This window comes from Ailuropoda melanoleuca, chromosome 9 (assembly GCF_002007445.2).
Source record: "Ailuropoda melanoleuca isolate Jingjing chromosome 9, ASM200744v2, whole genome shotgun sequence".
NCBI lineage: Eukaryota > Metazoa > Chordata > Mammalia > Carnivora > Ursidae > Ailuropoda > Ailuropoda melanoleuca.
The window spans coordinates 76,315,103-76,387,191 of record NC_048226.1 but is presented as its reverse complement, the minus strand read 5'-3'; the positions used below and the strand labels follow the sequence as shown (position 1 = coordinate 76,387,191).

General features: G+C 36.3%; 1 pseudogene; it reads right to left on the bottom strand.

The window, feature by feature from the left end:
* Positions 1 to 21,266: 21,266 nt before the first annotated feature.
* Positions 21,267 to 64,181, bottom strand: LOC100478944 (annotated as a pseudogene).
* Between the last annotated feature and the right edge of the window lie 7,908 nt (positions 64,182 to 72,089).

Here is a 72,089-nt window from a genome sequence, read left to right as displayed (position 1 = left end):
CTGGATTTATGATAAATAATTTAAATGTTTTTTCTCATTTGACCCTCATACCACTCAATGAGATCAGAATTTTTATCACCCACATTTTATAAATGAAGGAACTGAGACACATAGCTACTAAGAAACTTGCCATATTTTAAACCCTAATTAAAACACTGAATCATTTTAACTTGTTTTGATTTCAGAATAATCTTACATTTGCCTTTAGTTCTCAATATAATTTTCCACAGCTTTGATCTCTCCATAGACATTTATAGGCTCCTGCTTTGGGAACATCTACAGCGGTTTCCTCTAAGAAAAGGACATGGAATTTGCTCAATTTCAGATTTTACTCTCAAAAAAAAAGTCAATTACACTTGGGGGAAATTACATTTGAATTTTAAAATATAGCATGTGGTCACAGTTGGGTATATTTGTAGTATGTTCTTGTCATCTACATTTTTAAGTTCATTATATCTTTTCTGTTTAAATTTTGTTCTTCCTTATTAGGTCAGAAACTCATAAACTAAAGCTAAAATAATTTGTGTGCTTACTAAGTGCCAGGTACTGGGCTAAACACTTTGCATTGATAATCTTTCTTGGGCCTCACATACTTTACTTAGGTGAATAGACATAGTAGCTGTCCTTATGTAGATAAAGAAACTGACACCTGGCGTGTTTAAATAACTTAACCTAGGGTGAAGTAGCAAAGCCAAGAGTCAAATTTAGATCTCCAGGGCAGTAAAGCACAAAGCCTTAAGCTGTACCATCAGGCTATTTCAGGGAAATAAATTCTATCTTCCTTCACAAAATTATACTGTGCCAAATATATGCTTGAGCACAGTGAGTGCTTAATTCATTTTGACAAATCTACGTCTTCTTAAAACTGGAGGCATTAAGTAAACACTAAGAAACCCAGCATTTAGTGAGGAATTGTTACATATTCCAGGCTCTCTGATAAGACTGTAGACATGTGACAGCATTCATCGTCTTTTATCATTTTCAGATATCATTAGGTATTTAGCATTGCTCTGAGTGCCAGGCAGGCAGCAGAGAATAAAATAGACAAAGTCCATGATCTCTCAGGGAGAAAGGGAGATAGGTACATCCACATACACAAGCAGCCCTCGCTGCTCACTGTTGTGACACACGTAACTTCCAGATACCAATGTCTAGTGAAACAGCACCAGTGTCACAGTAAAATGGTTCAAGTTTCAGTTACAGTAAGAGTCAGGGTGAGAGTTACCGTGAGTAAACCCATAAAATACAGACTTCACTGCTACGTCCTCAGCCCACAAATGACTACAGAAATAATAGAGGCGCAGACACGTGGCCAATCACATCACTTCTCTCGGTGTTTGTCAGTGACTGATCACAGCACTTTTTATATTCATTGCATACAGGAAAAGCAAAATGTTGTTATCTGATAGCATCTGATAGGAGGAGTGTTGCCTCCTGTAACCCAGCGAGAAATCCATGTGACAGCGTACATACAACAGTGGAAAATCAAAAGAGCACATTGGCCAACAAAGATGAAAATGTAGCACAGAAATGAAAGCGGGTGTGGCTGACAGGAGGAGTCGTCTCTGCAGTCACACAATTATCCCTGAGTTAGGTGAATACCTCCTTCCCCACTTCATCTGTGAGTAAACCAAGACGAACATACAGTGAAGCACTGAGTCACAGTTATGCCAGTATTAAGTGCCCGAGCTTGAGATCAGACTTGTGTTTATCTGAATTTCATTTTTCACAGTAATGTGCACTTTTCTCAAAGACTTTTTATATATGTGAAGGTTGAATGCATTTTTAATTTGGCAGTTCTCGTAAATGGCTTTAGTTGATAGACTACAGTGTAGCTAAAATCATTCATACCCAAGTTTTGCAGATTGAGAGGCCTACACTGCACAACTACAATGGCTTTTCCAGTCTGAGAAAATACATCTGTTGGCAGCTCACTGCTGACAACATTTCAGGTTTTCCATAGTCTATCTGAATGGCTAAATATTGGCATGCTACCATAGGACAAAAAGGTTATTTGCTTAAGGTAATACATATCCCAGAGTTTTTCATTTAGAAAGAAAAGAGAGTCATATAGAAATACAACTTCACAAAAGAGAGTGACTGTAGATAGCAGCGCAAGCACTTTGAGAAAGGTGAATGGAGATGCACTATGATTGTAGAATATTGCTTTTTCCTGGTGGGAAAATAAAATTCTGATCAAGATCTCTAAATGTAGGGAACAAAAAAATTGGTCTTTAATTCCCCTGCATTTAATGGTCTTTAATTCCCTTGCATTTAATGGTCTTTAATTCCCTTGCATTTGAAAGTCTTTGGCAATCCTGCAATCATCAAAACACTTCAGCAACTTCCTAACTAGGAAACTTAACACCTACTTATGCTATTGTTAGCTTCAGTAGTTCAAAGAATGCAAAGTCAATAGCAATTAGGAAAGAAAACCTTTGAGAAAGGAAAAGATAGCTATAAAACACCTAATTGTTTCTCTTCAAACCTACTCCCTTGGTACTTCCAAATGCTAATGAAATGTCACTTTGCCATGACAAGTAACACACAGGTCTTTCTCCTCTTGGGTAGGAAAAAACGCATACTGTGACAACGTATGTAATACCCTTCATTATTAAAACTTGCATTATTCTAATGTTACTCACTTATAATTAATGTGTAAGTGATTCTAGAAGCTTAACCCCTATCCCCTATTTGTTGCTTAGCAACGATCAAGCTGAGTGAAAAACTGCTAGGGTATAGACTATGAATCACCATAGGGAAAGCTGCTTGGGAATTACTGAGTTGGGATTGCTCTCTCTGGAGTCTCTTAAGCATTGTCTCTGTGTAATTTAGTTGAAGCAAACTTGCTTCGCTAGCGGGAAATCCTGTATAAATAAATCTGCTCCCATGTGAAAACAGCCCTATTGTAGACTTTTTACTACAACAAACATGACAATTATTTTTCACGAACACACTGAATTCCACTGCTTCTAAGGATTTCTTGCTTAAAAATAAAAATAAGTGTTAATTGTCCTTTCCAGGCAAATGCAATCATTTTGTTCTCTCTTAGATTCTCAGCAGAATCAGCAGGTGTCACAGGAGCATTCCAGTATCTACATACGCAGAGTGAAGTCAAGAATTGTTATAACTAGATGTCTGTGTCCCCTAGCATTCATGTGTTGAAATCTAATCCCTAGTGCAATGATTTTTGGAGATGGGGTCTTTGGGAGGTGATTAGCTCATGATGCATACATGGATGGGATTAGTGATCCCAGAGAATTCACTTACTTGCACCTTCTGCCATGTGACGACACAGTGAAAAGACAACCACCTATGAACCAGAAACTAGGCACCCACTAGACACTAAATGTGACAGCACCTCCAAACTTCCAGAACTATGAGAAATAAATTTCTGTTTTTTATAAACCACCTAGTCTATGGTATTTGTTACAGCAGCCTGAACTAAGACAGGGATGGAGCTAGTTATCTAAGAAGTTCAGGCCCAAATCTCTTGCAATGAAACACAAGGAAAACAAAGGCAAAGGAATGGGGGTCTACTGTGCTAAAACTGTCCAAATAATCGTGTGGAATATGTACACTACTTTCATGACTAGTTGAGAGCTTATCAACTCAAATGCTACCTTTGACAGCCTAAAGGCCAGGTAGAGAACTTTGATGTGAGTGGAGACTAAAGCCAAATACCTATAAGGTTACACAAGTCTCATTCTTTCTCTCTTTTATAGTAACTTAATAGTATTTATAAAGTTACACTAAAGTCTTCTGTCAGGTCTAAAGCTGTAACATCAAGATGATTTGGGTCCTTATTCAATGTTGAAAAAGTAATGCTATAATCATCTCTTGCCATTTATCTAGAGTGCTGCTAAAACATCCGTAATGAAGTTGTTCTTTATTCTAGTCTTGATATCATTTGGTAGTACGTCACCCCGTCTTAAGAATGAAGCTCCACAAAGAAATAGCCTATAACGGAGGAGATTTTAGATATATGGCTGTGAAGACTGTATATGAGCAAATCCAATCATGTAACTAAAACTCATCCTGCATTTAAATCAACCTTGTTAATTAAAGATCTGAAGGAAATCTAGAATAGGTGCAACCAAAGAGAAAGAGCTGTCAATATGTTTCTAATACTGTCCGTTGAAGAGTGCCTGATTGCTTTGGATATTTGAATTTACTATGTCAAGTGTGATCATCAAGGGGAAAAGGAGATAGCAAGCTCTCAAAGCCTAATCAGTTTAACCATCAATCAATTACTTAGCTTTCTCTGTCCTAATTACCTACTCATGTCAAACAAGCTTTTCATTACAATTTGACTTCACATGTGAACGTTTTCAGAAGAAAAGAGTGTTCTAGAAAACTGATATGATAATAATATATTATTTGTCATTTTGAAAGTTTCCTATATATATGAAATATATATAAATTTGCTGATTCCTCACCTAGGTTATCATTTAAGCTTGATTATCTTATGTCAGGAATATGAATGTAATTGCTTCTGAACACAGACTTCCCCAAATTCATACTGCCAAATGTAACTGCGTCTCAATCTTGGTGAACATTAGATTCATCACGGGAATTTTATGAAGTAAACACTCAGTGGAAGCCCCTCCAGAGATTCTGATTAATGAGGTCTGAAATGATGCGTCTCTACTTTAACTAGGCATTCATTTCTGGCATAATGGAGTGAGTAGATCAACACACCCTCTCTCCAATAATCCAACTAAACCCAAAGCATGAAGAAAAATGAGGAAATCATAAAACTACAGGGGAGATAAGTGAACTAGAAAACAAAAGAAAAAGATCAATGAAATAAAATGTTTCTTTGAAAATATCAACAAAATTGGCAAACCCTTTGTTAGACTATTCAAGAAAATAAGAGAAAAGATACAAATTACTAAAAATCAGTAATAAAAGATGAAACATCACTATTGGACTACAGATATTAAAAATGTTTCTTTTCTTTCTCCCCTTTCTTTTCTTTTTTCTTCTCTTTCTTTTTCCTTCTTTCCTCCCCTCCTACCTTCCTTCTTTCCTTCCTTCCTCCTTTCCTTCCTTCCTTCCTTTCCCAGTTTAAACTACTGAGACATAGACTTAATGCTTCAGAGTTCCCAATAGGATCAGGCTGAAGCTGTCCTCTATGGGACTTTTGCCTAAAATCACAGTTTTGCTTGGCTTCCTCCTCTTTCTTGACCTTCTTTTCCTTTGCAACGTTTCTCCTAGGAGCAGTTCCATAATAAATCACTTGCAAGCAAATCCCATCTCAGAGTCTGCTTCTGGGGAACCCAAACTATACCCAATCTACCTGGGCTAGGCCTTTTGAAGGACGCTGACAATTCAACAAATGATTAAGACACAGCCTGGGCTTTCAAGGAACACACTGGGGGAAGAGACAGATGCATACATTGATGATTACAGTATAGTGCCTGAGGTGCTGTAAGAGAGAGATTCTGGGTGGTTAAGGGAAGCATGAAAATAATGTCAAGAGCTGTTTTTCCATTTGAGGGAGACAAGGAAGTTTTCATAGAGGAGGTGATCCTACAAAGGGATTTTTTTTGAACAAACATGCTAGCAAATTTAGAAAATTAAGATGACACGAAATTTTTTCTAAAGTCGTAAAATTACCAGGGCTAACTCAAGAATAGAAAATATAAATAGTAATATATTTAGTTGGTAATTAAAAATTTTTCCACAAGAGAAAAAAAAAGCCCAAATCAATTTGGCAACTGAAACTTAGTATTTAAAAATGAATGTTATTCTCTCACACACTATACTTTATTCTTCCCATCTTAATAAATCACATTACAAATTAGAAGCACGTTCCTCCTACCCACAGGTAAACATACATAAACAACAAAAAATACATGTATATATACATATCTATATACATATTAAGTAACAAATTATCCTTGATTCCTTTTTTCTATCATCCCCCAAATCAATCTACCATTCACATCGTGCTGCAATTTCTTCAAAATATATGTTAAATTTGGCTACTCCCCACTACATAGACCTCTTGCTAGTCCCAGACATCTTCACGTTTTACTTGAACCACTAAAACGAGCCTCTTGGGGCGCCTGGGTGGCTCAGTTCGTTAAGCATCTAACTCCTGATTTCTGGTGCTGGTCATGATCAAGACCCACCACCTCGGACCCACTATCCGCAACCTGTGTCCAGCTCCACGCTCAGCGGGGGGTCTGCTTCTCTACCATTCTTTCCCTCTGCCCCTCCTCCTGCTCTCTTTCTCTTTCTCTCTCTCAAATAAATAAATAAATAAATAAATAAATAAATAAATCTTTTTCAAAAAAAGAGCCTCTTAATTGTACCACTATGTCATCCTTCATTCAGTTCTTTTCCAAACACCAGGAATAATATTTTTAAATGTAAATTAGAATACATCATCTTTGTTCTTAAAACATGAACATCATTTTCCATAATACTTAGAATAGAATCTACTGTGACTTCAAAGGCCTGCTTTGGCCTGGAGGCTGATGCCACTTTCGTCGCATTACGACGAAACACTCTTCTCCTTATGGACAGTGTTCCATCTACATGGCATTTCTTAATATTCTGCCTCAGAAATTGCTCTTCTCCAGATCTTTGCATAGATTGCATCTCACACTGGAATATCGCTTTGTTTATTTGGAGGAGGAGGCATTCGATCAACACTGCCTCTACAATAGCCTCAGTGTACGTCCACTTCAGTTCCTCATTTTCCTTTTGTTTTCTTCATAGCCTTATTCACTCCCTGAAATTATAGTATTTATTTAGTTGTTATCCTTTTATTGTCCATTATCATTCATTATAAAGGAAGCAACAGGGATAGGAATGTGTCAACCTTCAGTAATATTCACCAAAAAAAAGTAATATTCACAACAAAATCATAAAGCTCCTGGTGCAGAAAAAGCACCAATAAATAAATTGGCTTGAATGAATGAATGTCCTCATACTGAATTACCCTTGCTTTCCTGCAATAAACACTATTTGGTCCTGATGAAATCAAACTTCATTATATCACTAGGCACATTAGTTAATATATTAGAATATTTGCATCTATATTCATATGAAAAGTTGATCTATGTTTTTTAGTTATCTTAAAACTTGATATTAAGCTTACTCTAGTTTCATAAATAGGAACTGTGAAAATTTTCATCTTTTTATAGTTCTGGAACATTTTCAAGAGCACTGAGATTTCCTGTTTGTTAAAAGTTATTTAGTGCTCAGGTATAAAATATTAATTTTTTTAACCCTCATTTTTATCTCTTCATTGATAAGAAATGTGTTTAAATTTTAACTTCTTCTTGGGCCAATTTTAGCAGATTTATATTTTACTTTGAAATAATTTATTTTCTCTAGAAGTTTAAACTCTTCATTGTTTCATAGATTCTATAATTTACTTTAATTTCTTCCGTACAGTTATATTTCCAAACTCATTCCTAAACATTTATAGGTTTCTTATTTTTTAATCAGTCACTATATAAATTTTGTTTTTTTTTTTGTTTTCCAAGAACCAATTTCAGAATGTATCTATTCTTTGATTTTTCCTGAGTTTTTAAATTCTCCTATAATTTTGATTCCCTTTGTTTCCCTAAACCAATTTTTTTTTTAAAGATTGTATTTATTTATTTATTTGAGAGAGAGACAGAGAGAGCTAGCCTGAGCATGAGTGGGGGAAGGGCAGAGGAGGAGGGAGAGGGACAAGCGACTCTGTACTCAGAGTGGAGCCCAACGCCGGGCTCAATCTCACAGCCCTGAGATCTTGTCCTGGGCTGAAATCAAGAGTCAGACAGACTGAGGCACCCAGGCACCCCTCCCTAAATCTTTAAAATGAGTAATTTAGTTCTTGAATAGCAATGTTTTCTTCAGCAATGGAGGTATTTAAATTATTTATTTTCTTCAGAATAATGTTGTAGCTTCGTCTTCTATATATTAGTATAAAGTTGCTCTTTAAATAGTCTAAAATTTTTATTTTGTTTTCCTTTTTTGTTCCAGAGAATATTTATAAAAATATTTCTTAGGGCGCCCAGGTGGCTCAGTTGGTTAAGGGACTGTCTTCGGCTCAGGTCATGATCTCCGTCAGGGTCCTGGGATTGAGCCCCATGGCGGGCTCCCTGCTCAGCGGGGAGCCTGCTTCTCCTTCTCCCTGTGCCTGCTACTCTGCCTGCTTGTGCTCTCTCTCTCTCTGTCAAATAAATAAACAAAATCTTTAAAAAAATATTTCTCAATTTGCAATCAGCTAAGACTTTTATATTTCATTTTATATCTATGAAACATTTCTCCCTTGTCAGAATGTTAGTGGGAATTTTGGAGTTTAGGAGCACTTGACTAGGAGGCCAAAGATCTAACTAATATCTAACTAAAAATTCTAACTTGTGGAAAGTACTTACTTTATCTAAGAGTGGTTTTCTCATATTTATATGAAGTGGTTTAAGTAGATGACATTGAAGTTTCTATTTATAAATTTATCTTATTACATATATTTTTATCTTCTGTCCCCAGATACACACAGCCTGTACACTTTATTTTATTAAACATTTTGACCTTTGAAATAATAGGAAATAATAACTTCCTGCATCTTAGAATTTATTGTTATAGATTAAAAACAGTATTAGCTTACAAACAATCACTTACTCCTTTTTTTAAAGAGTCAAAAGAATTTAAGGTATTGTCAAAGACAAAATAAAAAATACTCCACAATAAATATACCTTATATTTCACTGATAATTTGAGAGATTTTGGAAAAAGTCCATGAACCTCAGGGACCTCTTATATATTCTATTAAAAACTTCAGCATTCTTTTTCTTTAGAGGTATATTGTAATGATTTCCCTACTGTTCAGAAATATTGCACATAGTTTTATTTTCCTTAATGGCTCAAATAATAATTGCCAGACACCTCTCTTCAAAGAAATTCTGATTTTTTGTGATTCATACCTTTACTCCATGGATTCTAATAGGCCCTTTGCTTCTAATCTTTATTGTTCAAATAACCATAGTCTCATTTTGTCCACTAACAGGTGTATTAGTATACAAATAGGGCTATAACTTATGGGCATAGTTTCCTCATATTTAGAAACATTTCAAGTGTCTGTTATCATTTTAGTAGTATTTTACAGGCTTTCTTTCCCTATGTTTGACTTTATTATCATTCACTAATTTCCTTTCTGAAAACTTATATTTGGATTCCAATCCAATGATTTCCCTCTGGCTTATTCTTCTGCTGCAAGCCTCATAGGCAATTAACTTTCCTTGCATGATTGCCTGCTTAGACTCCCCTACCAGCATTGGGAAGCATCAGGAGAGCAATTTTCATGTGAATATTTTTTCAACTTACTCAAATTTCTCCTTTCCGATGATTGCAGTCAAGAATTGCCACTCATTTCTGAGAGATTGATCTCCTCACCTTTTCAATCTCTAGCTAACTAGCTGGGATAGAAATTCTGTTTCCCTCCAGGGTAAATTTTTTATTAAAAGAAATTTTATGTAGTTCTGACATTACCATTGGTTTTTAAAACTTTGTAGTTGTTTTTAGGCTAATTGTTAACCAATTGATAATATATCAAGGTGGTCACACTTCAGGAATGGGTAACATCAGGTATCCAAGGCCAAGTGACGGTAAAGAGAACGAACATGGAAAGGAATTTCAGGAAATAGTGTGTCTATAAAAAGCCTGAAATTCTCTTCCATGAAGCATATACAATTTAAAATCTGAGGGACCAATTTCCTAGAACATAGGTGGGACTGCCTTATAAAAGCCAGGTGGTATTACTTCTTTGAAAGCCTTGTGGCTCTTGTATTGTCTGTGTGTCAACTTCTATTAAACATATTTCAGCATAAAGGATGTGACACATGTGTGTCCACAACACTAAGATTATTTTGATTGTGCATAAGACACCTTAAGCAGGCATCAATACTCTAAACAGTATTATTCAACATTTCTGATATCATTGTGGAAATCTACACTAGAGAGTTTGTCAATGAGCAAGAGGATGTTAAAGCAATACTTTATTGGTGAAATAGTGATGTTCAAACAAAAGTGTTTGATTAGGAAGATAGTACAAGTCTCATTTTCTTAATATTGGGTGTAAGAATTTGGCAAGCAGGGCATGCAGTTCCTGAGTTTCTATAACCTTGCTGGTCCTTAGGTTAGATTGTTCTAATGGTTCCAATTTTCACCTTTCCCTGTATCTACATCTTTTACCATTCGACTTGCTGTTTCTCTAACTGAAGAGGAGTGTGTTTCTCTACCCCTTCATTACTGATTTGGCCATGCCTTACTTTAGCCAGTAGAATATTAATGTGAGTCACATAACCAAAGTCTTAAAAAGGACTTGGGCAGTTCGGTTGCCCACTCTGTCTCTAGTGTTTCCATAAGATGAGCTTCCCCCAGGTAACTGCTTCTTTAATATCTTTGTCCCCACACCAAATTATATCTTAGCAGAGAGTCAAGCCCTGCCATGGCTTAAAGCAGAGCCATCTGGCCAAGCCCCTCATCTCCACCTGCCAATATAAAAAGCTTGAACTAACTATATATTTTTTAGTTTTTTTATGCCATTCAGATTTCATGTCTATTATGTCATGTTAGTGTAGTAAGTGCAAGCTAAGAACTTTCCTGCATCCAAATTCATAAGGAACATATACTTGAACTCACTGTAAGGTTGGCCAGTTTTGCCCTGAAAAATCTATAAGTCCACCTTGGACTTAAGTCTTCATACAAATTTCCAGTGAAAATATTGAAGGGAGAGAGCTACTGAATAGGTCGTAAGACTCTTTTGTGCTTCCTTGCTAGTAAATCTTTGTACATTGAGCAGTATTTGCCTTCTTTGATACCTACCACTTGGTCCTAAAGATATGAAGGATAAGAAATACATTCCTGGGGCGCCTGGGTGGCACAGCGGTTGGGCGTCTGCCTTCGGCTCAGGGCATGATCCTGGCGTTGTGGGATCGAGCCCCACATCAGGCTCCTCTGCTATGAGCCTGCTTCTTCCTCTCCCACTCCCCCTGCTTGTGTTCCCTCTCTCGCTGGCTGTCTCTGTCTCTGTCTCTGTCAAATAAATAAATAAAATCTTTAAAAAAAAAAAAAAGAAATACATTTCTACCTCCTTTTAAACTCCAGAGACTGAATGTTTATTAAGTGATCACTGACATTTGCTGAATGGGCAAAAAGACCCATTTGCAACAGTGGAGAACAGTAATGCTCACTTTTAAAAACCATAGACCTATTACCAGGGAAAATTTCATCTCCGCTTCATGGGAAGAAATCCCATCTTTACACAGCTGTAGTCTTCCAGCGCCAGTACACACAAGGATCCTACCTGGAGAGAGGAGATGCTTTTTTTTTTTTTTTTTTTTAGTTACCCTCTTCGTCAAATGAAAGAATATTTTCTGAATTGGCAGCTAACAGTCCTAAGATGAGATTGTATTTTCAATGTAAGCTATAGCCAGAGACGTTTGAACATTTTATATGGTCTTAATTTACGATGCATGGATTCCTACAATTTATAGTAAGTTTTGCCAACCTTTTTCATATATATGTTTTTCTCACTCCTGGAATTCATTCTGCATTTGTTTATGCTCTGTCCTTCTTTGCTCACGTGCTGAATTTACAGCACTTGCCGTTTTCAACCCTTGCAACCATAATTCAAGTTAAAAATTACTACCTAGAGATGTTTTCAATCATTCAATCTATGCTTTAAATCCTCTAATTCCCAAAACTCAACAAATTTTAATTCATCTGATTTCTAACATAAATGTCATACAGCTATTTCAAAAAGAAAAATGAAAATTATTTTAAAATAATTGCACATCTAAAAGAAACTATTAAGTCTACCCTAAAAGAACAAAATAAGTAAGTTTACTTGTGATTGGAAAAAAAAGTTTGCCGCCCTTGACTTGGATGTTGCTTGATGTGAGGGATAGTAAAAATCAACAGATTTTAATCTACATATCCATATCCTGAAGCTGGAAGGAACCTTTCTAGGAAGATCAAAGAACCACAAATTCTAATTTAAGGAAAAAGAGTGTGCATATGGGAGGAAAAATAAGCATCTTTGCATTATACCTATGTTATTTGGAATATAATGAATCTATTAGCATCCAAATATTTGGACACTAATCTGAAGGCTAACATCATGAAATTATCAGATTAATAAACCTCTATTTCACTTTGAATTGCAGAGAATAAAGACTAAAGTAAAGCTACTGTCTCGAAAATTACAATATGACTTTCTAACTAGGTGATGACTCTGATCCAAGTTACTTCTAGTATCAGAATTAGATATTTTGTCCTGTATCTAATCAACTTATCTATAAATGTCATAGTTATATTTTGTTTATTTTGCTCTTTTGTAAATAATGGTCATCTCAAATGTGTTAAGTAAATGTAGATACACCCGGTTACAAAGTCGGCATCTGCAACCATGAAGATTATGACATGTTGAATTTGAAAAGAGTTATTTAGAAGTGCAGATATCACCAGAAAAAAATCCAACTGGCCAAGTTTTGGGAAGCATCCCTGCACAGCATTGCTTAGGTAACCTCACCATGGTCTGGGGACTAATTTTGTTGTAAAGGTCAAGATACACAAATTTGTTCAATCAGGGAATGACTGGACTATAGTGAATTGACTTTGACAATTATATAACTTATAATTTATTGTCAATATTCTAGAGATTACATAGGGTGTCAAATACTTATTCAACTAGTAAATAAATAGTAGAGAAGGTCAATGATGAGAATGTGGGATTAGGCTCTGACCAGAGCCACTAAAGTAGAATTGTTGGATAACAATTCTTGAGAACACTCTTTAAAAGACTGAAGGTCTTTTTTTGCTGCCTGAAATTCAATTTATACCATGAAAATAGAACTTCTGCAAGTAATCATGAGTGGAAGGACAAAGGACCTTTCCTGAGTATGGAAGAGTCACATCTGACCAGGACTATTTGCTGTGGACTTAATTTAAATAGTAGAGAATTAAACTCTATTTTATATAAATCACCAATATTTTGGGTTTTCTTTTTCATTCAACCGATCCTTAATCTTAAATGATACGCTGTTTTTTTTTTTTAAGATTATTTATTTATTTATTTAACAGAGATAGAGACAGCCAGTGAGAGAGGGAACACAAGCAGGGGGAGTGGGAGAGCAACAAGCAGGCTCATAGCAGAGGAGCCTGATGTGGGGCTCGATTCCATAACGCCGGGATCACGCCCTGAGCTGAGGGCAGATGCTTAACGACTGCGCCACCCAGGCGCCCCGTTACGCTCTTTAATGATCAAATAATATGAATACATTTGCATAACTTTGGTTTGATTTTTATTTTGGAATAACCAATGGAAAACAATGCTGACAATTCAGGCACCACAATTTGGGGAATCAATATCCAAATTCTCTAAAAAGGCAGAGATACCTAAGGGGAAAAATGACTTTTTTTTTTTTTTTCCTGCCAGGACAAATCATCTACTACAGAACATAGTTATGGTCATCAAAACAATACACTCTCATCAGTAATAATAACTTTTGCACAAGTAGGACAATTTGTAGGTTGCTTAATTCCCAAACTCTTTTTTGTGACACCATCTTTCTCTGTGAGCTACGACAGAACCTGCTGATTGAGTTACATGCCCTCAGTTTATGTACATAGCATACCCTGACACACACATGCACATCTCTGCACACATACAGACACACATGCAAGGATGACAATTTAAAGTAACTGCAATTTTGCCAGATAATTGTAAAATAACACTGTATAAAACCTTAAAGACATTAAATGTTCACTCGGCAGTGAATTTCCCACAATCAGAGCAATTTGAACATTGCCAAAAGTTTATGAAATATGGGTAAAGAGAAAGGAAAGAAATTGATAATCTATAAAAATATTACAAGGAAGCAAAATGACTAAAGAGAGTGAAAATTTTGTTTAAACAAGTATGAAAAACCATTGCTTTGTGTCGCTGAGGATAGATGTACCTAATATGGCCAGAATTCTGAATGTATGATTTCTCTAAAAGCCATGTACTACCATTTCAATATTCTGAGAGCTATCTTTAAATTAACCAATATTTTCTAGAGGATATTTAGCAAACTAGAGGTCCTTGTAAGATATTCTGTAAAAAAAAAAAAATCAATGATCAAATAAATTTTGTCTATCCAATAGCATTTGCTCTTTACAAAAGCACTTCATTTTTCAATTATGAGGTCTTTATTTGTAAGTGTTGACCGTTATGGCTCTAGGGGCTGACCATTATAATGGTCACATTATAATGTGACATCCAGGGCATGTCCCAAACTAAGTCCGTTGTGTGTTTCCTTCTTTTATTCTTTTAATTGGAAAAAAAAAAAGTAAAATGGAGCAATCTCTCTCTTTTTGGCAAAGCCCTGAGTACTAGTTTGGAAATGTTAGTGGAATGTTCTATGACAGAGAAAAAGCCAATCTAAAAAGACTAAGGAATAAAATAAAATTGACAGAAGCAGAAATATGATATATATATAAAAAAAAAACCCTGACAATATCACTCTCCTTGGTTCCATGTCTGCTTTGGATGGCTGCTTACTTTCCCATGCATTTCTGTAGTTTGGCATCCATAAACTGTCTTTCCCCCCACTAAACTCATTCCACCTGGAGTTCCCTCACTTACAACCAAAATAAAGCTGATTAATACAAGCTACAGACTGCTCTCATTTGTTGAAGATGAGCAAAGCATATTAGCATATATAAAATTCTAAATTGCTTAGGCTGTTTAACCGAACATTTCTCCAAAATTGTAAAAAAGAAAAACTCTGTTATTTGTTAGAATGATGGTCCCAAATTCATATGTACTCTACCTTCTGTGGTAAGCTAAACTACACCATGGGTGAGCTTTGGGAGCTCTTTTTATTCCTCTATTCTTAGAAGGGATGAAAAATATACTTAATTTTGCATACCAATTCTGATGCCCTGGGAGTGGCTGTCTGGAATGTTGTGTGGGGAAGGATGCTGATGCAGAACAAGGTTCAGAGAAAAACAGGGCTGTTGGATTAGCAGTATCTGGCATGGGGATTATCTTGTGGAATAATAGTGCAGGTAACACAAATTTGCTCTTTTTAACAAGTAAACTAGCTTCATATCTGACCTTTTCCCCTCAGGCATGAAAAGACTATCTAAGAAAAAGAAAGAAGAGTTGTCTGAAGATGTGTCTGCAATGCTCCTTTTGTTTTGGGTTTTCTTTTCTTTTTTTTTTTGTGAAGGACCTTAGGTTCTGTTGCACCTTCTAAAGTGAGGGAGCTCTTTTGTTTTTTTGTGTTGGGACAAGCTCAAGTTCTTTGTATTATACCAACAGAACAGATCCATGAGAGATGGAGGGAAGGCTAAGGAAAAGAGCTTCCAAATGGCACTGAATAAAAAGCAACAGCATTTAACAATATTTTTTTTTTCTTCTAAAAACGTATATAGTACTCTCTTTGACTCATATAAGCTCTCCTTTGTTGAGGACATTCGGTGAGGTACACTCTGATCCCTTGCAAGGGCTTTCTATCGCCCAAACCAAAGGACAAGGAAGTCTGGCGCTGCAGTCTATGCAGGTCAGCCACTAGGACACAGAGATGGTGTTAGGAGAGTGGATCTGGAGGAATAGATGGAAAATATCCAGCACAGGAGCTAAGGGCCATTAGTGGAGCCAGAAATGTGAAACAATAGCAAAAAGTATTAATAACACCTTTCTCTCTGAGCCAACAAAGTGGAACCAAGAAAGGCTGTAGGCATAAAATTAGAACTCCCTTCTTTATAAATGGAAAGAGTTAACGTGACCAGGTTTCAGAAACACAGCAGTAGGCAAAGCATCGCAGTCAGAAGCCAGGGTTGAACAGGAGCAGTGGAACTTGAAAATGGATTAAGAACTAAAGGAAAATGTATGGTAGCAAGAATGGAGTTTAGGCAGCAGTTTATGTAATTCTAAAGAGATATAGACAGAAACCAAGAAATTTCTTTTTGCTTTGTTTTGTCCCATTGTTCATTTTATGTAAATGACCACCATTACAAGTAATTTGCAAATGTTAACTTATTTAATCCATTTAACCCTATTACATTGATGCTATGTTTCCTCCGAGGGCAGAAGCAAATCCAATGCAGGAGCGGTTCCTGAGCATAGGAGAAAAGATAAGTAGGTGAGCACTCTTCACTGAAGGACTGCCTGACCAAGAAAATCCTACTCTCCGTAGTAAGAGGGACAGACCACCACAGGTAGAAGGACACCATCTCCATCTTACAAATGGCTGCAAAGACAGTGGGATGTTAAATATTTCCTTAACAATATTCACTTGGATAACAAAGCTCAGACAAGCTATATTTTTTTAAAGATTTTATTTATTTACTTGACAGAGAGAAAGAGAGAGAGAGAGAACGAGAGCACAAGCAGGGCAAGTGGCAGGCAGAGGGAGAGGGAGAAGCAGGCTCCCCGCTGACAGGGAGCCCGATGCGTGGCTTGATCCCAGGATGCTGAATGACCTGAGCCTAAGGCAGACGCTTAACTGACTGAGTCCCCCAGGCACCGCCAGACAAGATATATTTTCATTAAATATATATTTTATTATTATTGCCATCTCCTCCTTCCATGACCTCTCCCATCCTCTTTCTCCAAAACAAAAATTAACAAAAGAAGTCAGAGTAGCCAAGTTTGATTGGGCACTTTAGAATGCTAATTACTGGTGACGCCCCAAGTCTATACAACTCTGCTTTTCTGCAGTTCTACTGCCAGTGGCTATCTGTTTCAGGGGCAGTCTCTGAGAACAACTCCTCCATGCATTTCTTCAAATTATTTCTATCACCTGGATTGTCTGGATTGTCCTCCCTCCATATCTCCATTCTGTTAAAATTCTAGTTTTGAGAGCCAACACAAGTCCTACAAGCTCCATGAAGACTGTTTTTCTTTATCATCCTTAGCCATAAATAATATTTCTACTTATTGAGATGTTTAATAAATTTCTGTTTTATTTTCATGATTTTCTGGGAAGAAAGTGTTTTATTTCAGAAATAATTGCATTGTTCTTATCAACAATTTATAATAACTCATTTATTTTAATACGTGCATAGATATGCATAGACAGATATGGATATACCATGTTCTGTATATATGTACAACTGTACTTTATTATCACATTAATGATTAAGCATAGGGTTTAAAAGTCACTATTCAGTATTTTTACAACTGGACTCAGCAAACTCAGGAGAGTGATAAAATGCAAAAAAGAAAAGATTCAAGAAAAGTCGAAGATATCCCATGAGCTAAACAGAGATCCTGCCTCAATGACAGGAAAAGCTCCAAGGAATATATCCCCAATCTTTAATCCCATGCTTTCCCTCAGATCCTTTAAAGAACCCAAGTGGGTTGCCAAGCTCCTTTTGAAATTATATCTGCTTCAGGCAAAGTTGGCCTCAAAGGGACCAATTACAGTGAAAACAGGGTGGTTATTTCCTTTTAAATTCCCTTGGCTCAGTAAAGTTAGCTCCCCTTTCTCAGGCCTTCCAGAGGTCCTTCTTAGATGGGCTGAACAGCTTTTTCCCTTATAATTCCCTGTAGTACCTCACTTAGTACTCCCTGTACCACAGCCAGGACCTTTAATAAGTTGTGTTAATAAAGTTGATGATAAAATAATCATCTCCTTGTTTGTACTCCATAATGTTCAAGTTCATTTCATGGACGGTTTAGCTTTATAAAAGCAACGCATTTCAAGCAGCGAGGATTTAACTCTGAATTTTTAGAAAGGTTAATATCTGTCTAGTTATCTAGAAAGTTTCACATGAAGATCAATTAATCTATTTTTTTTTTTCTTTCAAACTAGGCTTTCCTGTCTTTGGGGAGGCTGAGTATCTTGAAAGTCAGTCAGAAAGGTTTTTATTAAATAGCTCTATAGTCTAGCAACTTTCACTCTGAAAACCCTAGCCAGACATATTACTACAGAGGAGACCTCAGGCAATTAAATCAAAGAAACCCAGGGCACACGCCCATTATCCATGTTTCAACAGCTCTCTTTGTGACTGGTACAACTGAGGTGACACTCTCTTTTGTAACTCTCCTTAAGTTTGACATGGTTCTGTGAAGTCTGTTACAGAGCAATTAAAAAGAGAATCCAATCATACAATTCAACTCTATCTTAAAGTTGCAGCCTGTTCAGCTAAGACAGGTGAGACTTTAAAATGAGGAAAGAAAAAAGGCTTATATAATGTCTTTTCTATACCATTTTTCATTAACTATGAATTTGTGTATACCGTAGAATAACATTCAGATACCTATAATACCATATTACCTTGTTTGCTATAGTCTTATTGCTACAAGTTCAGTGTGTCAAGTACTTAAATATAAGATTAAAGTAAATTTAAATTACATTTAGAGACATATATTTTAAAATTATAGCTATTCTCAAATAATGCAAAATTTGGTTCTCATTCCAATTAGTCTAACAGGAGCTGGGACAAGTTCTATGTTAATGCATCGTCACACTAGACTTTTGATTTCTTTGGGGCCTAGAAATATACTAAGAAAAAGGAGAAAACCTATTATATGTTATATTATCAATCTTACAAAGAGAACTGCATGAGGGTAGCGCTCTTGAATTCTAGTCTTTACTGTTGCTGCTCACGAGCAGAAACCTCTGGGTGACAGGGGAAATGACAACAGATGGGGAAGGGGACTATTTTGAGTGCATTATGTGCCAGAAACTTCATACATGCAGTCGATTAACATTCCCAATAACCTCCCAATTACTTCCCCATCAGACAAACATCTGCATGTGGTCAAGTCAGTAAAACTTGACAGCTCTGCTCCTAATTCTTGTCAGCTATAAAATGAAGTGTTTGGATAGCTGATCATGAAAACATTTAAAAATTTCTTAGTTAATTCTTACCTCTGTCTATGGACCCTGAAACAAGAAAGGCAAGTGAAACACCGAGGGACAAGTAGTCCCGAAGTTTGGGTTATTTAGGAGCCATTCGCTAGCCTTAAAAAAACGAGAATCTGGTGAAGAAAGGGGAGCAGGGCAGTCTGTGGAACTAGAGCCGTGCCTCATTTCTATGGAAGAACAGATGTGTTGAAAGGCTGCACTCTTAGCAAAAGGATCGGTGAGGAAAGAGGAGAAAGAAAGTTTATCTGATTGATTTAGGCTCCAAGTAGAAAAAAGAGTCTCCCCATAGGAATTCATAACAAAAGTCTATCCTGTTGTATGTTGGTATTGAATTGTCGCTATCTATGTTGTCCAGACACTGCAATGCTGAGAGTTACCATAAAAAGCCATTCCAGGCTGGTTATAGCCTTGTCAAGACACCAACTAAAATACCCTTTGGAAAAACACATCCTCTTCTTAAGCCTCACAGAATTCTCTCAAAGAATGCCCTAGTGAACATGGGCTCTAATTTAACAATCTGTACCAGGAAGTTAATCAATATTAGGCACAGTTTTCAGGAAAAACAAACTGCAGAGCTCAACCTACAACTTCAGGTGTAAGACAAGAGGGCAGTGGCAGGTTCAAACTGTTACACAGGACTTGATATTGGGTGGGGGGAGAAGGAGAAAAGTAAAAAGATTAATATCAATCATAGCTAAATAAAGTGTAGGTGTTAATGTTTAAAGATTAACTTCAAAAATAATAAAAAATAAAATGTATAAACTTCAGTGCAAGGGCTGTTGGGGAACAAGAATTAAAACAATCAATTTTTGGACACATCTAAAAAAATATATTATCTAGAAATATCAAATTATACATTGAAGAAGTCATTCATCCAGAAAGCATAAAATAGGATGATATAAGTATAAATCTATCAGTAATAATAAAGAATTTTACTTATTTATTTATTTATTTTTCATAGTGTTACTGGAAGACTTATTTCCAAATGGTAGCCTTCATACTGTATGGCTTTTAGTACTGCTTTTAGTATTTGTAACATATTGCAGATATCAGATTGAGACCCAGCTCTAGTGTGGTATGTATTTAATGCTGAACAATATAGTCATTTTTTTTCTTTTCTAATTAAACTCCCAAGGAAGAGAAAAGTGTTTTTGGTAACAGGAAAGTATTTAGTACCTAATTAATCTTGTTCATATGCTTCCCCAGAGTGTCATATTCACAGTAACAAGACTGTTACTGGTAAGAGTAACGGTAACTTGTGCAATACGGGCCCAGCATCCACTATCATACTTTTACACAGAATCCCAGGAAATGCTTATCAGGGTTGCACTTTCTAAAAGTAAGCTCTCACTGGTTTATTTTGGCACTACCCAGGTGACTTGCTTTTGTTATTACTCAAATTCTGACTGTGTCTCTAAGAAAGGAAACCACTTCAAGTGTTAAATTTTTAAGAGTCTGTTTTTTCATCTTTTATGGCTAGAAACCTATTTTTTTTTTCAGATATAGCTTCTTGGGCAAGGATCAGCTGAGGCATATGGGGGGAAATAAAAACATAAGATTATTAACAGACATTCCCCCATGGGATGTATGCAGTGGCTTCTGATACTCCATTAGCTTAAAATTTTTATCAAAGCTTTGACTTCTTGGAAGGAGAAAAGGTGTATTTAGTTACACAATTTTGGAAACTGAGTTTGACATAGGCCCTTAAAATACCTCCACACCTTTAGTTCCCATGGTCCTTCTTGACTCAAATAAAAGGAAATCAAATTGAGAAAAAATAATCAAACACATGTTTTGAGGCCTGATTTTCCCATTGTTTGAGTACAGAACTTTAGTCCAGGACCTCTCCATACTGTTTGGTTTTTAAATGAGAATACTGTTACTTCTTTAGTATTAAGATGTTCCCTATTTTGAGAGGATTTTTTCATTTGTGAGGGGTATGTGCATCTGTCTCCAGTCCTTGCTCTCCTCAAACACACCTGCCTTAAGACCATGCCCCAAGGTTGCACTTTAATAAACAGTAAAGTTGTTTAAAAAAAATTGTGTTTTTTACTTCTGCCTTAAAATCTGTTCTTCAATTTAATTTTCAAGTGAAGACCCATACAACTAAAATAAGATAAAGGCACAATGTGTAGTGGATTTAGAAGATGGCATGAAACTCATTGAAATATGTACAAGTTGACATTTTCATTCAAGCATGTTAATGTAAAGATTTCTAAATGGATCACCTGCTTGAAACATTATCTTTAAACAGTAAGAAATAAATAGCTATTATCTCATGTCTATCTTCTCTAAGAACTTTGTTTAAATGGACGGCTCCATCTCCACTGGAGGAAGGTATACGGTTGTCACCATATCAAGTTTTAACCAGTCATACTTTGAAGAGTTGTCCATTCAGTCCATCTCATTCCTGACTAATTTCCTCACATAGGTGAGTAGGCTCTGGTTAATAAAGTTCACTGTTGTGTGAAAGACATCAGGGAGCAAGGATGGTGTGTGATTGGCCACCTTTTTGGCCAACAGCATGGGTCAACATCAGCTTGGTCTTCTCTTCCTCCATGTGCTTAGGGTAAGCCTTCATGACCTGCTCCAACACAGCAGTGAGGTACTTCCTTCTGTCTTCCTCCCACGGGTTCACATTCATAAACTGCATCGCCAGGTTATACACTAGTCTTGAGTGGATTCTGTGATCCATCCGGTCCCCTATTTGGGTGAGTTGCCTGGCGAGATCCTGGATGATTTCCTCTCAGAATCTGTCTTCTCACTGTTCAGGAAGTGGCTGCACCAGTTGCCATTTGTCTGTAGCTCGTCATCGTGGTCCTGCAGGTAAGCTGGCACCGGCTGATATTCATGACCCAACATCTCCAACTCTTTGCAGAGATTATATTTGGAGCAGTTTTAGGGGAAGAAAAACACCAGCAAGTTTGTGATGTGTTCATCCTGGAGGCCTGAATCATTATTGACCTTAGAATCTATTGGCGTGAGTTAGAATGGCAAAAATTGACAAGGCAAGAAACAACAATTGCTGGAGAGGATGTGGAGAAAGGGGATCCCTCCTATATTGTTGGTGGGAATGCAAGTTGGTACAGCCTCTCTGGAAAACAGTGTGGAGGTCCCTTAAAAAGTTAAAAATTGAGCTACCCTATGACCCAGCCATTGCACTACTGGGTATTTACCCCAAAGATACAGACGTAGTGAAGAGAAGGGCCATATGCACCCCTATGTTCATAGCAGCATTGTCCACAATAGCGAAATCATGGAAGGAACCGAGATGCCCTTTAACAGATGACTGGATTAAGAAGTTGTGGTCCATATATACAATGGAATATTACTCAGCTATCAGAAAGAACGAATTCTCAACATTTGCTGCAACATGGACGGCACTGGAGGAGATAATGCTAAGTGAAATAAGTCAAGCAGAGAAAGACAATTATCATATGATTTCTCTCATCTATGGAACATAAGAACTAGGAAGATTGGTAGGAGAAGAAAAGGATAAGAAAAGGGGGGTAATCAGAAGGGGGAATGAAGCATGAGAGATTATGGACTCTGAGAAACAAACTGAGGGCTTCAGAGGGGAGGGGGTGGGGGAATGGGATAGACTGGTGGTGTGTAGTAAGGAGGGCATGTATTACATGGTACACTGGGTGATATGAAACTAATGAATCATCGAACTTTACATCAGAAACCAGGGATGTACTGTATGGTGACTAACATAATATAATAAAAAAAAATTAAATAAAAAAAGAATCTATTGGCATGGGCAGCCTTTCAGGGCTCTGACTTGCTTCTGGCTTTGCAGGTGTCCTGAGTCAATAGCCTCCAAAGGAGATAAAATTTTAAAAGGCTCCTATGTCCATAATTTATTAATGTCATACTTTTCCTGCTTGTTGCAGCTATTAAGTTTCTTGGGCATTTCAGACTCAAGTCCCCACCCACCAGCCATGGCAGGAAGCTGAGAGGTGGGCAGCTGGGGGTGTGGTGCTGGGAGCCACAGGTGAGGTGAGCTGGAGGCAAAGTCCCCAAGGCACCAAGAATATACACTTATTAAACTCAACAGTTAAAAATAAAAAGAGGTGACCTTATCAGATAAAATACAACCTAACTGTTTACAACTTGAAATCAGCATATATAAGACATAAGACCACAGAAAGTTTGAATGTGAACTAACAAAAAAATGAAGTTAATACCATAGCCTAACATATTTTAGGAAAAAATATACATAATTGTAAAAAGCAATGAGCAAATCCACAATTATAATAAAATGCAGTTTAAAACAACTCTCATAATGGGGAAATAGATCAATGGGGAAAAATGGGAAGAATAAAGATTTGAAAATCTGATTACAAATTAATCATGGGCACATTTAACCCTACAATCAACAATTAGAAAATACAGTTTTCAAGCATTTGCAGAAAAGACAGTGATTCTGTGTATATATTTGACTCAAAAGGAAAAATAATCACATTTCAAAAGAACAACGTTTTATCAAGTTTACCATTAGTTAGAAATCAATATCCAAAAGATAAACAAACAATAATAAAATAAATTAAAATTTTAAAAGCATATTGCTGAATAAGTGTGATGAAATAATAGAAATCAGAAAATAACACTACGTGTAGTGAAAAGTACAATTATAATACCCCTTAAAATGCTAATGGAAAATAAGCTGTACAAATATAAAAATAAAAAGCTGTATAAATATAAGCTTTATAAATATAAAATAAGAAATTAATAACAGAAAACGAAAATGCAAGTGAAGATACTGAAATACAGACATTGATTCCTTAGAAAGCAAAACTAATGAACTAGAAAAACCACTCACAAGGCTGATCAAGGAAAACAAAATAAATTCCAAATAAGCAATATTAAGAATTAAAAGGGGGAACGGATGCCTGGCTGGCTCAGTCCCTGGAGCATGTGACTCTTGATCTCAGGGTCATGAGATCAAACCCTACACTCGGTGTAGAGTTTACTTCAAAAGTAATAATCACAAAAAGTTTTACAAAGAATTAAAAAGGAGACTATAGCAGTAATTTTTAAAAACATATGTAAAAAGAATATATTTTGAATACTTAAACTTGAAAATTTAGAGAAAATAGTCAATAAACAAAAAATATATAGCTTACCAAAATTAACTGAATATGAAATATAAATATTAATTAACTATAAAGTTTAACAAGATTAAATCAGTCCCTCAAGGGAGGGGGGAGGAAGGAAGGAAGGAAGGAAGGAAGGAAGGAAGGAAGGAAGGAAAGAAACAGGGAGGGAGAAAGGAAGGGAGGGAAGAGGGAGAAAGAGTCAAAGAAAATAAAACTCCAGGCATAGATGAGGAAAGAAATAATACCTCACATTTAAATTGTTCCAGGGATTTGAAACAGAGCAAATGCTTTCTAATCAATGCATGAAGCAGTATAAATTTATTTTGTAAAACCTGGTAATTGTAGTAATATAATCCATAATCCATAACATTTTAGCTAGGTTCATGGCCAACCAGCTAGAGATTATATATCCCATCATTGGCCATGAAAAGGAAAGAAAAGGATTATCTCACTAGGTTCAGAAAAAAGTACTTGACTGAAGTTATACATTCAGTTATTAAAATTAAAAATACATATAAACAACTTTTCAGCAATTAAGAAACAAAGAAAATGTTCTTAAGCTAATAAAGTGTGTCTGTCAAAAAGCCTATGGCAACAACATAATGGATATTAAAATGTTAGAAATATTGCTTTAAAAGTTCAAATAAAACAATATCCAAATATCACAGCGTGTGTTAAATATCATAATAAGGATTCAGTCAGTGCAGAAAGATAAGAAAAACAAGCAGCAGTTTAAAGACTGGGATAGCAAATATCCTTGTATATTGACAATATAATTATTTTCTTAGAAATCAAGAGAAGCTACACATTTTTAAATTTAGTAGGACAGTTAAGTAAGGATTTTAGATCAAAGATAATAACACAAACCAAAATATATGTTAAAGATAAATCAATATATAAAAATCAGTAATAAATTTAGAAAATGTGCTTTGAAATAAATAAATCTTCTTAATTTCATGTATGAGTGTATAAGAGAAAATAATTCCAATAACAATTATGATTTTGTGTGTGTGGGGGAACATATTCTAAAATTTATATAAAAGATAAAAGACCAAGAATAATCAAAACATTGTTTAAGAAAAAGAACTGGTGTGTGTGGTAGGCGGATAAACTTGCCTTATAAGATATCATGTGTTATGAAAAAAATAATAATAAAGACAGTATAGTATTGATGTAAAGATAAATCAACACACAAATGGAACAGAATAGGAGCCACCATAAAAAATATCTGTGTGGGGTGCCTGAGTGCCTCAGTCAATTAAGTATCTGCCTTCGGCTCAGGACATGATCTCGGGGTCCTGGGATCGAGACCCATATTGGGCTCCTTGCTCAGCGGGGAGCTTGCTTCTCCTTCTGCCTGCTTCCTGCTTGTGTTCTTTCTCTCTAACAAATAAATAAATAAAATCTTTAAAAAATATATCTGTGTGTAGGAAAGTGTCATTTGTGATGAGAGATATAATCAAACATCAGTGGGGAAAGTTAGACTTATTTTTCAAAACAATGCTGGAATGATATATTAAAAAATATAAGTGGATTCCTATTTCACATCGTGTACACAATTACATTATGAGGAAAATCAAGGAAGTTAAACATTTAGAAAAAAATATATGATACATTTTTAACTTCAATAATGGATGATTTCTTAATGAATACAAGCAAAAAAGTATAAACCATAAATGAAACTCATTGACAGTTTTAGCTGTATTTAAATAAAAATTTAAGTGCTTCAAAAGACAACAAAAACAGTAACAAAAACAGTAAAGAAAAAAGGCACATACGTGTGCAGCTAATTGCAAAATATATTACCAAGACAATTAAATATCAATAGCACAAGACAAATGTATACAATTCAAAAGAGAAAATAGGATTGTCAATACAAGTATAAAATGCCCAATTTCACAAATATTATGGAAACATAGAGGAAAGCCACAATGAAAATCAATATTGCATACAGTAAACTGGCAAAAACAAAACACCAAAAAAACTTTTAAGTTAATTAGAATGTGAGCAAACTGAAAACTTAGCTGCTGATGGTGAGAGTGCAAATGAGCATGATCTCATTTGAAAACCAAGTTGCTGAAAACTTATTAAAGTTGAAGAGTTGCATATGTTTCAGACAAGCCATTCCACTCTAGGTTTATACCCTGGAGAAACACTTGAATATTTTCTCCTACAGATATGTACAAGAATGTTCAAAGCAGCAGTATTTGAAATCTCAGGAATTTAGAAATAACTTAAATGTCTATTGGCAGGAGAATAGATGATAAATTCCAGTAGACATATACACTGGGGCATTCTACAGCTCTAGAAGTGAATTATACAGAGCTATATGAGTCATAATGATACAATTTCTATAAAAATTAAAACAGAAAATGACACCATATATTGCTTTAATTTAATTTGTATACATGTATATATAAAGTATATTCATATGCATACATACCTAAAGTATAAAGGAACAAATGAAATTTGTAAACACATTCAAATTAAGAATGATGATTAACTCTAGTTGGGAGGGTGGGGAATATGATCCAAGAGGATTAGGGAAAGGTGCTCTGATAGAAATATTTTATTTCTTAAGCTGCATTATGGGTATTTTGCCATTTTGCATACAGTTCTCTCTCTCCCTTTCTCTCCATCTGCTTTTTGAAATCAAGACAAAAATAAATATATTAAGATAATTTGATTTTACAAGAGAATCAGTTTAAAACAAAAAACACTGAAGTTACATTTTCTATGAATTGACAATACTGGATACACCAGTTTTGAGAGTGGAACCCAACCACAGTGAGGTCACTTTTTTGAAGGATCTAATCTTTCTGATTCTCACTCAGATAAATTTTCTCTGACTCAGGAACATGTAAATAATAACACTATAAAGGTACTTGAAGGCACAAAGAGCACATCATCATGCTGGGAATTCATCTGCCTTTCTGATTAATATTAGATGTGAGCAATTTCAGACTACTGATTAGATTTATCAATAATTAATGCAATGTTATTGTGGATGATTAAGGTTATTTCTTTTAATGGGATTCTCAAATCACTTTTAACACCCTGATATAAATTCTTCATAACATATAGCCCTGCATACATTTTAGCAAGCCTACCAGACAAGTTTTATAATAGTGATTCAACCAATCTCAGGGCACTTATGAGGAAGAATTTTTTTTTCAGAATTGTCTAATAAATGCTTATAATAAATGCTGAAAACCTTTAGAGGTAGCAAGATTGATCTCTATATCTACTCTTAGCAACTTTCTTTTACCATTCTGTGACTTATTTTAACTTATTTCATATTCAGGTATGTTTATTCTGTAATTCTACTCACATATGAGAAAATAAAGTTGAAATAACAGCTTCAATGTCTATTTGGTATGTCAATGCTATAATATGTCAACTGGTAGTAAGGTTCTTTATGTATTTGGAGACCTTAAAAACAAATTTCTATAAAAATGAAATGTTTATCTTCATAAGAAAAATAGACTATGCTATTACATTAGGATGTGATTTTTTTCCCCCTTCTGTAATGTTCCCTGGTGTCCCAGAATAGCTACTTTAACTTAGGAAAATTAATATGTGTTTATACTCAAGATTTATCCTGAAAATATATAAGTTAAGGAAATAGTGAGACAATTTATTCATAGTTCTTGAGCCAAAGAATACGGCTATCGTAGCATCATATCAGCTATCATGATATCATAATGTTGGAAGATCTAAGAAACATTTGCTCAGGAATCAAAGTAGGCAAACCACCAAAGAGGAAGCATGTTTACTCATAAAAATAAATAAAACCATGAAATCTTCCCAGTAATCAAATAAATGCAAAAAATAAATCATCAATGAGATATCACTTTCTTTTGCAAAATTGTCAAAGATTTGTTAAAAAAATAATGATACTCAGATTTGGCACAGAATTATTAAAATTTCAAAAATTTGAAGAAATGAACATTCCCATAACCAGCTAACAATAATGTAAATCAGTATCTTACTAAAGACCACAGAACATTAGTGAGAAGAGGCAAGACAGTGGAAGATTAGGGGACCTGGTTTCATCTGGTCCCTTGAATTTAGATAGATAGCTATCAAACCATTCTGAACACCCATGATTCAGACTGAGATGTAAGAAAAAAATATCTGGAATTCTACAAGTAGAAAAGTGACTGCTTTGTGCAAGGTAGGAGGTGCAGAGAAGTGAATCTGAGGGGAGATACTGGAAGATAAACAGATGGGGGAGGGAACCTCCATAAGCCGGCTACCGGAGAGTGATATAGCTCTGGAGGGAAAAATCAGAACCCTTAGAAATCTGCTCCAGGGAGAGACATACCTATCCGAAAGGGGCTCAAGGGATTAACAGGCAGAATTCTAGGTGGGTCAGTGTGGTCTCAGGATCCCAGGAGTCACAGAACTAACAGCGGTGCTTGAGCCAGTAGAGTTCCCTAGCAGTGGAGAAAGGAACTGGTTACAGTCAGTGAGCCCAGAAGGGGGATCTCAGTTTGGGTCACCATAAACCGCAAGCTGGCTGAATTGGGTGACCACTCTCTGCCAGGCACCCTGCAACAGACTGGAACATGGGGACAATCTGCCATCCCCGGGAGGGTGGTGCAGCAGGTACACCCATGATTCGGAGACCACTGTCAGCACCAGGGCCCTACAAATGGCAGCAACTTGGGACCCTCTGACTCCCCCCAGTGAGGATTGCTGCGGGCCCACAACACAGAAGTCTGCAGAGTTTGGCACACACAGAAGTGAATACCCTTTGTCCCAGAGGATTTACTTGAGGGGGGACTGCGATCTTTCAGCTCTGGGGCTGGAGATTGGGGCACAGCCATTTTTATTTTGATCCTCTAAAGAGGTGTGGAAAGCCTTCAGGAAACAAAAGCCACACAGAGGACCAGCTTACACTGAGCTCAGCCCCCATGGCAAGGCGCGGTGCAACTCCCCCAGCAAAGACACCTAAGAAGCAGCACAGCAGGCCCCACCCCCAGAAGACAAACTAGAAGAACAGGTGCACAACAAGTTTACGGATCCCACAAGACTATAAAAATCCAGTGCCAGGAGAAAATAGTATATAGAACTCAAGGTTTTTTCTCATTATTCATTTATCTTTCAGTCTAAAATTGTCCATTTCTTTCTTTTTTCCCTTTTCACCTAGTTTCTTATTTTATCAATTCTTTGTTTTTAAGTTGCTTTTTCACTTTTATTTCTTACATCTACATTTCATAGATATATGCTTCATTTTTGGCCTCCTTTCACTCTATTCAATTTTATTTTTGTATACCTATAATTTCTGCCTTCTTTGCAGTTTTGGGAGTTAGTGTCTTCTAACACACAGACCAAAATTCACTCAGGAACAAGTGGATCACACTGTTTTCTCCACCCTGTGAGATTATATTCTCTCTCCCCCCTCCTTTTTTTGTTTTTTGTTTGTTTGTTTTGTTTTTAAAGATTTTATTTACTTATTTGACAGAGAGAGAGACAGTCAGCGAGAGAGGGAGCACAAGCAGGGGGAGTGGGAGAGGAAGAAGCAGGCTCCCAGTGGAGGAGCCCAATGTGGGGCTCGATCCCAGGACACTGGGATCACGCCCTGAGCTGAAGGCAGATGCTTAACGAGCCACCCGAGCGCCCCTTGTTTTTGTTTTTTTCCATTTTGTTTTGGTTTGTTTGCTTTTCTGTTCTGGTTTCTGACCTTTTTGTATTTGTCTAGTGTGTATTTTTCTTGGGTAATTGTTGATCTTTTTGATTCTGCTCTCTTGCTCATCCATTTTTCTCTGGGAAAAATGACTAGCAGGAGGAATTCACAACAACAAAAAAAGAACCAGAGGTAATATTCTCTGCCACAGATCTATGGATACAAGTAAGATGCCAGAGTTGGAATTCAGGATAACAATTATAAAGCTAATAGCTGGGCTTGAAAATAACATACAAGACACTACAGAATCTCTTAGTGCAGAAATGACATCTCATCAGGCCAAAATTAAAAATGCTATAATTGAGATACAGTCTACATTGGATGATCTAACAGCTAGGGTGAATGAGGCAGAACAGAGACTAAGTGACCTAGATGCCAGGTTGATGGGAAAGGAAGGAAGTTGAGGAAAAGAGAAAAACAACTAACAGCTCATGAAGAGAGGCTTTGAGAAATCAATGATGCCATGAAATGTACCAATGTCAGAATTATTGGGGTGTCTGAGAGTAAAGAGAGAGAGAGGGCCAGAAGGCATAATAGAGCAAGTCATAGCTGAGAACTTCCTTAATCTAAAAAAGGAAAAAAACATTCATGTCCAAGAGGTAGAGAGGACCCCTCCCAAAATCAATAAAAATAGATCAACACCCCAACATATAATAGTGAAGCTTCCAAATTTCAGAGATAATCCTAAAAGCAGCTCAAGACAAGAGGTTCATAACCTACAGAGGTAGGAACATTAGACAGACATCAGACCTATCCACGGAGACCTGGCAGGCCAGAAAGGGCTAGCATGATATATTCAGGGTACTAAATGAGAAGAACATGCAGCCAAGAATATTTTATCCAGCAAGGCTGTCATTCAGAATGGAAGGAGTCATAAAGAGCCTCCAGAACACACAGAAACTGAAAGAATATGTGACCACCAAGCCATCCCTGCAAGAAATATTAAGGGGCAACCTGTAAGCAGAGAGAGCCCAAGAGTAACATAGACCAGAAATAGACAAGAGACAATCTACAGAAATAGGGACTTTACAGGCAATACAACAGCACTAAATTCATATCTTTCAATAGTTATTCTGAATGTAAATGGGCTAAATGTTCCAATCAAAAGACACAGGGTATCAGACTGGATAAAAAAAGCAAGACACAGCTATATGCTGTCTACAGGAGACTCATTTTAGACCTAAAGACACCTCCAGACTGAAACTGAGGGGTGGAGAACAATGCTAATGGACCGCAAAAGAAAGCTGGAGTAAGCAAGCCTCATATCAGACAAATTAGATTTCAAACCAAAGACTGTAGTAAGAGATGAATAAGGACACTATATCATACTGAAAGTGTCTATCTAATAAGAAGATCTAACAATTCTAAATATTTATGTCCCCAACATGGGAGCAGGCTGTGATATAAACCAATTAATAACCAAAATAAAGAAACACATTGATAATCATACATTAATACTAGGGAAGTTCAACACCCCACCCACAGCAATGGACAGATAATATAAGCAGAAGATCAACAAAGAAACAAAGGCTTTGAATGACACACAGAACCAGATGGACTTCACAGATATATACAGAACATTCCATCCTAAAACAACAGAATACTCATTCTTCTCCAGTGCACATGGAACTTTATCCAGAATAGATCACATACTGGGTCACAAATCAAGTCTCAAATGATACCAAAAGATTGGGATTATTCCCTGCATATTTTCAGACCATAATGCTTTGAAACTTGAAATCAATGACAAGAGGAAATTTGGAAGGAATTCAAACACTGCAAGGTTAAAGAGCATCCTACTAAAGAATGAATGGGCCAACCAGGAAATTAAAGAAGAATTAGAAAAATTCATGGAAACTATTGAGAATGAAAACATAACTGTTCAAAACCTTTGGGATACAGCAAAGGCAGTCCTAAGAGGAAAGTACATTACAATAAAAGCCTCTCTCAAAAAATTAGAAAAATCCCAAATACACAAGCTAACCTTACACCTAAAGGACCTGGAGAAAGAACAGCAAATAAAGCCTAAACCAAGTAGAAGAAGAGAAATAATAAAGATTAGAGCAGAAATCAATGAAATAGAAATCAGAAGAACAATAAAACAGATCAATGAAACTAGAAGCTGGTTCTTTGAAAAAATTAATAAGATTGATATATCTCTAGCCAGACTTATCAAAAAGAAAAGAGAAAGGACCCAAATTAATAAAATCATGAATGAAAGGGGAAAGATCATGACCAACACCAAAGAAATACAACTGATTTTAAGAACATATTATGTGCAACTATATACCAACAAATTAGGCAATCTGGAAGAAATGGACACATTCTTGGAAATGTATAAACTACCAAAACTGTAACAGGAAGAAATAGAAAATCTGAACGGACCAATAACCAGGAAGGAAACTGAAGCAGTAGTCAAAAACCTCCCCCAAAAGAAGAGTCCAGGGCCAGATGGCTTCCCAGGAGAATTCTACCAAACATTTAAAGAAATAATACCTATTCCACTGAAGCTGTTTCAAATAACAGAGATGGAAGGATAATTTCCAAACTCGTTCTATGAGGCCAGCATTATCTTGATCCCAAAACCAGACAAAGACCCCATAAAAAAGGAGAATTGCAGACCAATATCCCTGATGAGCATGGATGGAAAAATACTCACCGTGATACTAGCCAATAGGATCCAACAGTACATTAAAAGGTCTATTCACCATGACCAAGTAGGATTTATTCTTGGTATGCAAGGGTGACTCAATATTCACCAATCAATCAATCACCTTGACACCTTTCACATCAGTAAAAGAAAAGACAAGAACCATATGACCCTCTCAATTGATGCAGAAAAACCACTTGACAAAATACAGCATACTTTCTTGATTAAAACTCTTCACAGTGTAGGGAGAGAGGGATCATACTTCAATATCATAAAAGCCATCTAGGAAAAGCCCATAGTGAATATCATTCTCCATTGAGAAAAACTGAGAGCTTTTCCCCTAAGGTCAGGACCATGAGAAGGATGCCCATTCTCACCACCATTGTTCAACATAGTACTAGAAGTCCTAGCCTCAGCAATCAGTCAACAAAAAGAAATAAAAGGCATTCAAACTGGCAAAGAAGTCAAACTCTCACTCTTCTCAGATGACATGATATTTTATGTGGAAAACCCAAAAGACCCCCCCGCCCCCCGCAAAACTGCTAGAACTCATAAAGTGATTCAGCAACGTGGCAGGATACTAAATCAATGCACAGAAATCAGTTGTAATTCTATACACTAACAATGTGCCTGAAGAAAGAGAAATTAAGGAATCGATCCCATTTACAAATGCACAAAAATCCATAAGATACCTAGGAATAAACCTAACCAAAGAGGTAAAGGATCTGTACTCTAAAAACTACAGAACATTTATGAAAGAAATTGAGGAAGACACAAAGAGATGGAAAAATAGTCCATGCTCATGGATTGAAAGAATAAATTTTGTTAAAATGTCTATGTTACCCAGAGCAATCTACACATTCAATGAAATCCCTGTCAAAATACCATAGACATTTTTCTCAGGGCTGGAACAAACAATCCTAAAATTTGTATGGAACCAAAAAAGAACCTGAATAGCCTGAGAAATGTTGAAAAAGAAAACCAGGGGCACCTGGGTGGCTCAGGTGGTTAATCGTCTGCCTTAGGCTCAGGTCATGATCCCGGCATCCAAGGATTGAGCCCTGCACTGGGATCCCTGCTCAGCGGGGTGTCTGCTTCTCCCTTTCCTGCTCTCTCTCTCTCACTCTCTCTCTCTCTCAAATAAATAAATAAAATGAAGGAAAGAAAGAAAGAAAGAAAGAAAGAAAGAAAGAAAGAAAGAAAGAAAGAAAGAAAGAGAAAGAGAGAAAGAAAGAAAGAAAAAGAAAACCAAAGCTGGGGTTATCACAATGCCTGACTTCAAGCTATATTACAAAGCTGTGATCATCAAGACAGCATGGTACTGGCACAAAAACATTCACATAGATCAATGGAGCAGAATACAGAACCTAGAAATGGACCCTCAACTCTATGGTCAACTGATCTTCAACAAAGCAGAAAAGAATATCCAAAGCAAAAAATGCACTTTCTTCAATAAATGGTTCTGGGAAAATCTGACAGCCACATACAGAAAAATGAAACTGGACCACTCTCTTACACCATACATGAAGATAAACTCAAAATGGGTGAAAGGCCTAAATGTAAGATGGGAATCCATCAAAATCCTGGAGGAGAACAAAGGCAGTGAACTCTTCAACCTTGGCCACAGCAGCTTCTTAGAAGAATGTCTCTAAAGGCAAAGGAAACAAAAGCAAAAATAAACTATTGGGACTTCATCAAGACAAAAACTTCTGCACAGCAAAGGAAACAGTCAATAAAACTAAAAGGCAGGGGCACCTGGGTGGCTCAATCAGTTAAATATCTGTCTTCAGCTCAGGTCATGATCTCAGGGTCCTGGGATCAAGCCTCACATTGGGCTTCCTGATCAGTGGGGAGCCTACTTCTCCCTCTCCCTCTGCCTGCAGCTCCCCCCTGCTGTGGCCTCTCTCTGTTAAATAAATAAATAAATAAATAAATAAATAAATCTTAAAAAAAGAACAAAACTAAAAGGCAAATCTACAGAATGGGAGAAGGTATTTGCAAATGACATATCAGATAAAAGGCTGGTATCTAAGATCTATAAAGAACTTATGAAACTCAACACCTAAGGAACAAAGAATCCAGTCAAGAAATAGGCAAAAGACATGAACAGACACTTCTCCAAAAAAGACATACAAATAGCCAATAGACATGAAAAAATGCTCAACATCACTCAGCATCAGGGAAATATAAATCAAAACCATAATGAGATACAACCTCACACCAGTCAAAATGGCTAAAATTAACAAGACAGGAAACAACAAATGTTGGTGAGGATATGGAGAAAGGGGAATGCTCTTACACTGTTGGTGGGAACGTAAGCTGGAACAGCCACTCTGGAAAACAGTATGGAGGTTCCTCAAGAAGTTAAAAATAGAGCTACCCTATGACCCAGCAATTGCACTACTGGGTATTTACCCCAATGACACAGATGTAGTGAAAAAAAGGGGCATCTACACCCCAATATTCATAGCAGCATTGTCCACAATAGCCAAACTGTGGAAGGAGCTGAATGTCCCTCAACAGATGGATGGATAAAGAAGATGTGGTTTACATATACAATCGAATATTATTTAGCCATCAGAAGGATAAATAGCTACCATTTACATCGACATGGGTGGAACTAGAGGGGATTATGCTAAGTGAAATAAGTAAAGCAGAGAAAGACAAAGCAGAGAAAAACATATGGTTTCACTCATATGTGGAATATAAGAAATAGTGCAGAAGATCATAGGGGAAGGGACAGAAAACTGAATGGGCAGAAATCAGAAAGGGACCAAACCATAAGGGACTCAACTCTGGGAAATAAACTGAGGGTTGTGGAAGGGGAGGTGGGTCGGGGGAGGAGGCAATTGGGTGATGGACGTTAAGAAGGCCACGTGATGTGATGAGCACTGGATGTCATATGCAACTGATGAAACACTGAACACTACATCTGAAGCTTATGATGTACTATATGTCGGCTGATTGAATTAAAAAAAAAAGACCACAAAATGTTACAAAATCATTTTGACCTAGCAACAACAGAATTTCCAAAATAATTAGATTTAACAAATTATCTTAGAAGTAAAAGGGTAAATTCAAAAAAGTTTGGCTATCAAAATATTCATCGCCACATTACTATTAACAAAGTTAGAAAATATTTAACATCTAACAAGAGTTTTTGAATAAACAATGACATATAAAACTAATAACAGGAAGAGTTAATAAGTTAAATGTCAAATTACAAAATAGCATGCATATTGTGGCCACATTTTTATGTTTTAAAAATTTCACACACACACATACACACATACTCTTTAAAGAAAACATATTATTTTATCAAGTCAAATTAAAGCCAGTTCTAAATCTCAAGCCTCCAGGGGCCTGGGTTTGGAAGGTATCCAAATATCAGCCCTCAAGAGCAACCCCTCCTTGGCTTTAAGTCATGAAAGTATACTCAGGCTTACACAGTGCAGAAAGTTTAGAACAGAAGCTGGGGTGACATCAAGAAGATGGCCAAATAAGACATCCCTTGCTCATATTCCCCTCAATAATAACAATTTGGTATCCATCCACAGACAAAAGTGCCTTTGTGAGAGCTGTGGGATTTGGGTAAGAGATAGTGAAATCCTGGTACAGTCCAACATCCAGGAGAGCCATTTTGAGAAGAAAAGCCCGCAGCCAAGCAGCTGATGTGCTGACCTGTGATCCTGTCTATAGATCTGGAAATAGCTCCATATCCCTGAATGCTTAGCTACAGCCATTTTGGCTTTGGTTCCGTCACCAGGTCTATACACCAAGGAACCAGGAGGATTCTAGCCCACCTATGCATCAGGTAAGAAGCATACATACCCCGATCCTGGCTGTGGACCCTGATATGAACTGTGAACCAGCTCCAGCCCCTCTTGGCCATGGTCTGAGAGCCCCTGGACATCACTGATTTAGACAATCACTCAGGGACCACAGAGCCTTTGCAAAAGTCCAGGAACACAGCAGAGAAGTTCCAACACACTGCTGGAGGAAAAAAAAAAAAATCTGAGATTGGACACACTGGAGAAGATAAGTGGAACAATTTGACTTTACCAATGTCAGCTCTCCCCCAGGATGGCACAACCCAGTGCCAGGGAAGCTCTTCTTGGCCCCTGATTTTTCCCACAGGGGAAAGTGAGAGAATGTAAGTGAGTGCCCTGCTTCCCTAGCTGCGTGGGATGCTGCCAGACAGGCTCATTTCTCCCTCACTGCACCCAGAGTACAGAATATCAACTAAATGAAATGGCAACTTACACAATGAAAAAAGTATTTCCAAATCATCTATCAGATAAGGGGTTAATATCCAAAGTATATAACAAACTCCATACAACTCAACAGGAGAAAAGCAAACACAATCTAGTTAAGAAATGGATAGAGCACCTAAATAGACATTTTTCCAAAGAAGACATACAAATGGCCAATGGGTATATGGAAAAATATTCAAAGTCACTAATTATCTGGGAATTGTAATTCAAAACCACAATCAGATATAACCTCACACCTGTTAGGATAGCTATTACCAAAAAGACAAGAAATAACAAGTATTAGCAAGGATATGGCGAAAAGGGAACCCTTATGCACTGTTGGTGGGGATGCAAACTGGTGCGAACACTATGGAAAACATTATGGAGGTTCCTCAAAAAAGTAAAAATAGAATTACCATATGATCCATCAATTGCACTTTTGAGTACCTGTCTGAAGAAAAAAAAAACACACTAATTTGGGTTGCCTGGATGACTCAGTTGGTTAAGCATCTGCCTTCGTCTCAGGTCGTGATCTCAGGGTCCTGGGATTGAGTCCCACATTGGGCTTCCCTGTTCAGTGAGGAGCCTGCTTCTCCCTCTCCCTCTCCTGCTCCCCTTGCTTGTGCTCTCTCTCTCTCTGCAATGAATAAATAGAATCTTAAAAAACACACACACTAATTTGAAAATATATATGCACCCCTATGTTCATTGCAGCATTATTTAAAAGAGCCAAAATATGGAAGCAACTAACTGTCTGTCAGCAGATAAATGGATAAAGAAAATGTGCTGCATATATATACACAATGGAATATTACTCAGCAACAAAAAGAATAAAATCTTGCCATTTGTGACAACATGATGAACCCTGAAGGCATATACTAAGTGAAATAAGTCAGACAGAAAAGAACAAATACTATAATATCAGTTATATGTGGAATCTAAAAAAGTTAAACTCATTGAAGCCAGAGGGAAAGGATGACTGCCAGCAGTTGAGGGTAGGGAAAATGGGAAGATGTGTGTCAAAGGGCATAAACTTTCAGTTATAAGGTGAGTAAGTTCCTAGGGTTTAATGTACAGCATGGTGACTGTGGTTAATAATACTGTATTATATAATTGAAAATTGTTAAAAGACTAGATTTTAAATGTTTACATCACAAAATAAAAATTGTAATTATGTGAAGTGATAGAAGTGTTAACTAACTATTGTGGTCATCATTTCACAATCCATACATGTATCAAATCATCTCCTTGTACACGCTAAATTTACAGTGTTATGTGTCAATTATATCACAAAAGTCTGGGAACAAAAAAAATAAGAAATATAACCCATTTCTAATGAAAAACAAGTACCTTTGTTTGGGTACATTTAAAACTCCATGGCTTTGTTCTGTACAGGAGTCAGTCCATTTATGTTCAATTGGATGTTGGTTATCTTAGCTTCTGCAGCACTGCAGAACTAATTTGCGATCTGCAAGCATTCTTGTATCAAGGCCAATAAATACTACCTCCTCAAGGGGCTTCATTCTCTCAAATGCCCCCAAACTCTAGGAATTCTCTGTTCTTTTTTGGCATTCTTGAAGGTCACTCCCTCCACCCTCTAGATTTCCCTTCCCTCCTAGGTAAGGCAGTTTGTGTACCTTAGAAGCCCATACTTTAGAATGACAATAACATTTCCTTAGTAATCACCTATGGAAAGGGAATGCAGGACAGGAAGTCTTGGTAATTCTTTAGGTGTGGGATGGCTGAAGACAAAAATTACCTCTCATTTTTTGGTGATCACTTGGAGAAGAAAATAAGAGAAATGAATGAGAAATTGTTGATTAATCAATAATTATCATATTATATTAATCAATCGTATTGCTATGTTATGTGCTATAAGTAATTAACAGCACATTCTCTAGAATCAGATTATTTTGTTTTGAACTTCAGCTATGCCACTTACTAGCTGTGTGACCTTGAACAAGATTCTTAATTTATCTGTGCCTCAGTTTACTCATATTTCAAATCAAGACAATATATGTATCTATATTATAGGATAGTTATGAGGATTCTAGAGTTAATACTTTTTTTTAGAGAGAGCACGAGCGAGCAGGGGCGGGGAGCGAGCAGCAGAGAGGGAGAGAGAGAATCTTTTTTTTTTTTTTATTTTAGAAAACAAAACAGTATTTAATGAGGCTAAAAGAAGTTATTGCATCTCAATTTAGCAAGCATTGTTGTCTACTCTGTGCTGGGGTCATAAGCAGGAGTGTATGAGAAGTCTGTAGGAACAATTGGTCCAGATGTGGCTGTGGCCAGCCAGAGTGGATGAGGGCCAGGGGCTGGATCCTTGTCTTCAGCTGGATATGAGTCCTGGGTTTAACCATGGCAGGCTCCACACCAGGCACTGAACCAGACGTGCGGCTCAATCTCATGACCCTGAGATCATGACCTGAGCAGAAATCAAGAGTGATTAACCAACTGAGCCACCGAGGTGCCCCAGTAGTTAGTACTTTTAAAGATTTTAGGGGGCGCCTGGGTGGCACAGTCATTAAGCGTCTGCCTTTGGCTGAGGGTGTGATCCCAGCGTTCTGGGATCCAGCCCCACGTCAGGCTCTTCCACTGAGAGCCTGCTTCTTCCTCTCCCATTCCCCCTGCTTGTGTTCCCTCTCTCACTGGCCGTCTCTCTCTGTCAAATAAATAAATAAATAAATAAAATTTAAAGATTTTAGAATAGTGCATGTGGTAAGTACTATGTAAATCTTTATTAATAAAAATAATATGAAGTACTCAAAAACAGCACACCCTTTTCTTTACACCAGCTGCATGGAATACAGGGTAATTTGTCCAGAAGCCCCCAAATTTGGAAGAAGTTCACAAATAGGGAAGGAGGAAAATCAACCCTAAACCATTAGCTCAATCACTTATTAATAAATGACAGATAATTAAAGATTTCATGGAACAAACTGAGGAAGATCAATCAAAGTCCAGTTTTGTTTCAGGAATTGTTCACTGTTGAAATTCTCAGAAGGCATGGGGAACCAGAGGATGTGTTAATGATGACACAGGTTGCAAGACCTCAAGACTAAGACTGCAGTTAGCCATTAATTGGCTGATTTTTGATCAGGAAGAGAGGAGGACCAGTTTGGGGGCTAAGATCTTCCCATAGTCGGCTGAAAATTTTCAGTTCTTCAGCAGCTTTTGCCCAAGACAAAAGAAGAGAGAATTCCAAGAAAAGTAAATGCTAATAAGGAATTACTTGAGGGCAAATGAGGTGCTTTCTCACATTTAAATCCCTGCCAAAGACAAGCTAGTCCAGCTATGCATGGATGTCACTAGAGGCAGAATATCCGAAAGTAGTTAGACTGTTTACATCACATCCCTGGTGCAGTGAGTTTCAGTAATTAGAAATTTACACACCAGGGATCCTGAAGTAGCAATAGGAAGAAAGGCAACTTACTAACCAGACATTAATACCAGAGACTCTCGTATCCACACAATTAATGTTGGAAATGGGTTTTTATGGATGAAATTAATGTGCATTTGGGTAATACATATCAAAAATGAGTTATCATTGGTGCATAAGCAACGGAAGGTATTCAAGAAACATGAGTTGAATAAAATATCCAGCAGACACTCCTCTCACACAAATGAAATATAAGAATCTATGAAGTCCAATAGCCCCTAAGTTTAAAGAAAACGATCGAAGATTAAACCATAAATGATTTAATGTCCTCGGCTACTTTGGAGGATTTGTGGCCTCCTGACTCAAGTGGATGTTCAGCGGAATCCTCAAGGTGGAATGCTGTTAGAGCTTCTTCACATGAAAGTTAAAGCCAAAGTGTTTGCCAAAGTTGCCAAGGACCAGAAAAAAAAATAGAGAGAAAGAGCCAAGACCACATCAAGTTTAGAACAAGTTGTATGACAGAATTTTTTTTCTGCTTTGCAGTGTATATGTGCCATGTATTTTACATGGAGAAATTTTGTCCCTTACTACTCTTCACTGCAACCTACTTGTGGGGTAGCTGATTCTTTTTTCCAACTACCACTACTGAACAAAGCAAAACCAACATACTAACAAAAATATAGGTCAGCATGACCAAATTGGAATAGATTAATTCATATTTTCAATTTTATATCAGTGACAATAAAGCATTGCTTCATACAGTGAACAATTGTAGGTACTCATATGTATTTAAGTTTCATGTCATGCCATTCAATCAGATATGCTATGTCACCATTTTAATACTACACACACTTAATTTGGGTAATAAGACACATGGAAATTTGACTATCATGATTTTTTTTTTAAATCTGGGGGAGAGAACCAGTTGAGAAAGAAGCATCAGGGAGTTAGTTAGGGAAAAGACTGAGATTCTGCAAAGGTTAGTGGGTTCCAGTACCATTGTTAGGTAGATGAAAAGTTACTGCTGCTATTAACTGTCGATTGATTGATTTGATGCTTATCAGAGAACACTGTGGACAGCCTACTAAGCAATACGCTTTTACAACAGACTTAAATTTGCAACCATCTGTGCCATTTAGAAACAGATGGTGAAAATTCTGGCCTGTTTTTTTTTTTTTTTAAACCTGGAATTAAGGAAAGCGAAAAATACTTATTTCACAAACTGGTACATGCAGTTACATTTGACCTATTTTAGTTTCTATAGGTTCTCAAACAACTGCTTTTATAAATCATTATGTATCTTTAAATATAATCACTTGATTTATTTTGCATTTATGTTTCTTAAATTAGATTTATGTAATAAAAATGAGCAATATATTTATATCTGTAAGTATATAAATAGACTAAAATTACAGCTGTATCATCATGGTCATTACATTCTGTTAAAATACTGCTCCACTTATCTCTAAATTTGATTTATTTTTGTTAAATAGTTTCAACCCTGGCAGGATAAAAAGAGGGGCATTTGGGAATTTTTGCAGTTACAACTTTGGTTTTTATTCCAAACAAGTTGCCAAATTATCTGCTGGATGTTTGAGACTAAAAATCCCCAAGTACAGATGGTAAAGAGATTCCTTCTGCATTGCTTATCAACACTTCTTGCTTTGGTTTGAGAGTGCTTTAGGATTCAGAGAAACCAAAGTGTACTGTAGCTACTTTCTAGAGATGGCTGGTGTCTGACACTTTGTGATAGATTTAAATCTCTACAAAATATGTTGGAATGGTAGGGATGTTATATGGCACCAGTCTTAACTCAAAAGAATGTCCAGGACCATGCCCCTCCAGATTTTCAGCCAGTGGGAGATGGAAGCATGATGAAGGAGGAAGAATGACAAGAAATAATTTCCATTTGAAGATAGAATATTACCCATCTTATGATGAACCCATTGAAAAATTCGATGAGCCTTAAGACAGTCCCAAATACCCACCCCAACTCTGTTTTACCACACCCAAATTTCCAGTTTATCTGCATAAATTTGAGTCTGGCCTGAGACCAGAAATAAAGATGGGGCCAGCTATGTTGGAAATAGAAGACTTAGTCTGTCGTTGAAACATGGAACAGCCAGAGCCAGCAGTAGAGTTAGGGCCAGCTGGATCCGAAGAAAAACTGGCATGAAGCAGTGGTGGGATGAGTTCCCAAAGCAGAAATGGGGCTAGCCAGAAGGGAGCAGAGCAAGTGGCCACATGGCTGAAAGAGAGCCAGTCTTTCAGGATTCCTATATATCCAAATCAGCCCCATTCCCCAGTGATCTAGATATAAGAAGTTTTGTTTTATTCCTACATAAAGATACAGTACTTGGTATGAAGCCCAGAGCCAATACAAGGTTTTTGCCAACAACTACAGCCTAATTCAGTCAAAATTCATAGGGAAAAATTGTTAAAATAAAAATTTAAACATAGTTACAATATTGTATTATATTGCAGATACCTGAATTTGGGGGTAATACTGTCATACCGATAATTTGATGACAATATCAAATTGCTATGGTGTGTAGAAAATTCAAATACAGATAACATTAAATGATTCAAATGTAATTGTTATTATATATTACAAGTATAGTTTTTAAAATTCAGTGAAGGTAATGGTGATGCTTTTCATGGAAATATTATTATACTTAATTGTGCCTCTTAACTGATATTAAGACAAGATCCCTTGTTATAATAGGACCCATGATCTGAATCTCATAGCCCTCTTGCCTTCTCCTGATTTTGAAGAAATTTCTCCTGCTGATTGGCTTCTTTTCAAAAGCATTTAAACATGTTCAAGTCTCCCTTGTATTGAAGTGAGATATCTTTCTCTGGGCCAGAATGACCAGGCTTTTATACTTCTAGATCTATAGTTTGACGAATGAAGGCCACACAGGAAAGGGTGTAACGTTGCACAACCCGTAAGCTGACAATGCAGGGCTTTCTGAGGAGAACACTCCCAGCATCACCATCAACATGTCCTTCCTTGAGAGAGACTGGGTGGCATAGCACAGTTCATTCCTTTAGTTGTTTGAATCCACCTCTTCAAACACAATTCTGGAAGCAGCTCCACCGGGATTCTGATGAACCTTTCTTCTTTAGGGGAATCATAGAAAAAGAAAACCAGTGGCCCACGGTTGCTGCTGGTCTCATCTTCATCTACTATCCCTCCCACATCCTCGCAACACCTCTGCCATCCTGGTGGCTTACATATAAGTGGCGTGACCCAGACTCCCAACTCTGAGACTTCTGATCCCATGATCATCATACTTTGCTTCAGGCCAAGTTTGATGAACTTGTCCATTTACCATCAAAAGAGACCCTTAATTGGATGATCTGGATGACCAACATACCACCCCCTTACCTCATTATGAAACAGTAGCCCCATCACTTCCTAATCAAGATCTGTTACCCCAGCCTGGATAGTGACTCCTCTTCTTGCCTTCTGGTCCCTTGAAACAAGGAGCCTGAAGTCCTCAGGCAACAGTACCACTTAAAATTCAATGTCTGTTTCCTCAACAGATGGATATCCCATTGAGAACTAAAGTCTTTAAACTAGCAAAACCCAAAGTTGCAAGAACTAGAAGTCAAAATTCTACAAAGGGTCAGCTTTTTGTTGTAGTTTTTTTCAAAAACATCAATAGAGCTTAACAATGGCTAATTTTGTTTTCCTCATAGCTGTGAGTTCCTCATGACTTCTCAAATCCTTAATGCACCATACTGGCTAATACATCCCCTTCCATCAGTATATAATCCCAATTTTCTATGCCAGGGTTCACTGCTTCACCTACAACCAATGACAAAATCCTCATTGTTGGCTGGGTAGTGAGTGATGCAGCTTCAAAACTTCATCTTTCTCACCTGCTTTCTCAGACAGGTTGGGCTTCCCTTGGAAACTTGTTTTAAGATGGAGTTTAGCATGCAGGCAGTTTATTAAGGAGTGAATGGAAAGAAGTGGGAGGGAGTGGAGGAAAAATCAAGCTGTGAAACTGACCCAACAATAACTTACAGCAACCCCACTGGAAGCTCTGGAGGTAGAATGGTCCTTCAGTTTTCCTCAACTGGACAGAGATGTCCAAAGCTTTACATACCTGTGTCAATGAGTCATTGAATATGGGTCTTCCATAAATGGCCTTGGGCTAGATAGTTTTTGTGCAGCTGAGACCTTGGTATGCTCTGAAGGAGCTGAGACTGAAGGTTGTTTACTGACAAGAATCTTAGCACACAGTGTAACAAAACCTTCATTGAAGGAAAATCTAGTAGGTGAGTAACTGTGTTTACCACTCACATAATTGTGGAAGGTGCCATCAACTCTGCACTACTCAGGAGTAGGATTCTTAGACATATGACTTAATTTTGATAAATATTGTCAGATTATTTTTGGATATTCTTAAACATTTATATTCCCAGTAGCCTCAATATGAGTTCCAACTCCTCGCAGTCTCATCAACACTTAAGGGATGGTAGGTAATAGCATACCTTTCTGATTATAGTCCTGCAGTTTGGTAGAAGGCAATTTTTACTATTTTTATTATTAGTGAATTGAATATGTCTTCATATATTTAATAGCCTTTGGGTGTTCCCTCTGAAGTTGGCTGTTTACCTCCCCTAGCCAATTTTCTACTGGGTGTTATGTCTTATTTCCTTATATTTTTAAGGAACTATAATCTCTTGTCAATTTTGGATGTTGCAAATATCTCGTTTCAACTTGATCACCTGTGAAATAATAAGAAATATATGGATTGGTCTCTATATCTTGTTTCTGACATAGCGCTCCTAAATCCCTTGGGATTTTCTGAATAATAGGAACAACTTTTGTTCTAAGGTGGAGATTCTTGATGCACTCCTGGATAGGGGTGGGTCACTAAAAATATCAAGCCATGGTTAGAAGTTTGGCACTTTTGGCCCCACTTTCCATTCTCCAGGGAAGGGAGAGAGGCTCGGAATTAAGTAAATAGTTCATCATACCTACATGATGAACCCTCCATAAAACTCCCAAAAGTATAGGACTCAGAGAGCTTCCAGGTTAGTGAACATATCTACTTGCCAAGAGGGTGGTATACCCCAAATACGTGGGAACAGAAGTTCCTGTGCTTGCATCCCTTCTGTATGTATCTCTTCATCAAACCATTCATCTGTACCCTTTGTTATATACTTTATAATAAACTAGCAAACATAAGTGTTTCCCGGAGATCTGTGAGCCTTTCTAACAAACTATTGAACCCAAGGAGGGGGGTGTAGGATTCATAGCCAGTAGGTCAGGAAATACATCTGACAATCTTGGTCTTGCAAATGGTGTTTGAAATGGAGGCATTCTTGTAGGACTGAGCACTTGTGGGATATGGCACTAATTACGGATACCTTGGTACTTGAACCCAGTATCTTTTCCCTACTGAAAAACCCTACTGTATTAGTCCCTATGTATATCATGATAGTCCTGAATAAAGACTGCCTAACTATTTTAACAAGTGTAAGAATAATTTTTTGACATAATGCATTTGAAGACTTAGGAAAGCACCCAAAACAAATAATTCCACAAGTATTAGTTATTCCACCATTATTAAGAGTGTCATATCATTAAGATTATTTCTAATGGCTTAGATTCATTTCTAATAGCTCTTTGGCCATTTTGGTGGTGCCATCCATGTAAGTCTCCCAGATCCTGGTACCACCCTGGAAAAGGAAGGGTCCCAGCTATGATTGGAATTTACTACTACCCAACAGAGGATTAGTTCAGAGTACAAATAATTTGTTTTAAAAAGAACACAATGATTTTGATAATAAATCTGAGAATGTAGACTCAGGCTCAGACAATACATAGTCACCTAACTATGCAGACACTAAGGATATACAGATATCTTGAGAGTATCCTCATAGAGAAGACATCATCTAATATCATAACAAAGTTCTTGAAACATTTATTCCTTTTATCTCCTTCACAAAGACTTCATCATATCAACTTACAATCAGTAAAATCAGTTTTGTAAAGGTATCAATAATCTAAAGTTTTACTAGAAGAATAAGGTCCTAAACATGGGAGAAATTTTTAAAATAAAACTTCCTAGGTTCAACCTCAGAATTATTGAAACAATATTCCTAAGGCTGAGGTTCAGAACGCTTTCCGTTGTATGAGTGTTTTGCGTCTTATTTCATGATAACTGAAGAAATTATGGAGAAATTATTAATGCAACATCTCTTGTTCAGCTATTTTATCCAATCATGTTTGCATTCATTCACTTCTTTACTGACAAAATACTTACCAACTCTCTTCTCTATCTAGAACTGTGTTAAACACTAGGAGTATAACAGCTGCAATTCATGCATTACCATATTGTCTGGTAAGTGATACAGAAAAATAACAATTCATAAGATAGTATGAGAATCAATATGACAGCTCCACTACAAGGATGATATGGGAGCATTTAGAAGGGATTATTTTGAATGTTGGAAAGCTTTGATAGATATTGGAGAGATTTTCAGCGGTGAGCTCGACATTGTCCTAACTGGAAAATATGTTCCCAGGTAATACAATATCCCCACCATAATACATCCTGTTTCTAGGAGTGATTGACTCCCACTATTTATTTCCAGTACATGTTCTCATCATCATTCCTCATTCATTAATGTGATGCAATCAGGCGTGCATCCTCCCAACTATCTTAAAGTCTTATAAATCAGTACCAAAGTGTATGCTTTTGTTATTTCCTCAGCACCACTTCGAGACAGTTAAGCTCACATTTAAGTTCACATATGAGAAACCCTTTGTGGCCTAGCTCTTTCAAAATACATGTTGAAAGTCCTCTCAAGGAAAGGATTTCCATTAGGAAAGTAAATGTATGTGGCGTTCAATAATGCACCAATCTTAGCATCCCACTCTATTCCTTTACTCAGTGGCCAAACTTAGAGCACAGATCCACCAACACTGCTCTGGCTATCCTTCAAGGTTGTTACAGCCCAGAGTCCATTATCCCTTATGAAACGTCTAAATGAAGGCTTCTGAAGGACTTAAGTAACCACATATCTCTCCCTCTTATTTAGCAGTGGCACATATATCCACATCATGACAAAGAATGTATACATTAGCTCATCGATATAGCTATTAAGCTAAACTTCATAAAGATCTGGGTTATTTGTGTGATCCATAAAAAATAAACCCTAAATAAGATTGACATTTCTGGAATTGCCTGGCTCATTTCAAAACCAAGATTAAAAGTGAAGAAAAAGGTACAAACTACTGAAGAATTTAATAGTTATAGTAACATATACTAATAGTTAAGCATATTTAATAGTTATAATTTTATTAAAGCCTTAAAACTATTTTCAGAATGGAAAATAGAAAAGGGGGAGGAAAGAATCTTGCTATAGAAGTTTTTCAAAAAGGGACAAATAGAAAGATCCTTCAGTTATGAGACTATGAAGGACAGACAAGAGAGTAAATCAAATAAATCAGATTTTAAAAAAAGATTTCATTTATATATTAGAGAAAGAGAAAGAGAGAGAGTAAGTACAAGCAGGAGGATGGGGAGGGGCAGAGGGAGAGGGAGAAGAAGTCTCCCAAAGCCTAACGACATGATGCTCCATCCCAGGACCCTGAGTTCATGACCTGAGCCAAAGGCCATTGCTTGATCTATTGAGCCACCCAGGTGTCCTGAAAGAGGTCAGATTTTTAATCTTTTGTTTAAATAGATCTTCAAAAACTCAGATCAATCTCATTTTATTTACTTGTGGTTAATATTTCCAACAATGCAGTAGGAAAAATGAATAGGAACTATATAACTGATATAATTGATTAGGTAGTTTACATTTCTTGGATTTCATTATAAATGCAATATATACATTTACTAAAATACTATAAAATTTCATTTGGTATTCTTACCTTTCATGAAATACAATATGAAAAATCCAAATTAAACAATGATATTTTCAACAACTTCTCTAAACTGAGTAGATGTTAAAACTGAGCTACTGAGATAATAATGATCCAGGATGCTAGCTGCATTCAATGTTCAGCTGCAGTCACTGGGTTGAGATAAAACAGGGCTACAGTTGTACAGAATTTTAGGAATAGCTTTGTATTTGAAATAATGAAAATAACAGCATCAAGCTGACAAAAATCAGTACAAAATCAATTAAAAATTAAATAAAGGGCTCAACTATTGAGATATCTCCCAGAAAAATTAATCATTTTCATTTTGTACCCTATACCAATAGTTTAGAAGAAATGAGAGCAGGCATTTCACCTCTCCTTTTCAATTAGGTTGTGATTTCTAATTTAATAATAGATTTCTGTAACTGGCTTACAAAATAGTTTAGAACTTTGGCTCTAAAAATTTTCTGATCTCATTCTAGAATATTATAGAGCAGACAACATTAGCAATGAACATGGAATGCGGAGGAGAGAGAGGTGATGCAACCTCCCAGTTAGAAAGCCAAAACTCTCATAACACTCTGAAAATGCACCTCTATGTGTCTACGAGACTGTGATCTGGAGACTATTTAATATAATTGAAATCTCAATTTGTTTTTCAAATATCTTTTGGTTAATTTTATTAGAGAATGTAAGATGAAAATATAAAGATGAAAAAAATTTATTTAAACCAGGTTGAAGGTCAGGCCAGATTCTATAGATAAACTCTTGGCTTATGATTTTTCAACTTTAGATGAAGTAGTAATAAGACCATAAAGTGACAGTAAACCAGTCAGATCAAAATGGAGATCTCAAAACTTATACAGCAGAATACTGGAAAATAGAGCAGTTCTTTATTTTTTGCTTAAACAAAACACTGAAGTATTTATATAATAGGTTACTGGGCAACTGGAACTTGCAAAAATATAGAGCAAAGTCAAAAGTACAAAATGTTAGTGTAATTTTGAAATATTGTGGACATTATAACCTAAATGTGTTTTCTTCATAGTTAGCATGATATATGAAAAAGTTTTACAGGGGAAAAAAGTCCATATACAAATAAGTTTGGCAAACATGTTTTTTAAAAAATTTATTTATATATTTTTATTTTAGAGAGTGAGCAAGTGCAGGAATAGGCGGAGGGGCAGAGGGAGAGAAAGGGAGAGAAGTAGACTCCCCACTGAGCAAGGAGCGCTATGCAGGGCTCCATCCCACAACCCTGAGATCATGACCTGAGCTGAAATCAAGAGTCAGATGCTTAACTGAGCCACCCAGGCACCCCTGGAAAACACAGTTTTGATATAAGTGACTTACAGTTAAACAAGTAAAAAAGTCCTCAAGGCTTTTCTTTTGTGGCTTCTATATGAATTTCCAAATAGCCAATATAGAATATAAGAAGCATTTCCAAATTTATTTGAATATGGATTTTATTTATCGCAGAGCACATCATTGGTCTAAATTTATTTGGAATATACTTTAAGAAATGCTGAATTTAAAAAAAGGATATGAAATGGAGCCATCAAAGATAAAAGGCATATACTCAACTTCTGGCTTGCCTAAGCCTAATCTAGTTTTTGACACTCTCTAACAGAAAAACATAGTAGTAAGGATTTAAAGAAAAATCATGAGTAACTGGAGACAAAATGCCTACCACTGGTAATAAGAGATAACCACTGAAAGAATAAATTTGTTTGCATTTGTTGTCATTCTGAAAACAGTTACCAAATATTATATATTCAGACACTGAATTTGGGGTTCCAAAGATAAGTAAAATTAATATGCCATATAATCCCTGCCCCCAGGGACCTCACAATCCAGTTGGGTGAGCAGGTGGAAGAAGGAGAGATATTTAAAGAGATCATTATCATCTACATTGTAGATTTAATATAAGAAGTACAAAACTTAAATCCATAAACTGTTTGTAAAAAATCAGTAAGATAAGTTTTACATAAAAAATTGTTTTCAAAAATATACTTTTAAGTTGTTTTAAAAGAACTACAGAAAGTGTAACAATCCTGAGTGACATGCATTCTCCTGAATAAAATGGTTATTCTATAAAAACTAGACTTCCTTTTTGCATGCTGCCAGTAATCTGTTTTACACTTTCCATAAAATCCTGTAAATCAAAATCAAGCCTCCTAACATACCCTGGAAGAGACAGAATTACAAATAATATACAAAGGCTAACAGCTGTTGCACCAGATTACCCTTCCTGAAAAATGTGATAATGCAGATCCTTTTCTTTCCTGACAGTCATTTAATAAAATAAAGTTCCCCCAAGTGAGAAGTGCCTGCCAACTAAGCAAGAAAAAAAGGTGTTATGTACTCCAACACTTTTTTTTTTCTTTTTCTGCTGTGTCAGGATCCATAAGGGAACATTCTAAAAATGACTTCCATAAATCCCTTTCTTTTGTTCACGTTTTTCCAAGCATTCTTGTTCTGTGTGATCTTTTTTTGGCTTGGTTCAATAAAGTTATTTGATAGGTTTGCCATTTGTTCTTTCAGGATTATCTAAAGATGTCATCTATGTACTCTTGTCATAATGTCCCAGAATCTGTCACCTAAAATAGATTAACAGCAGTTGGCTTCAATGGTTACGGAGCTCACTTTGCATTTTGTCTCTAGAGAAGTTGAAGTAGAAAGCAGGAAATTTGGTAATTCTTGGGGAATTAACATAAACTATTGTGTTGAGAAGAGATTGCAGCAATTAGTGTGCTCTATAAATATAAACAACTGAGTTCCGAAAAAGGCATAAAATTAAATAGTAATATTGCTGTTGAGCAATCCAAGAAAGAGGACATTTGGTTTATTATTTTTAAATATATAATTCAAATGTATAGTTCTCAATATATTTTGAGGTAAAATCCAAGAAATGAAAATCCAGTCTTTGGAGTTCTAAATGTTTTTTAGAAGTGTTAAACCATGAGTTTATTTTTTTTCATTTATTACTCAAAATTTTATCTTATTAAAAAAATCAAAAATAAAGAAGTCAAGTACAATAGAAACCCATTGATTTAAGTAAGGGAAAAATCCAGAGTTAATGAATGTGGAAGTGCAGATACCTCTTCAAGATCTTGATTTCAGTTCCTTTGAATATATACCCAGAAATGGCATCGCTGGATGATATGGCTCTTCATTTTTTAATTTTTTGAGGAAACTCCATACTGTTTTCCATAGTAGCTGCCCTGTTTTATAGTCCCAGCAACAGTGCACAAGGGTTACAATTTTCCCACATCCATACGAATACTTGTTACCTTTAGTTGTTTTTTAAATAGCAGCCATCCTAACATATGTGAGGTTTTGATTTGCATTTCCCTGACGATTAGTGATATTGAGCATATTTTCATATACCTGTTGACAATTTGTATGTCTTCTTTGGAATATATCCATTAAAGAGTGGGAAATGTCAATATCCCACTTTTAATAATGAATGAAACATCCAGACAGAAAAACCAATAAGGAAATAGTGGACTTGAACAACTCTGTAGATAAAATGGACCTTAATAGAAATATCCAGAACTTCCCGCCCAACAGCAGTAGAGTACATAGTCTTTTGAAGCTTACATGGAACATTCTCCAGGATAGATCACCTATTAGATCACAAAATATGTCTTTCATTTAACTTTATAACATAGACTTTTCATCATGTTAGTCTTCAGAATTACCTAAATTTTTCTCTTCTGACAGATTTTCAAGTAGCTTTACATTTTTACTACAATAATTAACCTAATACTGAACATCATTGTACATATACCACCCTTTTCTTAAATTAGTTGCTTGGAATTGATTCTTTGAGGTAGATTCAATAGCTTAAACTCAGGAAAATTTTATGTGATAGATGATTAACAAAATTTTGTACAAAACTTTGTGATCACACACTCTATAGCAAAACTTTTTAGACTCTGATCTTATTCTTCATAGGACATAATTTTTTGATTATTGGTCAACATTTTCTTACAATACTGTTTTGAAAATAGGGTTTATATATTAATTTAAATGTATTTAATTAAATATTAATGATTATCATAAATTGAATGCTCACTGTATGCCAGCCCATCAGATTGTTTTATGAGTTAGTTTTGATTATTCCTATTTTACAGATGAGAAAACTAACTTTCAGAGAAGTAATGGGAATTTTCAAGTTTTCAGACTAGAATCACCTTAGCTTAAGGTATATAGGTATTTAATTATCAATGGAATGTCTTTTCTCTTCACTCGGAAACTAAGTCTAACTTTCCCCTTGATTCCAAGTTCTTTTAGGAGGACAACTGTACCCTACCTTAGAGTCAGCACTCAGGTACCCCAGGCAGGTAATGGAATTCTTTCATCCCTCCTTATACTTATGTCTTAATAACCAACGCAGTACTTAAATTCCATTAGATCTGGAGTTCTATTTTCCATCCCAACTCCAGGAAGAAACACATTATGTATAACCTAAAGTGGTTTGATTTTAATTCCAATTGCTTACCTACTCTGATTTATAAATTTTCTAGTCTTTTTATCACTGTTTTTCTCCCTGTCCAGGACTTATATTTAGTTATTGCTTAATTCTCATATACAAATTCTTGCCATGCTTACTACCTATTGCTTGCCACCATATTCTTAGAGTATTTTGCTCTGTCTAAATAAAATTTGTCTCTTTGGGGTGCCTGGGTGACTCAGTCAGTTAAACGTAGACTTGGTTTCAGCTCAGGTCATGATCTCAGGGTTGTGGGAAAGAGCCCCACATCCACTCTATGATGAACATGGTCTGCTTGAGATTCTCCCTCTCTCTCTACCCCCTCCCCTGCTCATGCTGTCTCTCTCTAAAATAAAATAAATAAAATCTTTTAAAAAACTTTTGTCTCCTTATCTGTGTCTGGGTTGGCTTCACAGCCTCTCTATCCCAAAATCAAGCTCCAGTTCTCATCCCCAAGGGGACTACCCCACCCCAACACTTTGTACTGCCTCATATTATACGGTTTACCATATTTCAGAGAAGAAAAGGGTTTTTTTTCCTATTTGTGCTAGATTCCCAAATTTAGTCTTTAAAATTAACTTTACACAATAGCTAAAAGATTCTCTTTGAAAAAAATAAAGTATGTATTTCTTATCAATTCCTCCTGTTACTACTGATGTGTATACTAATACTTCTAGGAGATAGTTAAGTGTCATATGGATTTTATAGTTCCAGGTAGATCTTTGATAACCACAGTATCCTTCTTCCCTCTAGAAGTCAATATAGTCAATAATGCTTAGTCTATGATCTTTGATTGCAGAATTTGGTCCAATGGTATCACAACTGCCCAAGGGACCAGGTAAAAAAATATGTGAAAAATCCACTTATCTTACTACCTCTACCCCCTGCTGCAATGCATCTCCAATGTGTAACACCCTTATCTCACAAATATTTTCATACTTGGGTCCTTCTGCAAGAAAGAAAAGTAATGTAGGGAGAGGCGCCTGGGTGGCTCAGTTGTTAAGCGTCTGCCCCGGCTTGGGTCATGATCCCAGTGGGATAGCACCCTGCATCAGGTTCCCTGCTCGGCGGGAAGCCAGCTTCTCCCTCTCCCATTCCCTCTGCTTGTGTTCCCTCTCTCTCTGTCTCTCTCTCTGTCAAATAAATAAATAAAAAATCTTAAAAAAAAAAGTAATGTAAGGAAAACATTAACATTATTGATATCACGGACCCCTCCTCCTGTGATACACTGATTTTTAAAAGAAGTGAAAAAACTGGAGAGCTATATTTCACCATAAAAAGTCAACATTATTACAGAATTCATAATTTATATGATGTGGTCTAGCAGGCCAATTTGAAATAAATGTTGGAAGGTATTAACTCTATTTTAAAAATTACACCCATTCAGTTATTCAATTATTTGCAACATAGTTTTATTAAAACAAGAAGCATGTACTAACTGAATAAGAGGCTTTTAAAGGAATTGTAGGGGATTTTTTAATTAATTAAAATAAATTTTAATGCTGTATAAATGATCATATATTTCCTTTCCTTTCCACAATCTCTGCAAATGCAGTTAATATGGTCTTAATAAAATAGTTTATTTTGCCAAATACATTTTAAGACTAATTTCTGTATTTATAATTACAATAGGATACACTTCCCTGATCACTTCATCATGAAGTCTCATATATGTGCTGTGTTGAAAAAATTAGGATAAAAGGAAAATCAATTAGTATTTTTCATGTTTCCTCATATCCTTTAATGAATACTCATTGGCCAGTCAATAACCCCTAGAAGTCAAGATTTTACAAGGTCTGTTCTCAGTTTACCTCTTCATTCTTCAGTGAATTAATCCTATAAATGAATCCTGTGTTCAAGCCAGAATTGGAATAACTCAATATTCCCTGAAGCAACCATAAGCATTCCTGCCTCACTAGAATGCCAACGTCACCTCAGCCTCTCTAAATTCTAATTTAATTCTAATTTAAGCATTTTTAATTTTTTATGAGTCACATGGGTAATCTTGACTACCTGCAGAATGCTACGGTCTCTGTCACTAGAAAAAACACACATAAAGGCACACCAACATTTTGCTTGCAATATCCTGAGTCTGTTCCTTTACATTAGGAACATCTAGCCTACCAGATATGCCACTTCTTCATGAAATCTTTATTTTGGGCAATGTCATATAATGAGGAGTATATTAGGAAGTGATAGAAAATTTCATGTTTCCCATCTCTGCGATTAACTTGGATAAGTCATTTTACCATCTTGTCTCACTTTTGTGTATACAATAAGAGTCAAAGTATATTATCCATGAATTGCTATCCAACTTTCAAACCCTACTTTTGAGATCCACGTTCAAAATATAATAATGGGATGCTATGTTTCTGGTTGTCTCTGTATTTTCATTCACTAATTAATTTAACTCATATTTATTGAGAGCTAACTTGTCATCAGACACTGTAGTAAGATATTTTGATATTAGCTGAATGAGTTACAGAAAACTCTAAAACTTATTAGAAGATTTTAGTAAGCTAGACATATATTCTAATCCATTTGCACCTAAAAGCCAACCTCATTACTTTGGCTGAATACCAGAATCTAATTTCTTTCAGTTCCTGCTCTCATGGGCCGCCAATAAGTCTTCAACAGCCATCAACCTCTCCACCACTATTACATGTTGAGCAATCAGACTTTCTCATAATTAAAGGTAAAACATCAAGGAAAAGCTCTTATGGTTTGTTTTATTATTATTTAATCATATGTTTTCAAATTTTTTTTTAAAGATTTTATTTATTTGACAGAGAGAGAGACAGCCAGCGAGAGAGGGAACCCAAGCAGGGGGAAGTGGGAGAGGAAGAAGCAGGCTCCAGTGGAGCAGGGAGCCCGATGCGGGGCTTGATCCCAGGACTCTGGGATCACGCCCTAAGCCGAAGGCAGACGCTTAACGACTGAGCCACCCAGCTGCCCCTCAAACCTTTTTATATTTAAAATTACATGTTTGTTGTAAACTACAAACAACTTATTGATCTTTGTATTCTATATACTTTGTATGTAATTGATGATCAATAGGCATTCACTTATTTGAATTGTATTACTTATCCCAAATACATTCCTGTCAATTGTAATATCTAGTATTTCACAGAGCAAGAATTAATATTGCCAATTTGGACCATCCAATTCAAGCAGCCTCCAAGAAGAAAGATAAGTTATTTATCATTTAACCTACTTGCAACCCTCCTCAAGTTGATGCTTCTTGGTACTTTGTAACAACTGTTGTGTCTTGAATAACTACTCTATCATGTACTTTATACATATTTATTAAGTTTATCATTAGTTCAACAAATAATTGATTGCCTACTCTGTGAAAAAGATAGCTCTAGACTTTGAGAACACAGAGATAAGGCATCTTTGATTCTCAAGGAACTTCATTCCAGTGAGAGAAACAAACAATAAACACGTTCATAAATGAGCAAGATAATTTTAAAAAATAGTATATACTAATGAGAAAAACAGAAACTTATGGTGATACCATAGATTGACTCAATAGGGGAGGATTCTCTGAGAAGATAACAGTAAGCTTAGAATTGATTGACAAAGTTGACCATGGGTAAAGAGAGGGCAACATCTTCAAAATACAGAACAAAGTACAGTGTGGCTGATGTTTGACTTTCTAAGAGCAGTTGCAGTAGATCACATTCAAAGATGTATGTAGGAGCCAGAAAAATGTGGCCCCTCTAGGATAAATATGAAGTATATATTGACAAATCAGGAATTCCCTATTATATAATTTAACTCTCAATAGTAGGTATCCTTCTTCCCATTTTATAGGAAAGGAATTTGAAATTTAGAGGCTTTGTATAACTTAGCCAGAGAGTAAAATGATGGAGTTGGTGTTTGACAAGAAAGGATTCTGTTTCCAGATACCGTATTAATCCCACTATACTACCTGCCCTGATCATGTTTTCCAATTCTTGATCATGGCCCCTTTTAAGGACTACAATATTCTCCTTCTCCTGTGCAATCCATCCCCAAAGTTTCTTCCCTCCACACAGATGTGCCAGTTAAATTTTTGAAATCTCCCTTGACTAATTTTTTGGTACCGATGGTGAAAATCCTCCCATACTGCTTCCTCTTGGATTATTAACTAAACCTAATGACCCCTGATATTGTGTGGCCCTTAGGCTTCACTTTAGCCCGGCCCTGTGCTGTACCAACTGGGGCAGCCTACCTCGGATTCTTGACTTATAGCTAGAAAGTTATTAACCTTCTCCAGAGAGAAAAATAAAACATTTTTTAAAAAACAAACAAAAAACCATGTTGGAGATATTGTTTTTGGATTACAATATTCAAATAGTGAGTAAGTCAAAAAGAAAGCAGAGAACAAGAAAGAAATTTTGTTATAAACAGAAAAGAACTTTTAAACAGATGGAATCTTTAATGAGTAGGATGATAGAATCTAATCAAGTTTTGCTAAACAAGATTGAGCAGCTAAAAAACCAAACTCGATTCTGTGTTGCTAGACTCCAGGGTCGGTGAATTCTGAAGGAGGAGATGATTTGATTGCATTTATGAAAATATGGATTCCTAAGTTACTGAAGACTGATGCAGAGAATGATTAAATTAGAGTAAAAGGGCATTTTCGATGCCATGGAGAACTTTAATAACGTAAGAAAACAAGTGGCTCCAACATTTAAAATCTCTGATAACAAAAAAAGTACATAGATATTTCCAAAAAGGACAGATAAAACCACTTTTAAAGTTGTCATTCATTTTGCCAGTCTTACAAGAGCAGGTAAATGAAAGATAAATCTTCCACTTATTTGTGCTTTAAAGAAAATAGCTATGATAAACAGGGAAATCCTTAAGTAAGAGGTTCTGCATTTTTTTTCTGTTGCACCTTATTAAGACCTGCAGTAGTAAGATTCAACAGCAGTGGAAAATACACAAAGTGACCTTAGTCCAATTGGTCACCTATTCAGAATATTAACTATCATGTATATATGTCTCATTATGTGCCAGGACTTTGATTTTTTATCACAACTTTTTGAGGTGTTATCATTAGTTCCAATTTACAAATGAGGAAACTGTGTCACAAACATGTTAAATATCTTGCATAAAGTTAGATAGCAGTAAATTATGGAACATAGATTCCAACCCAAGAAGTCCAGCTCAACATTCTGTGCCCTTAACTAGTATATTTCGCCACAGATAAAGAAAGGCATGTAACAGGTAGCATAACATGCAAACTTCCATTATTCAGTTTAACCTTAAAGCACAACTTTATGCTCTCACTACAACCTCAATCCATCTTCTCAAGTTAACTATATCTGTTATACAAGCTTTATGGAGTTGCACTGCTCTCTTTCACTAGTTCATCTTTACTTCTGTCCAAGTCAAAACCTAAGACTGTTTCTGTTCATTCTTTCTGGTCATTCTAAGGTAGGGTCTTTTTTGTCACCCAAAGAATTACAGCAATTTCCAGATCAACCTGTAAGAGAAACATTCCTGAAGAATCCTAGTCTTCCTACCAGATCACTGGTTCCGTCATTCTATTATCCCTAATTATTATCCTGGGTGAAAATTTCTCTTTCTCTCTAGCAATTTCTTTAAGTCAGTAACCATATAGCTCAAGATAATAGTCTAGAAGTTCTTTCCACCTTTAGTTAATCTGATCATTTTGATATTTCTACTGTAGTTCAATAAAGTCGTCTCATTACCTTGACCTTCCTAAGAGCTCCTCCCATGTTACTTCCAAGTAGACCGTGTTCGTTCTAATATCATCTCTTTCCTTAAATCATCTCCAGTTCCAACTGCACTACCTCCCACTCTCAAAAGTATGACTAAAAAGCCAATTTGGAAATTCTATGACCCTGAGCTTTTTAAAATTTCTGCATCCATCATGGAAACAATTTTTACCCACTCTCATTTCCTCCAAGCATAATGGTTTCAGTGACGCAGTCACAATTTTCCTCTCTATTCCCCCCTCGCTCCTTTTCTACAGCCCAGTCTCACATTTCTTTACCATCTTCAACATCAGGACTCCACTTCACCTCTCCTGGCTTTATTTATTTATTTTTAAAAGATTTATTTATTTTTTTTAGAGAGAGAGCAGAAGTGGGAGGGGCACAGGCAGAGAGAATCTCAAGCAGACTCTGCACTGAGCCACTGAGTACATTTTTTCCCTGTCTCAAAAAACACCTCTTCACATACTTAAAGCAAGTCTTCTCTTTTTTTTTTTTTTTAAATTTATTCGACAGAGATAGAGACAGCCAGAGAGAGAGGGAACAGAAGCAGGGGGAGTGGGAGAGGAAGAAGCAGGCTCATAGCAGAGGAGCCTGACGTGGGGCTCGATCCCGTAACGCCGGGATCGCCCTGAGCCGAAGGCAGACGCTTAACCGCTGTGCCACCCAGGCGCCCCAAGTCTTCTCTTTTTTATCAATTTCATCCTTTTCATCTTTGTCAAATTTGCTCTGGCTAAATGAATGCTAACTTGTCAATGCTTCCATTAAAATAAGTTATAGAGAAGTGAGTAGCTTTCCACTGCTTCAGAAATGTATATACCATCACAAAGAGAAATCAGATGGGGAGATGTATTTACTGTTGTATCTTCAGTGTTTAGAATAGTCCCTAAGACACAGTAGATAATAAAAAAGAAATTAAATAAATAAATGAATAAACAAAAGAGTATATGTCAAATGTGCTATATTTAAATCTGAATATAATGGAGTAATTATCACTGTGCCTGCACACCATGCTTTTATTTACAAAGCCAAATATTGAATTAATTTTTATAATAGTCTTATTACAGTTTGTTGTTTACTAAAGTCTCTAGGTTTTGGCTAGGCTGGATTCATTCCATTATGAATTTAATTGTAACTTCACTTATCTTGTGTTTATGCAATGTTTTAAAAACTCACATGTAGGTTTTATAGTTTTCCTGTTACATTCCTTTTTTTTAGATGTAGCCCACCTTATTATTCAAAATCTTTCTGAATCATAATGCATCACATTAGAGATTCCTAGCTTTGCATCTTCCACCTGTTTGATTCAAATGACATCATAGGCATATGGTATAGAGAAATGCTATTTGTTGTGTCTATATTCCAAGCATTGTGTCAAAAAAATTGCACAGAGCTTTTCCTAACACATCTACTCCCTCTGGTATATTCCCAGAAGTTCCTCCCATGCTGTTGATAAGCTGCCATGTATGTCTTTATATAACTACTGATTAAAACATGACATTCTGCACAAGTCAAGAAATCCTATCCTAATCATTGATTCAGACATTCATTGATCTAATAAATATTTAACGAGTGCTCACTGTGTGCCAGGCACTTTTGTGGTGTCAAGGTTATTCTATTTTAAAAAGTCCTCACCCTTGTGGGAGAGACAAATAAACATACAATATGGTGGCATATTCTGTTACATTCTATATAGAAAAATAAACTGTGGTAATATGAATTGAGTATGAAAGTACCTATTTTAAATAAGTGGTGAGGAAAGAACTTCTTAAGGATTCAGAAACCTAAATGAAGTGAAAGAAAGCCATGTAAATACCTAGGTGAAGAGGGACAGCAAGACTTTGGGGTGAAATTATGCTTGGTCTATTCAAAAAAAAAAAAACAAGAAGAAAGCCAGTGTAGCTGAATCAGATACCCAGAATGAATCAATCTATTATTCAACACATGTTGGCTATGACCAAAACAAGTCGTCACTTATTCTTATAATCTTACTATCACCTAACTCATATTTCTTCATTTTATGGGCAGAGAGACTAAGAAATAGTGTTAAAGGTCTTTCTTGATTCCAGATACATGCTATTTCTAATGTTGTTGGGTATGGTAACTCATGGACTTCCTAAGTCTCCTTACCTTCTAAACCAACCTGAACAGGGGTTTATCCAGTCAATTATTATTTCTATGTCATTCTACAAGCCCTTATTTCTTTGTTCTGCTAAAACTGTATGCTGGCTAACTTCCCACTAATCCTCAATGTTATTTAAATATTTCTAAATGATTTACTATAATGTTATCAATAGCAGCCATTCTAAAATCTCTACAGCTTAAGGTTCCATGACAACATCCCAGTTGAGGTCATTCAAAAAGTATTGTTTTCTCAACACTGACCTTTCTCACCAATAAGATTTTTGACTACTTGCTCATTATCACTTTTTCCCTAGCTTTCTCAGTTTGCACTCCACTGCCCTCACATACTGATAAGTTTAATTTTCCACAACTGACTATGATTTTAGAGAGGTATAAGACTACCAGATTTAGATTTAGAAGAAATTTTTATTGCCGACTTCATTAGCTCCAAGAAATTGAAAGGTAATGTCTCTGTATGTCAATTTCTTCATCTGTAAGTTGGAGATGATAATAGTTTCTTGCATGGACACTTAGAATAACCTTAGAATACCTCTTTCTCTTGTTCAATATTCTTCCTTTTTTAATCTGAGTGATTCCATACCTAATAAACATTGTCTCTATTATACTGGAACTACAAGGTCTGTGCCTTTGCATAGATTGCAAAGTGTCCAGAATACTTTTGCCTCAACTTATCTCTCCCCTTTCTTTGTAAATGGCTACATGTTTTTCCATACATAGCTCCAGGTTGTAGGACTTTGTACAAGAATCTATTATTATATCTTATCTGTCTTTCCCATGGGACTGGAAGATAATCGAGGACTGGAACTATTAATTATTTATATTTGTGTCACATTAAAACAACCCTAGAATAAAGTAGGATATAAATGATAAAGACGACACATTTACAACTTACAAGCACACCTCCATAATATCTATTTAGAGTGAAACAGTTTGGCAATTAATTTTAGATCCTAAGTTGTAGGGGTGCCTGAGTGGCTCAGTTGGTTAAGTGTCTGCCTTTGGCTCAGGTCATGATCTCAGGGTCCTGGGATCGAGCCCTACATCAGGCTCTCTGCCTGGCAAGGAGCCTGCTTCTCCCTCTCCCTCTCCCTCTGCATGCTGCTCTGTCTAATGGTGCATGTGTGCTCACTCTCCCCCTCTCTCTGTCAAATAAATAAATAAAATCTTTAAAAAAAAAAGATCCTAAGTTTTAAAGCAAAATTTCATGGATTTAGATTCCACCTCCACCGCCTCAGAGCTGTTACCTAGGAAAAGTTATTTAAGATCTTTGAGCCTCAGTTCTCCAATCTTTAACATTGGTTTATAAGTATTTTTACATCACAGCATTGTGGAGAGAATACAAGTACCTATAGAACACTTGGTTATTTAAAATCTTAGATATTATTCTTTTTTTTTTAAGATTTTATTTATTTATTTGACAGAGATAGAGACATCCAGGGGGAGAGGGAACACAAGCAGGGGGAGTGGGAGAGGAAGAAGCAGGCTTCCAGCGGAGGAGCCTGATGTGGGGCTTGATCCCCAGAACGCTGGGATCACGCTCTGAGCCGAAGGCAGACGCTTAACGACTGCGCCACCCAGGCACCCCATAAAATCTTAGATATTATTCTACTTCCTCTTCATATATATATTCTTTTAGTGTCTAGAAACGTGTCTTGTACGTATCAGGGGCTCATAGTTATCCACTGCGTATAGCAGTGTCTGCAACATGGTACACAATCCATAAATGTTACTGAATGATGAATGAATAAATGAAGTACTACCTTTCTAAAGTGAATTTCACAGAAGTTTTACTACAGAAAAAACTAAAAAGCACGAGTATAAAGTAACTTGTCTGAGAATACAAAGCCAGCAAGTAAAAATTATAACTTAACTTTTTAAACATTCTAATTTTACAAAGTACTTGTTAATACACTGTATTTTCATAATCAATCTGTGTGTATTTTAAGTAAATAAAAGTAAAGAGAAGAAAAGAAATACAAGAGATTAAGAGAAGGAAAAATATATTCAGTGTAATTACAGTTTATTAACCAATTTGGGCAAGATTATAAATTTTGCTAACTCTTAACCAAATTCCTATTCATGATTTAAGAATTATGATGCTTCCCTTGACTCTTACTACTCCCGCAGTGCCCTCATTTTTACTGATCCAAGCACATACTTGGCACTCCTTCCATAGCAAACCTACCCACTATTACTTCTAACTGTTTGTTCTATCTGGATGCAGAGTGTGTAATTCAAAGAGAATCAACTACATGAAATATGGTCTAATTAATATTTATTGAGAGTCCCTAAGGTGCATCATTTTCTAAATGAAGAATGATTTGTTTTTATTTAACAACAACATGACATAATTTAATCTGGAAGTGTAGTTGGAAGCTCCTACAAGGAGTAATTAGAGAAGAATGAATGTATAAATGACCATGCAGGCTTTTGCCTTTGGGAGGGAGAGATCTGGATGGCACACACAATCAAAAATGAAACAAAGAGTTGGTTTATTTTCCCTTTATATTCTAAATCCAAACTTAATGGTTTGAACACTAATAATCTAAGTTAATGAGAATTTCACAGAAGAATTCTATATAGTGTATGCTGACATCTGTAAGCACCATGAACTGGCCAAAAAAGCAAGAATATACTGAAAATTTTTAGCAACTTGAATAAAGAAACCCTTTACACAAAGGTGTTCATCCTGAGTAATGAAATAAAACTTATACTGACTTTTACTCCCTGAGCAGATCACTGACAAAAGACAGATCACTGGCAAAAGACATTCAGGGAGACCAGAATGTCTTTCAGGAGAGCTAGGAAGAATAATTCTACCAACCAAGTTGAAGTCTCCTTGGCAGTTATGTTATCCCATCTTGTTTATAGCTGTGGTCTATGAATTACTGCAGATGACACCTCCAGTGTAACAAGTTACCAACAAAAAAATTGGCAGAACAAAGCCAACAGACCAGATATGTCAGTTATTGCAGGATAAAGGACTGTATGGTACCACAGCATCTGCTGGAGTGTGCATTGTTCTAAGGCTCTCACAAACATGGTGGACACTACAATGGTTTGCACTGCTGAACCAATCATCTCTGAGCAAATAATGACAATCTGAAGTGAGTTTTCAGTAGCTTCTAAATTCATTCTTTTCATTGTTTGTATCTCTCTCCATACAGATACCCTCTGCTTAGGTGCTAAAATCCAGGCTTTTCATGCCCCTTAACTGAAGTGTTCCTGCTAATTGCTCTCCTTCTGGAGGTGGAAATGTGTACCATTTTCTTATTTTTTCCTTATTATTATCAAAACTCATCTCTGCTGTCTCTACCCTCCACACCAGATCTTCCTTACTTACTTCTTTATAGTGGGCATGTTACAAAACTGTGTGTCTCAAACTGTAGCAACATCAGAAAAACCTGGAGGTCTTGTTAAACACACATGGCTGAGAGTCACTCCCCAAGTTTCTGATTCAGTAGGCATTTCCAAGTTCCCAGGTGATGCTGAGGATTCTTCTGGTCTGGGGACCATCTTTGAGAACCACTGACACCATGACTTTAATACTTAGTCATTAAAAGATAATGGTAACAGCTCGAGGTCCCTTCAAAGGTATTATTTTTTTGTAATATTAGATAATGTAATTAATATAAATGGCCACATCTCTCAGCACATGGAAGACTGCCTAGCACATAACAAATTTCCATAATGAGAAGTTTGAAGATTATAAAACATTTTCATAGCCTGCACATGCTGGGCTCAAAACAGTTAAACAATAAATCTCAGACTGCACATTCTAGAGAAATCTTCGAGTGTGCAGCCCAGTAAGTGTCCTAAAGTCAATGACTTCTACACAGCAGGGAAAGCTTTCTCAGGTGGTGACCAACCTGAAAGCTATTCACTTACAGCCAACATCCAAAACAATCCAGATGACCTTTTCCTTGCTAGAGAAGGATGTAACCCCTGGCTTACAGGCAGGCATTTTGCACAATAACTATTAAAAGAGAACAAACATTCTTAAAGCTGCAGCCTCCCGAAAATCTATTCCAGACCAAATTAGAAACAGTGAGAGGCAGAGCAATAGAAATCCATAAATGTGGAAGATGCAGTTTAGGAAAATGCTGATAGAGGCCCTAAATGTAGCTTAAACCCTAGAACAAAAATAAGCCCATTTTGATTCAACAGGTGTGATGCAGGAATGGCATAAGCACAGAAAATCAGCAGGGCGACAAATGAAAGAGTTTCAAAAAAAAAATTCCATTTGCCACAATGACTATTCTTTACTGTTGAGGTAAAGGATATACAAAATTATATGTAATTTGAAACATACATGCTTAAATTTACTATATATAGAAAATTCATCACTTAGGTGTTATTAAAGAAATTACTTCTGAACACTAAGTGAGCAAAGTATTATTCCTTAAGGATTAGTGTTATAACAAGATATATTTCTCTCCTGGAAGCACAGCATTGCATTTTGGTCTTCAACACTCAATCCTGTGAACTCATCAATGATATGCCCATGTTACACATAAAAAAGGAAATTGAGGCTCAGAGCTGAGACTTGAATTCAGGTCATTTGAGTACAAACTCAGAATGCGTTTCATATCTGTAGCTATCTCCTTTTGGTATCTTGCAGTTAAAGTCCTAGTAATTATTTAATGGAATCCTACAGCATAATCTAGGAGAAACATATCAAAAATTATCTACTGCAAGTATTCTAACAAGGTCTATTCTTCAGACAAAATTACACTCTATGTGATTCTGAAGCAAGTATTTCATCAAATGCCACCTCCTCTTTGGTCAACCACTTTAGTTTGGAGGATAATATCAACTTTAGTAGCAGCATTTGAATACAAAGAAAATGTATTACAAAAATGCAAGTGAATATTTTTAGATTAATAAGCCCACCACTCTGCATAGCCTATGTTTTACCACATCTCTTCTTATTTTAATTTTTGAGGAGTATTTAATTATGAAAATCTTTCTAATAATATTAAAAATAATTTAAAAATCAGTATGGAGACAGTTTTACAATTACATCACTGACATCCACAAAAGCCTACATCACATGAAATTCAGCACCTTGGGGTCTGAAGGGGACTTATCCAGCATTTACTTCAACCACCCATCAGAATACAGTGGAAATGGAAAATTTGAACTCGGGTTGACCTGAATCTGAATTCCAACTCCAGCACTTATCAGCAGTTGAATGTCAACCTCTCTGAGGCTTGGTGTACTCATCAGTAATCAGGATTGTAGAAACAGATATTTCTTGAATAACTCAACTAACATACATATCAATTATTCCCTCTTCATGGAATCTATTTTATATTTTGCATTTATAATAATATACAATTTGTTTATTTGTTCACTTTATTACTTGTCTCCTGTACTAAAATGAAAGCTCCATGAAGTTAGGAACCACCTATGTCTGTTTCACCACTATATTCCCCATGTTGAGCACAATCCTGGTACACAGGATTGTCAATAATTATTAATGTCAGGCTTCTAAATTTTTGTGACATTTTGTTCAAATGTAAAACAGCCAAAAATCCTAACCAAAATGTTTGTCAACAGGTCCACTAAGAATATCATCTTTTTAAAAAAAAAAATTCCAGTTTAGGGGCAACTGGGTGGCTCAGTCAGTTAAGTGTCTAACTTCAGCTCAGGTCATGATTTCAGGGTCCTGGGATTAAGCCCCGTGTCGGGCTCCCTGATCAGTGGGGAGTCCGCTTGTCTCTCTCCCTCTGCCCCTCCCCCACCCACTCATGCTCACTCTCTCACTCTCTCTCCCAAATAAATAAATAAATAAATAACATACATATTTTTTTAAAAAAAATCCTAGTATAGTTAACATATAGCGTTGTATTAGTTTCAGGTGTACCATATAGTGATTCAATAATTCTCTACATTACTCAGTGCTCATCATGATAAGTGTACTCTTGACCCACTTCACTTATTTCACTCATTCCCCCTACCCACCTCCCCTCTGGTAATCATCAGTTTGTCTCTACAGTTAAGAGTCTGTTTTGGGAGATGCCCTGGGTGGCTTAGTCAGTTAAGCACCTGACTCTTGATTTCAGCTCAGGTCATGATCACAGGGTCATGAGATCAAGCCCCAAGTCAGGCTCCACATTTCTTATTTCAATATAGCTCCAATAATTTATTTTTGCTTTTGTTTCCTTGCCTCAGGAGACATATCTAGAAAAATGTTGTTATGGCCAAAGTCAGAGAAATTATTGTCTATGCTCTCTTCCAAGATTTTTATGGTTTCAGATCTCACATGTGGGTCCTTAATTCATCTTGAGTTTATTATTGTGTATGGTGTATAAAAGTATTCCAGTTTGATCCTTTTGCATGTGGCTGTCTGGTTTTCCTAACACCATTTGTTGAAGAGACTTTTTTTCCCATTGCATATTCTTGCCTCCTTTGTTGAAGATTAATTGATCATATAATTGTAGGTTTATTTCTGGGCTCTCAATTCTGTTCCACTGATTTATGTGTCTATTTTTGTGCCAATATCATACTGTTTGATCACTACAATTTTGTGGTATAACTTGAAATCTGATTGTGATACCTACAGTTTTTTTCTTCTTTTTCAAGATCATTTTGGCTATTCAGGGTCTTCTGTGGTTCCATACAAATTTTAGAATTATTTGTCCTAATTCTGTGAAAAATGCTGTTGCTATTTTGATAGGGATTACAATAAATCTCTAGATTACTTTCGGTAGTACGGACATTTTAACTATATTCGTTCTTCCAATCCATGAGAGTGGAATCTTTCCCTTTGTTTGTGTCATCTTTAATTCCTTTCATCAATGTTTTAATGTTTTCAAAGTACAGGCCTTTCACTTTCTTGGTTAAGTTTATTCCTAGTTATTTTATTATTTTGGGTACAATTGTAAATGGGACTGCTATCTTAATTTCTCTTTCTGCTGCTTTATTATTAGTGTATAGAAATGCAATGGGTTTTTGTATATTGATTTTGTATCCTGAGACTTTACTGAATTCATTTATCAGTTCTAATAGTTTTTTTGGTGAAGTTTTTAGATATACATACATATATATATATATATATATATATATATATATATAGTATCATGTCATGTGCAAATAGCAAAGGTTTTATTTCTTCCTTTGCAATTTGGATGCCTTTTATTTCTATTTATTGCCTAGGGCTTCCAGTACTATGTTGAATAAAAGTAGTGAAAGTGGACATCCTTGTCCCTGATCTCAATGGAAAAGCTCTCAGTTTTTCACCATCTAGTATGTTAGCTGTGGGTTTTTCATATATGACTTTTATTATGTTGAAATATGTTCCCACTAAACTACTGTGTTGAGGGCTTTTATCATGAATGGATGTACTTTGTTGATTGCTTTTTCTGTATCTATTGAAATGATCCATCTGTTAGATCCATCTGGTCCAATGTGTCATTCAAAGCCAGTCTTTTCTTGTGATTTTCTGTTTGGCTATCTATCCATTGATGTAATGTCTATTTTGTCCAATGTAAGTATTGCTACCCCAATTTCTTTTCACTTCCATTTGCATGATAAATGCATTTCCATCCCCTCGCTTTCAATCTGCATGTGTCTTCGGGTCTGAAATGAGTCTCTTGTAAGTAGTACATAGATGTGCCTTGCTTATTTATCCATTCCATTACCCCATGTCTTTTGATTGGAGCATTTGGTTGATTTACATTCAAAGTTATTATTGATAGGTATGTACTTATTGCCAATTTGCTATTTGTTTAATGGTTGTTTTTGTCATTCTTCTATTTCCTTTCTTCTATTGGTCTCTTCTCCCATAGTTTGTTGGCTTTCTTTAGCGATATACTGGGATTCTTTTCTCTTTATTTTTTGCATATCTATTGCTGGGTTTTGATTTGTGATTACTTAATAGTAATTGTGTATATATAATATCTGATGCATATATCAGTCTATATATCTATCAAACTTAAGTTTGATCCCGTTCTTTATTCCCTCCCCCCCCCCCATTTTGGGTATATGGTCTTTCCTACTTTTCTTACTCCTGCTTATGGGCATTCCTTTCCACTCAAATAGTCCCCTTTAACATTTCTTGTAGGGCTGGTTTGATAGTCATGAATTCTTTCAACTTTTGTTTGTCTGAGAAAGTCTGTATCTTCCCCTCCATTATGAATGATAGCCTTGCTGGATAGAGTATTCCCAGCAGCAGTTTTTTTTCTTTTAGCATTTTGAATATACCATGCCACTCTCTTCTGGCCTGTGAAGTTTCTGCTGAAAAATCAGTTGATAGCCTTAGGAAGTTTCCCATGCATGTACCTGGTTTTTTTCTTCTTTTGCTGCTTTTTAAATTCTCTTTGGAGTTTTCTGTGCTTCTTGGATCTGGGTTTCTGTTTTCTTCCCTAATTTGGGGGAAGATTTTAGCTATTATCTCTGCAAATAAACTTTCTGTCCCTTTTTCTCTCTTCTTCTGGGATCCCTGTAATGCAAATGTTATTATACTTGATGGTGTAACTAAGTCTATTTTCATTATGTAATATTGTTTTCTCTCACTTTTTCAGCTTGATTGCTTTCCATTACTCTGTCCTCCAACTTGCTGATCTGTTCTGCTTCCTCTAGCCTACCACTTCTACTAGTGTATTTTTAATTTTAGTTATTGAGTTCTTCATCTCTGATTGGTTCTTTTTAATGTTTTCTAACTCTTTGAGGGTCTCCCTGAAGTCCTCCACTCTTTTCTCAAGTCCAGTGAACATCTTTATGACCATTACTTTAAACTTTCTATCAGTCATGTTACTTTTCTCCATTTCATTTAGCTCTTCTGCTGTGATTTTGTCCTATTCTTTTATTTGGGACATATTTTTCTGCCTCCTCATTTTGTCTAGCTCTCTGTATCTGTTTCTATGTATTAGGAAAGTTAGCTATATCTCCTGCTTATGAAAGTAGTGGCCTTATTAAGAATAGGTCCTTAGTACCCTGCCGTGCAGTGTCCCCTGTTTATCAGAACCTGGTGCTTCAGGAGTGTGGCCTATGTGCATTGCATGTGCCCTACTGCTGTGGCTGAGCCATTTTTGCTTTCAGTCCAGCCATCTGCAATGGCTCTCCTTGCTTCTTGTGGTCAGGTTTGGTCCCTGTGTTGTTAGTAGGCCAGTCTGTAGCTGCCTTGGGCTTCAGTTGAGTCAGACCCAGTGTTTCCAGAGATGTGACAGCACTAAATTCCAGGGTAATTTCCCTATGTTTCCCTGTGTTATGTTGGTGGATGGGGTCTATAGGCAGACCAGATGTCTATCCATAGCCCACTACTGGGGCTGCCATCAGACTGGTGTGTGTGGTTATCTTTCCCTCTCCATGAAGCAGGAGTCACTTTGGAGTGGTGCTGATCCTTGTTGGGGCTGCTTGCATACTGCTAGGCTCATGGCACCACTTTAAAAGGGCTCTAATTAAAAGCATGTTGGAGGGGGCAGGTGCCCAAGAGAACATGAGGACAGGGAACACAGCATTAGCAAGGTTTATGCAGGTCTTACGGAGAGGGGACCTGGAGCTGAGGTCTGGCTGGAGGGGGCCATGTCTGCAGAACACAAGGGCAGGGCATGTTGTCAGTAAGTTAGGTAACAGGTGCTGCACTGGTTCCCACAGGTTGTCCATGTGTCTAGGCTGGGGGGTTGGGGTAGGGCAATGACACCAGACAGCTCTTTTGTTCTTAGAAATGTTTCCCAACAATCCCTGCCCCTCCAGTATACACTCTGAGATTTGTAAACAAATCTCCCTCTTGAATACTCCAGGCATTTCTCAAATTGTTTCTTCTATGTTGTATCTCAGCAAGGTTGCTTGTTATGTTGTGTCTTCAGGGGCAGGGACTCAGTTTCCTCTTGCCCTTTTAGCTCTCCTAGAGCTGAGTCTGCTGACTTTTAAAGTTCCAGGTGTTAAGCCCCACTGACTGTAAGAAATCTTGTAATTATACCCCTCAAAGAAAACAGTTACAGGGATTCATCTTCCTTGTGCAGGTTCCCCATGCCTTGGGTGCCCAGTGTGAGGGTCTGTTTCCTTTCCCCTTCCATACCTACACTGTCCCTCCTTCCTGGGAAGCCTCCCTCCTTTTCAAAGTCAGTTTAACTCCTGACCACATCTCTGCCCTTCCCACCCTCTTTGACATGGCTCTTCTCTGCATGTAGCTGGAGAGTCTGTTTTGCCAGTCTTCAGGTCATTTTCTGGGTTATTTCCACTGAGGTGGGTGTTATCTAGTTGTATACACAGAATGGGGTGAGCTTATGGTCCTCCTATTCCATCATTTTTCCCAGAAGTCCCCACATATATTGGCTTTTGAAGCTTTATTAAGTAATTCTTGAAAGAATTCTTGGTAATAGTAAAACTTTCCAATTTATATGTATCAGTGATAGAACTCAACTAGTATACAGGACTTAATTTTCATATTTATAATTTTGCTTTGAAATATCCTGAATTGTGGGGATAATCTCTTATTGAGGCTCCTACTTTCTATTGTTTGAGTTTATACTCTGCTTTGGAATGAAATGCCATTGAAAAAATTACAACTCTTGCAGCATGTAAATTTCTAGAATCATCAAAAGAATCATACAGACAAATCAACTTAACAGTTTTGTACTAAAAAAAGATGTCACTTAAAGCTATTCTCAAAGACAAAAAGACAGTAACCCTTAAAACATTTCATGTAAAATATTTATATCTTTAACTATGAATTTATGCACTATAAAAGAGTATTTTTTTCAAAGAGACAAAACTGTAGTAAGAAAGGGACAACAGTGGTTATCAGGAGTTAGAACTGGAGGAAGGGTGTGACTACAAAAAGAAAGCACAGAGAATTTCTGGGGGGATAGAACTAATCTAACTCTGTACTGATGGTTATATGAATCTATAAGTATCTTAAAATTCTTAGAACTTTATACCAGAAAAAGTAAACTTACTCATGTTATAGTCTAAAATTTTAAACTATTATTATCTACAGAGAAGAATCAATTTAAATTATCAACAATTGCAAATGTGTTAGCTATAAGATGCAATCAATTAGAATTACAGGCTATTTTATGAAATAATAAAAACATACTAGATACTAGAGACAGAATCTAGAGACAGAAACAAACAAAAACTTTTTGTTATTAAGGTGCACCAAAAATAATTAGTCTGCTTCTATTGAATTTCATACTCAGATAATCAATAATGAAGAGAGAATTTAAAAATATTCTTTAGTATACAGATGTATTGCTTAATTTTTAGAAAAATTACTTTTGAAAGTGATATTTTTTAGAATTATTATATATGTCTCAACTTATTGAATTAGATTTGTGGGTCAATTAGCATTCAAAAAGTAATGCAATTTTAATTGGTAGTGTCCTCTTTTACTCTCAAATGCATTTCAGTTTGGATGACAAATTACATGGTCCTCCTACACACCCACCCAGCTTGCTGGTATCCTTAGGTCTGAACATTTGCAACATCCTCTATGTAAATCTCCTTTACTCTTTGTTCATCTGACAAACCCCTACTCATATTTCAAGGTTCAAGTCAAACTCTAGTAATTCGTGGAGAATTAACTTCTAAATCAACCAAGTTCCAGTAACATCCTTGGCATACCTGCAGTGTGTATTTATTATTGCCAACAGGCACATTGAAGAGATTTGGTTATAAAAAGAAGAATATATAAAAATTAGTCACTGCTACATAAGATGAAACTATAGATTTTGAAAAAAAGAATCAGATTATATGAGGTCTGACCATTTTAGACTAGGTAAGGACTATGCTCTTTACCTGTGTGTGAACATAAGCAGCTCAATTCTCCATTCAGTTAATGCATTTATTTTTACCTGCTTCTCCCTAAGCTAAAAGTCTGACGGCAACAGTAGTCTTTAAGGATTTTCACACTCTCTAAGACAAA